This window comes from Hipposideros armiger, unplaced genomic scaffold (assembly GCF_001890085.2).
Source record: "Hipposideros armiger isolate ML-2016 unplaced genomic scaffold, ASM189008v1 scaffold_88, whole genome shotgun sequence".
Taxonomy (NCBI): Eukaryota; Metazoa; Chordata; class Mammalia; order Chiroptera; family Hipposideridae; genus Hipposideros; species Hipposideros armiger.
The window spans coordinates 1,749,685-1,819,534 of record NW_017731438.1 but is presented as its reverse complement, the minus strand read 5'-3'; the positions used below and the strand labels follow the sequence as shown (position 1 = coordinate 1,819,534).

The 69,850-nt window shown below is 48.3% G+C and overlaps 3 protein-coding genes across 5 annotated transcripts in view; 2 read left to right on the top strand and 1 right to left on the bottom strand.

The window, feature by feature from the left end:
- Window positions 1–715, top strand: part of TAF3 (TATA-box binding protein associated factor 3) — a 168,341-nt gene extending 167,626 nt beyond the window's left edge. The window contains exon 7 of the mRNA XM_019644555.1: window positions 1–715. This exon is cut by the window's left edge and continues 515 nt beyond it. The gene's annotated coding sequence lies outside the window, so the exon portion shown is untranslated.
- Window positions 716–24,976: 24,261 nt separating this feature from the next.
- GATA3 (GATA binding protein 3) lies at window positions 24,977–52,718 on the top strand. Of its 3 annotated transcripts, none has more exons than XM_019644557.1 (6): window positions 24,977–25,110; window positions 34,775–35,410; window positions 37,708–38,244; window positions 43,445–43,590; window positions 47,845–47,970; window positions 51,905–52,695. In XM_019644557.1, the coding sequence occupies exons 2-6, from the start codon at window positions 35,170–35,172 to the stop codon at window positions 52,187–52,189; spliced, it is 1,335 nt and encodes a 444-aa protein (XP_019500102.1). In that variant the 5' UTR covers window positions 24,977–25,110; window positions 34,775–35,169; the 3' UTR covers window positions 52,190–52,695. The 3 variants fall into 3 exon arrangements, with proteins under 3 accessions (XP_019500102.1, XP_019500101.1, XP_019500103.1); XM_019644556.1 differs by lacking the exon at window positions 24,977–25,110 and adding an exon at window positions 34,131–34,361 and having other exon boundaries at window positions 51,905–52,718; XM_019644558.1 differs by lacking the exon at window positions 24,977–25,110 and adding an exon at window positions 34,131–34,361 and having other exon boundaries at window positions 43,448–43,590; window positions 51,905–52,704.
- On the bottom strand, window positions 28,791–33,537 carry LOC109383784 (uncharacterized). The gene is made up of 3 exons (XM_019644526.1): window positions 33,445–33,537; window positions 30,849–31,134; window positions 28,791–30,732 (listed from the first exon to the last, which is right to left on the bottom strand). The coding sequence occupies exons 1-3, from the start codon at window positions 33,535–33,537 to the stop codon at window positions 30,221–30,223; spliced, it is 891 nt and encodes a 296-aa protein (XP_019500071.1). The 3' UTR covers window positions 28,791–30,220.
- Window positions 52,719–69,850: the final 17,132 nt, after the last annotated feature.

The window sequence follows — 69,850 nt, the reverse complement described above, 5'->3', positions numbered from 1 at the left end:
GACGTCGGTAGTCTGTATACAGCTTTCAGCCTCTTTCCCTTATAGTGAGATAATCGTCACAACATAAGAGAGAACTCCAGTTGGAGCACTGGTAGATATTTTTGTGATGAAAATATACGAAGCTTCCCCTCCTTCCCGTTTTTAGTACTAACATGGAAAATGTTCAGGCTTTTGTGAAATACCTTATATTTTTTAAGAAAAAAGTTTCTATCATGTCCTGTTTGCTTTCGTGCAAATTATTTTTGTTGACTCACGTAATTTCTGTCTTGGTTGCATTCTCACCTTGCGCTTCTTCAAACTGCTGGCGTTCTTCTCACTGCTTATACATTTCATAAACTTATGTAAAAAACCTTCAGACTAGAGGATCTCCCCTCATGTAAATAATAAATATTTATGAAGTAGTTATTTTTTAAATTTTTATCGTGTTTAATTCAGGCTTTCTCTGAAATCTGTGATTTCAGCCATGTCTGTGATTCCTGCTGTTACATAAACAAAGGAGGCTAGAAAATGCCATCTGCCTTGAGCTGAACCCACACAGGGCCCAGAACATGGGGAAAGGGCCCCAGCAGTCAGGAGGGAAACACGACAATTTAAATCTATAGTTTATGATTTGGAATTGTTATCTATTTTGTTCCTGTAAATTTCTTTGACTTACTTTTATTAAAAGGACATGTAGATTCCCCAAAAGTAAAAATATATATATATATATACTGTAGCATTTTGTGTTTATATTGTTTTATTTCTGAAAAATCTATTTCATTGATATTGTGGTTTAAGGCTGAAATGAAGAATATTATGAATTTTTTTAAGAAAATTCATCAAATTTCAGGGTATCACAAAATTTTATTCTATTACTATACTGCCCACTATTTATTATATGTTATATAGATGTCTGAGAGATAAACCAAATATTTTATTTTTAATGTAAAACATCAAATTTAATTTTATTAGCATATTTTAGCAACTTTGGAATAAATATGGACTTTTACTTGATTTTGAAGTAATCCCAATTTGGGCCAGTGTAATGGATATCTTAAATGCTAGAATATGGGCTTTGAACCTAATACAAATATATTAATAGAAATTGTGATTTTTTTTTAATGCCAAGTAAATTGATGTTAGTGTACAAATTAGTCATATTTTAAGATATATTATGTGGTTAGAGAAATGAGGTTTGTTAGAGAAATGAGGTTTTCTGCCTTGAATGTTAAATTGCAAATCAGTGGGAATGGAGTAGCCCTTTTAAGGGTGTAGAATTTCATTGCCCTCCTTGTTACTAGAAGCCAAATTTTTCTGTCCCTACAAAGAAACAAAGCATCTATGTTAAGATATATGTTTTTGTTTTATTAATTTAAGATCATTCTAAATACTTTATACAATATTTTCACATGCACAAATATACCCTTATAGTGCTTTTTGGAGAGGGATGGGGGGGGGTAGGGAAGTGCAAAATAAAGATTATTGGCTATTTCATAGTTTGCTTTTCCATTTTCTTTATTTAGGATTTAGATCCTTGAGGCATGGTCGGTGGGTCTAAAGTTGCCACGTTAAGTGAGCCAGTCAAGCTACTGAAATAAGAATGGAGGTGCCTATATTTAACTTAACCCCCAATCCTACTAAGAGGCTTCAGCCCATACTACATTGAAGGAATTTCAATCAGTTTGTTGTCCCTTGCTATTTCATGGTTGCTTTCCTAAATCCAGTTCATGATTTTATAAATGGCCTTTGCAATAATAAAACCAAAGAATCATTTTCAGGGGGCTGGATAGCTCAAGGGATTAGTAATGGAATACAGAGCCTTTCACCTCTAGGTCAGTGAGTTGAATCCAGCCCGGGTCACTGGAGACCAGAGTTGTTCCCATCTTCTGACTGTTCAGTGGCCTGTGTGAAATGGCCCGGTGGTCTCGGTCTCTACTGGATGGCTGTCCACACGTCTAGCAAACGAGTTCAAGAAACTGCAAAAAGAAATGTCGGTTGGAAAATAAAACACCTGTGTTACAAAGCAAAGTTAGAAAGTTGGGCAGAGTCATTCTCCACAAAGCAGGACTGAAGAAAAAAGTAGCTTAGAAATGCCACAGACCTGACTGACAGAGTGGAGGTTATTCGCTTCCCTTAATGAAGTCCGACAAAATGGGAAAAGAAAAAGCCTGTATCGGATGAGAGAAGAAGGATACAACTGGGAAAGACGATTTCTTCGGGAGAAACATGTAAGGAGACCCAAGCGATCAGAAGAAAATGGGTTTTGACTTTGGAGGAAGAAGGAAATCCCAGAGCAGCAGGAATTTGAGGAACTACTGCGACTGAGAAAATTCGATGCAAAGGAATGGAAGGTATTTCCCTTTGGAGCGTTAGAAGTCGTCCAGTTGTCAGTACACTCAGGGACTGTTTTCACTTACACCAGCACTATCATCTGACCTCCACATCGATACTTTATAAAGAGACGCCGTCGGGGAAAACCTGCCCTGGCTAGTGGTTTTCTTGGAGGAGGTTTCCCTCCCCCCACCCACCCCAGGAAACAGAAACCCCTCTGCTGAGATAAGCTGCCTTCAGAGCCCCGTGTAGCTGGCAAAGCATCATTTCTATGACTGACACGGTGTTTCTCTTCTGGAGGTGTCTGCAGTTAAGTACAGTGAGGGTCTTTATCCTCCAGCTGATGTGTGGTTCCAAGTGTCCTGAAGAAAATCAGAGGGTATCAGAGCCTTCTGGCTTTGTCCGGCTTTTTTCAGAGATAAAATATAGTGCTTTACTCTCCTGTATCACCTAAACCGCCTTTGTTCACCTTTCAATAGGATGATTAAACAAAGACCTACTAACCAAATTAAAGTATAAAATGCACGCCAAGATATGGAAACCTTGCCGGTACAAATGGTAATGAACGAAGTTCACTTAAAGGCACGCTGGCTAACTTTTCAATACAAACAGTTTTATGGCCAAGCTCTTTAGATCCTAGCAGTTTTCTTCAGAAGTTTAAGTCTAAAAATAGATGAGTTGCCCTGACTGACGAATGAAATAGATAATGTTATGAATAACGTCTCTTTCCACAATAGTATCAGCCGTTCTGGTAGGAGACGATTTCTTTGAGAATTGCGTTAGTTGTAGCCAGAAAGTATCAAGTAACTCTATGGGTGCGGGCCAGTTGATGACACTGGCCATTAGATATTTCAGAGGGACAACTGAACGATTGATTCTCAATATCATTTCATCATAACATTTAGTTTACACGTGGGCTATTAAAACAATTGCTAACTACCTTTTTCATCCTTGACAACTCAATTTTTTTTAATAGTTTGTGGAAGGACAGTATTTTTTTTGTTTTGGGTGTTTTGGGGTTTTTTTAAGATTTGTATTGGGGAATTGGGGGAGGGGAACAACCAAATTGCTGTCCTTCAATCTTAGTTGTGGGGGGCGCAGCTAGCTCAGCTCCAAGTCCAGTCACCACCTGGCCGCCCGTCAGCAGCTCACAGCCGCTCAGCTCAAGGTGCCGTGTTCAATCTTAGTTGCAGGTGGGCATAGCCCACCATCCCATGCGGAAGTCGAACCGGCAACCTTGTTAGGAGCACATGTTCTCACCAGCTGAGCCATTTTGCCACCTGTTGACAGCTCACCAGCAGCTCAGCTTGGGTGCAGCTCACTGGCCCATGTGGGAATCGAACCGGCAACCCTGTTGCTCAGAGCTCACATTCTTAAGCTAACTCTTAACCAACTGAGCCACTCGGCCGGTCCTGTGGAAGGACAGTTTTAAACCCCATGGTTCGTCCATGCAGCATTTTCTGGGTACTTTTCATGGAAATGGCAAAATGTGCTCGACCCACATGTGGTTTGTCCAGCAGCCTGGCTTCTGAGGTGTTCCAGTCGCTTCTCTTTCTCCATGGTTTCCCAGTTGTTTCTACAATATGTACTTTATCGAACACTAAGCATCTTCCATAGCTGCCCTTTTCCCATTTTTCTGTATATAATCTCTGTCCACCTTAGACTGCAAGTGGATTTTAATGTCGGTATAGCTTTGCACTTTGAAATGTTTATATTTACAATGAAATATTTAACAGCTTAGCAAGTGGTTACATTAACTATCCTAGGAGTTAGCAGAGATGACACTATATGGGAAAAAATACATATATATATGTACTTTTATATACACAACATATATACCCCAGAAGATTTAAATGTGTTGGGTTTTCAAAACAAGCATATTTTAGGTACTTAGCCCAAAGCAATAATCTGCTACTATACTCTTGGAACGTAGTCAGTATTTTGTTAACCTTTTGAAGTTTTGTGGGGGCTTTGGTTTGTTTGGGTTTTTGGTTTTGGTTTTGGTTTGGGGCTGATATTGATTTTGGTTAATGAAATGCTTAGAATGGGACTATCTTAATTAAGCGAAACAGCACAAACCTAAAGAAGGTCATTGTTACTGTCCTTAATGAGTTGACTATTGCCAAGTTAAATGGTTGGAAAAAAATGGTTGTGCTGCTTCCAGTTAACACATTTAGACCTATAATAGCACTAGCAGAGGGAGTTCAAATCGTCCCAAAGTATTATCATATTATATTCTGATGATTTCTTCTTACATACCATTTGGCATGTTAGTTATACTTTTTTTTGCTAGCTTTTAGAAAAGTGGATTTCTAAATAACCAATCCCTCATCTTTCCCTCAGTCTATTAATTTGGACCTGGCTATTAACATAAACAAAACCAAATAATAGGCCCAGGATGTTGTGTGATGAGCCACGTCCATACACCTCTCAAAAACATCCTCATTAATCATCTCTCTAGGCAAGGCCCATCATGCACCGTGGGGATGCAAAGGTGAAATGCGACAGGTCCCCAGTGTTGTAGGGGGCTGTAACAGGTAGCTACATTGGAAATGTGCTACACACCTCAAAAACAGATCCAAGCCACACATTCCCAGAAGCATCGTCATTTCTGACTCCTGATTGACCAGTTTTCAATTTTAAGTCAGTGAGATGAAGGGAGATTGCCACAGGTAAACCAACACAGACATAAGAACATTTATTGTATGAGTCCTTGTATATTAAGTCCCAAAAGAGGGAAATACGCTGTATGTTTAGGGAGGCATACAAAGGTGGGAAAGGAAGTAAAAATCATGATGACGGCTTTCTCTGTGGGGAGCAGGGGGTTCGGGTGGGAAGGCATGAGCTAGCTCTGCTGCTTCCGGGGTACAAGTAAAGTTTATTTCTCCACCTGGGGAGGTGGTCATACAGACATCACTTTATAACTATTTGTTAAAAACATATGTAAGTAAGTTTTAGCTATTTTTTCTGCTTGCCATTCTCCACAATTCCAAGAAATCATAATTGGAAAACAAAAGGAAGTTGACAAAGTTGTAGCCTTTCCAGGAAGAATTATTGGATCTAACACAATAAAAACAAAAATTGGGCCTCTCTAGACAGATAAAAATCCATCTACTGAAATAAATGTATTCCTGAATTGGCCAGACCTATGCTTCCCTCCCTTAAGGTGCTTAGGGAGGTTTTGATGAGCTTCATGTATTACATTGATACTTTCTGCTTTACATGTCTTCTTTGCAAATTGTGTTCAGATCTTTACCTGAATTTTAAAGAATCTAGATAGCATGATTGTAGCCAAGACCACACCTTTTTTTTTTTTTTTAAGTCAGAACCTAGATTTGAATCCTGGATCTGTTGCTGAACTTCTGAATGGACTTGAATGAATCATTTAATTTCTGTAAATCTCAGTTTTCTTCTTTGTAAAAGGAGAAAGAAGATCTGCTTTAGCTAGTTGAGAAAATTGAATGAAATCATAGCTAAAGCATTTAATATATGGTAAGGGCTCAATAAATGGTAGCTACAGTATCTATTGTGGCTTTTTTTCCCCCCTTTTTGGTTTAATCCATTAAGATGTTTTGTCTTGCTCTTGCAGTAATTTTTCAGTGCTGTATGAATTCTGGGTTTCCTATGAGCCTCAGATTCTGAGTTTCAACACCCCATGGAAAGAGTGATCTTGGTATTACAATCAAGGCTTGAGAAGTTGGACAAGACGTTAACTAAGCAATTTTATTACCAAATGATTTGATGATGGACATAGAAGGTTGTCAGGAGAAAGGCTTCCTCCCAGAGCCCTTGATCTCCAGAGTGGGTAGTCCAGCTCAGTTTTATACATGTCTACATGGTAAACAGGTGGAGAGTAGACGTACAAGTATGCCACCGTCCCTGACTTAAATGCATCCGTTAGCAGAACTGCATAACAGTGGTAATAAGCAACCAGTCAAAATGCTATTGGTTTGGCCGGACTTGACCTTTTCTAATGTAGTACGCTAAACAATCTCAAAGTACCAAGCAGAATAGTAAATCACGGAGGACAAGCCATAGTTTGGCTTCACCTGCATTCAGCAGGTCCGTGGTTGCACCTCCATTCTTGAATAAACTCAGGCCCTCATGCAGTAAATGTAGCAAATAAAGCAAGCAAGCCCAACTCAGAATGAGGAGAGATTTCCCAGAGTGTTCTGCATGGGGTCCAGCCTCAGGGCTACAGTTATTGTTAGAGCACCCCCTAGTGGAGGAGCTGCCCCTGAACCCCTTCTCTGTGCGTTTAGGAATCTGCTCATGACACAAGTATTTGTTTTCTTTAGTGCCTGCACTCAACCTCAGGTCTCAGGCTATTCAATAGGATTTTCGGTGATGATGGAAATGTTCTATAAATTCTGCACCATCCCATACGGTAGCCACAGCCTCATTGGCTATTGAGCATTTGAAATGTGGCTACTGCAACTGAGAGACTGAACTTTACTTTTTATTTAATTTTAATTAATTGAAGTTTAAATAACCAAAGTGGCTAGCAGCTACCACATTGCACAGTGCGGTTCTAGAACATCCACAAACGTAGGCATTCCTTGCCACTTCATTGCAATCCTTCCTGCCATGAGGCCAGGAAGGACTGTATAAGGAGGTTGTGGCAGAAGCCCACATAACTATAGGCCCTGACTCTTCCAAGGCTCAGCCCTTTCCTTTGGAAACAAAGAGATCGCGTGACATCTCTATGGTCTTGTGGCTCTCACACTCTGTGTTTGAGATTTGAAAAGTTATGAATAAATAAGTTCCATTTAAGAGGTAGTAACATGTGATATCCATCCAATGCCTGCTATGCTGTGAAATCCATAAGTGAAGGGGTATGTGTGTTGTGTGGTTGAAGCTCAATCAGCAACAACTTCTCCCCGCACATTTTTAGCGTCATTAAAAAAAAAGGAAATAAAATTAGGATACAAAAAGTATGCACAGGAGCCCTTCTTTTCAGATTGGTTACCTCTTGCAAGAGCAAATTTCCAAAGGGCCCATAAAAGGACGTTTCTGTAGCAGGAGTACTGTCTGCAGATGCTGATGGAGTCAGAACATTTACTCACGTTTCCTGCACAGGCGTGTATCATTAATTACAAAGGTTTAATAAAACAGCATAGAGGCACTTATATTGCTTTATTGTCAATAAAATGGAAGAAGCCAAGTGGACACAATTTGACGTTTTCAACTTACAAGTTTTCATTAAGTACACATTTTATGTATCAGGAGTTTTCCTCTATGTACAAAATATCAGTGGTTTGTATACAATTTTCATGGAAAATCTCTCCTACCGTGATTTTACCACTAATATGAACACAGGACATGCTTATACAGACACCTAACCTGTGGGCATTTGAACTGCATCCCTGAGGTTGCTAGCATCTAGAAGGTAATATAAGCCCTTTCAACATCTACTTCATTTCTTGGATGGCTAGTTATGTTTTCAAATGTTTTTATGCCCAAATCATTGTCACTGGACTTTGTTTTAAATTACTAAAAACAATAGAGAAGGTCCGCTTTTTGATTACAAAATACCAAGCTCTATTTTCGGGCTTCAAGTTACCAGACCACCAAAACCAAGCTAGCTGTGTTTCAGTTTGTAGCCACAGACAATACAGCAATTTAATGCAGTGCAAATCCTGACCGTTTGCATTCGAAAGATGGTATTTGTGCCCTAAAAGCTTATTCACCTGCTTTCCCAAGCCACTTGGGTTCATGTTTGGTGTCAGACTGTTGCCCGCTTTGTCTCTGAGAAGCATATCAAACTTGGTGTACGTAAATGCATCCGAAGGACGTTTATATAAAAACACACAGCGTGATTATGACACAGCTCACAACACTTCATATTTACATACACCCATGTATAATTTTTGCAATTATGCAGTTGACAGACACAAAAGTCACATTAAATGGCTCTCATTTCTAATAGGTGTGATGCACTTGCTCACAAGTGGTAAGAGTTTGTGAGCTCCATTTTTTCACTGAGTTGTTTTTAAAAAATCGTGTTTCGTTAGTGCTCACAGATCCGAAGAGAAACAAAAGTTCGGAACAACAATACGGAAAGGCCCAGGCGGGCTGTCTGCCCCAATCACTCATCAGGTGTGATGACAGCCCATGTCACTCAAACAAACAGACCTCACTTAACACAGCCATTCGCTGGTCTTTGCTGCCATTGTCTGATATATATGGTTTTTTTCACAAGAAAAGCTAGCTTTCTTCAAATGAAGTGGCGTAGTGTCAAAAATTGGACAAACTGTATTGCAAAGGCGAGTGGAAACAGTGCATCTTATGAAAAAAAAAAAGAAAAGCGGCACGAGGTTTAAAAAGTGTGCTAGAATTTCAGTAACTTGATTGTTTAGACTCAGGTGAGGGCACTGGCTCTTTGAGCCAAAAAAAAAAAAAAAAAGAAAAGAAAAGAAAAGAAAGAAAGAAAGAGGAGAAAGAAACAATAATCGTGTTGTACTTAAGCCAACCCACTAATCAGGAATACAAAATATGGTGCTAAGATATGAAGGCGCTATAGAAACGCCGCCGAATACTGAACATGAAAGTAAACATTCCCAAGTCCCTAGCCCTGTCACACCTAATCTGATAGAGCCCAAGGCTTCACACCGCGGTAAGCGGAGCTGGCTCCCTCCTCCGGCTATCGCAGGCTTTTAAATGGACTTCTATTAAAACCCCAGTCGGAGTATCTCCTGGGATCGGCATGGCGTTTAGTTGCCGGCTGGCCCCAGCAGGTCCAGTCACCCTGCACCACCGCCCCCCACCCCCTCCTGTAATGGAAAGCACCACGTGACCGCCCAGGTCCACCCTGGCTCTGTTTTCAAGGTCTTTCCTGAAAGTTGGCCACGTAGATAACCTGCTTTCCATGCTATTTTTTGCCTAGGAAAGAGGAAGGATTGAGCCCAACCCCTTTGGGATGTAAACTTGCTCCCAAAAAGTCTAGGGAATCAAACCTGAATGCTTTCAGCACTGAGCTGCCTGCCCCGTAGAGTGAATCCAACAGTTTTCCCTTAGAACCAAAATGGGAACTGAATTACAATAGCTTTTTCTAATTTGTATCACACTGGAAAAAAAACAAAAAAGGAAAAAAAAGAAAAAGAAAGCTTTCTCTAGTATTTTAGGATATATTTAACCTGTGGCTTTTGCAAATAGTGACTTTTTTTTCTTTTTTTTTTAAGAATGAATTCCTTTTCATATTCTTGTTATTAACTGAAACATCTTCTCACCCGGGACCTCCATTGACTGGTGGCAAATCTGGTTAACTTCAGAGACCCAGTATCACCACTTCCATCAAAATTGATTAGTCTGCAGGTTAGGGAAGATTATATGGTCAGGTCAACTGTTCCCCTCCACCCTAGCGTTTTAGCAAAGATAAAATTCAAATGATGTTTTTAGTAAAAATGATTGCCTTCTTTGAAAAGATCGCATTAAAGATAACGGCATAATGATAACAGCACAAAAGTTTGGTCTCTTTGTAGCTGGATTTATGAAATAGCTGCCTTCAACATACTTTGAGGCTCTCGTTTTGGGTGAGTCCTGGGCATAGCATTTCTTGTGGCTCCAACTAGTTAAAGGAATGATGTACTAAGTAGGCACGACATCACTTAAAAACAGTGGAAAAACTTCTCAGCTTTTAAAAATAAACCCTTATTCAGCCATCAGTTTTGGATAAGACTTTGCAACTTCCAATGTGGTTGGTGTAGGGACGGGCAGATCTGGCCGCCATCTTCCTCACAAATGTTGAAAAGCATATTTTTACCTGCTTGTAGTTACTAAGAAAAATGTCTGCGCTGGTTTCTCAAGGTCCTGCCACTCTTTTGAAGACTTGTCTGTAAAATCCAGTTTCTCAGACTTGCTCAGGTTTCATAGGATTGGAACATAGCACACCATGGAAAAGAATCAAGGTCAACATGATTCCAGCGTTTGGCTGATGGTTTAAATTATTTAGAGAAAATCAGGTGCTGACGTACTAAGACACGTGTGTACTCACACACAGAAAATACTTCCTTCTCATTCAAAAGAGCTAAAAATTTAGGCTCCATTTCTGGCACTTTAAATAAAGTTCTCTTTTCCAGGATTATTTATCATGGTTAGTGGTTGCCATCAGTCATGAAAAGTTAACAAAGACCTATTGGGTTTATCTATAGGCAGCTAAACAAACATATCTTGCTCTTCTGTTATCTTCTTGTTAACAAAGCCCTATCAGGATGTTCTAACCATCAGCATTTACTGCACAGGGGCCCTTTATCTGGGATGATATATAGAGAGCCCATCAATTAGCGTGAAGGTTTGTAGATACCTGCCATATATTCATGAGAGTACTCCTCTCTCTTCTCGCTCCATCACAGACACGTCGCAGTGTGGTTTTCTGGGTGGTGTCACTGCTCACCTCCTGGGCTGTGGTTCATCTCTGTTGCAGTAGTTAAACTGTCAGAATGCCTTTGGTCCAGGCAAAGCCGTGACTCTGCAACACAGCCAATGACCAGGGCTGCTGTTCGCAACACACTTACGCAGCTGCATAGGCCAAGGTCCCACGCGGCAATATAGAAAAAACACAAGGAGAAATGTGAGCCTTGGTGTAAATGTAACCTTTGCCTAAGCATTTTGCGAAAAGCAAAAGCAAAATCAAACAAGTCAATGTTATTACCCACTGACTTTATACAACTGGAAATAGTACAGCAAATGCCTTAGTTCTGGGTGTGTGGCTGAGGGAAGGGGGAAGCCAGTCACCAGAGTGGCATCTTGAACCTATGATTTAACTCCTTCTGCTCCAGCTGCACCTCTCCTTAAAGGCTGGCCTGGTTCCCAGTGCCCACAGGATAAAGCCACTTAGTGTGGCTTCCAGAGTGTCACACTGTTGTGTGCCCCAACCTCTCCCCCTTCCCCCACTCAGGGCACACCATATTTCTCATGGTTTGTTGGACTCTCCATGCCCTTTCCCTAACCCTATCTATGCCCCTGAACTTGCCTGTTCCCCTCTGGAGCACTCTTTGCCCCTGCTCTGCTAGGTCAGTTCCTGAGCGTCCCGAGAGACATGCTGGTACACACTGGAGGTTCTCCCAGGCATTCTGTCCTCTGGGCTCACACAGCATCACGTTATGCTTTTAATAAAGTATTCATTGCCTCTGCGATTATTTATTTGCTGTCTTTCTCCCCACTCCACCTGTAGACAGAGAAAGTTTCCTACATTGCAGTCTCAGAGCTTAGCAGGGCGCCCATTAGGGGTACACTGTGTCAAAGAAAGGAAGAAATGATTAATGAATCGATATAAATTTTCCTAAGTCTATTGATATTCCTCGATGTGTCCTGAGATCGCCTGGAAGGCATGGAGGAGGTTCATGGAGCAGTGATGACAGCTGGGGTCCCTGTCACCTGTCAAAAAGGGATATGCCTATCTCATAGGATGTTCTGAGTAGTTCATGGTAGTTCATGAGTATTTTGGAACCTATGTTATGTAACTTATGTATGTATGATGAATGTGGTTACTGTTATTATATAACAATACTATGATGGCCTTTGGTACAAGTGCCTAAGCTTCCAGTCATCTGGACAGCCTTTTTCCTAGGACACAATTTCCATCAGTTTGGTTGCCCCCAAGATAACCCACTTGGGTGATGAGTCATGTGACATGTGGTGCCTTAAAACACATGGGTCACAGAATTGTCAGCCCTAAAGCTGACCCTCAGCAAAGGCTCCCGTGGCCACCAGAACACTACTCTTACAGTATTCACCTCCATTTACCTGTAAGCTGCCCTCCAGCCTGACAGGACACATGGGCACCTAGCACCCCTTAGTGTAGATCTGTGGCCTTTTCCTTACCCTCCTCAAATGTGAGGCTCCAACACTCAGAGACCCAGGTCTCCACCACCCTCAGGACCAACACCCAGGGACAGTCAGATGTGACCTTGCTGTGACCCTCTGAACCCTGGCAAGGCAGAGGCCTGCACAGGAATGTGGACTGCTTCCTCCTGGCCCCTCTTCCAGCCCTGACCCTGCACTCCCAGAGCTTGGAGTCTCCTTTTAAAAAGCCAGATCAGGGGCAGGCCGAGTGGCTCATTTGGTGAAGAGTTGGTTAAGAGCGCAAGCTCTGGACAACAGGGCCACTGGTTCAATTCCCACATGGGCCAGTGACGCTGCACCCATGCTGAGCTGTCGCTGAGGTGCCAAAGGTGGCAGGATGGCTCAGATGATGTAACAACAAGATTGACTGTTCGATGGTGGGCTATGCCCACCCGCAATTAAGACTGAACTCTGCACTTGAGCTGAGCTGCCACCCAGATGGCTCAGTGGATAGGGTGTGCGCTCTTAATAACAAGGCTGCTGGGTTCGACTCCCATATGGGATGGTGGCTACACCCATCCACAACTAAGATTGTAACACAGCACCTTGAGCTTAGAGGCCACAAGCTGCTGACGGGCAGCCAGATGGCGACTGGCGCCCTCCACAACGAAGACTAAAGAACAACAACTTGGCTGTTTCCCTTCCCCCAGTTCCCCAATAAAATCTTTAAAAATAATAAAAATAAATAAAAAATAAAAATAAATAAAAAGTCAGGTCAGGGCCTGCCGAGTGGCTCAGCTGGTTAAGAGCACAAGCTCTGAGCAACAGGGTCACTGTTTCGATTCCCACATGGGCCAGTGAGCTGCCCACCCCCCAGCTGAGCTGCCCCTGAGCTGCCAACAGGTGGCAGGATGGCTCAGCTGGTGAGAGCACATGCTCCTAACAACAAGGTTGCCGGATTGACACCGCATGGGATAGTAGGCTATGCCCACCCGCAACTAAGATTGAACAGGGCACCTTGAGCTGAGCTAGCTGCGCCCTCCACAACTAAGATTGAAGGACAACTACTTGGCTGTTCCCCTTCCCCAATAAAATCTTTTTTAAAAACCCCCAAAATATGTCAGTGGCCTACACACTTCCCACTTCTTGTGGTCTCTTCTCAGGCCACTACAGCCCACCTCACACCCATGTCCCCTCTCAGCTCCCTCAGCAGAGTGTTCTCGATGCCAGCATGCAGACACCCCTTTGGGAAGGCCTTGCAGAAAGGCCAGCTGGCCTTTTTCTAGATTGTTTTCCTTAAGGAAATTTGTATCCACAAATGGAAAGGAGAGACCCAGGAAAAGCCCACTGACTTCCTGGGGCAGGGATTCCCTCCGTTTCTCCTCAGGACCTCCCTGGCAGGACAGGGGCATGGGGACCCACCGCCGCTCTTCTGGAGCGCATCTCTCCCCCTCCCTCTCCCCCTTGCAGCCAGGCGCGTTCCTGCCCCGGCAGGTGATGTCACCTCCGTGGTTAAGCAGAGCATCCCTGCGTTCGAGTGATAGGGAGGGAGTGGTGGGGGTCACCGTGCAAAAGGCATCTCCTTTGGGCGATAACGCCGCCTGCGGGGCGCAACACGCGGTGGGGCAATCGCGGGCTTGGGGAGGGAGGTTGTCCCTCGGAGCCCTTTGGAACACCTTCCACTTGCCAACCTAGGTGCCTAGCCACCGCGCATCTGTCCCTGCCCTGCTCCGGTCCCCGCCTGAGTCTGCGGAGCACGAGCCAGCTCCGCGGCCTGGTCCTGGCTGGACTTGGCTGCGACGGGGTGGCCGGGAGAGCGTTCCTCTGGGACACGCGCCCCTGGCTGTGGGTGCGACAGCCGCGTCGCCGCGGGTCTGTGCACGAGCGGGGCGCTCGGGGGACTGCAGGGATCGCGAAGGCAGTCGGTGGGGCCGGGTCAAGTTCACAGAGGCTGCGCTGGAGGCGGAGTGGGTCCCCTGATCCCATAACAAAGACTGGGACGGGGTGAAAGGGAAGTGAAAGAAGTGGAGGAAGAAGGGACTGGGAGAAGATGGAAGGCAATGGAGGCCGTGGCCATCCAGGCCTTCCTAAGTGCCCGTTGTTTCTGGTGGCTCCGCAGGTCGGGAATACACGTTTGGCATGATGGCTTTAATGTAGACCGGCAAATCTGTCCTTGACGGACTGCCACAAACGTCCGAGGTCTTCCTCTCACCCCAGCCGGCAGTCCCCGCCCCCCAGCGAGAAGCACTAGCAGAGAGAGAAGACTGGGGACCGAAGTCACGGATTACTAGCGCCCCGACGTACGGGAGGACGGGGCAGGAACCCGCCCCCCAGCAGGCGCCTTTCCTGGCCAAACCGGGAAAAGAAACCTAAGACCCGTGCGCTCCGGGCAGGTGGCTTCTCCGGAGCCAGGGCCGCCAGCGCGGCCAGGCGGCGCGCCCGCACGACACCGGGAGGGGCCTCGGCCCGGGCGCGGAGCCCAAAGAGGGAGGAAGGGAAGAAAAAGGGTCGTTGCCCAGGGAGGACTCTGAGAAAGGGGACAAAAGGTGGCAATGTGTAAGAAGGCAGGCAGAAAAGGAGCCTCCGTTAACTGAGTCCCCCAGAAGGGGCGGCATGGCCTGGGAAGCCGGGTCCCGGGTACCCTTGGATGCTGCCACCGCCACTTGTTATCCTCAGGGTCCCAGAGGTGGCACGTCTGAGAGGACCCCAAGGGCAGATGGGGAAGTGGAGACGCCCTGGGCCCGGCGCGGGGAGTGCGGCGTGGGTGTGTAAAGGAGTGTGCCTGTGGGGCCCACGCACTCGGATGCAGTGACTGCCAGCACAGAACAGGACAATGGTACCCCCTGGTACAAGTGCAAACTAGTTTCTGTGTTGGGGGAAAAAAGAGAATAAAAGTTTAATAAACGTGTGCTGTGTTGTGAATGACTTTGTGACGACCTCTGCTGCAAATGGCCTATGCATGCGGAATAATGGTCTCCTTGCAGAGAGGGAAATAGCTTAGTGCTATCATCGTTGCCTCGGTAACCATCAGAGTCCCCATCTAGCAAGAGAGAAATGAGTTATGAAAAGGCTTGAGTGAAGAAGGGATTAACACATGATCCCAGGGACAGTATGTCAATCAAAATCAACTGAGAAATTACACTGCTCTATTTGAGAATTTCTCCGGAACCCGAACGCTAGTGGAGTTGGGTGCGTATTTTCTCTCTCTCTTTTTTTTTTAATTTGAGAAAGAAGGGGGAAAAGTAGCATCGTGACTCGTCTTCATGACTATCATTGAGAGTTACACAGAGGGGAGGGAAAGACTCGCCAAAAGGAGGGTGATTCAAGAAGACAGGGCCCCTGCCCACTCCGGCACGGCCGGGCATCTCGCTCTTGTGTCCCTCTTTCTGTCCCCCCACCCTCGCTGCCTCACCTGCCTCCAGCACCGACCCCCACACCTCAGGCTCACGGGCACTGAACTGAGAGGCCGGGCCTGGTGCTTGGCCTTGGCTGGACCCTGAGCTGCGCGGGAGGAAAGGGTTGATGGAAGGTGGAAAGGTGGGAAGGCGAGGTCTCAGCCCTGGAGCTTAGCAGCAACCTCTTGCAGGCTGCTACTGCCTCGACTCGATTTTCTACTCAGGGTGAGCGGAAATAGATCATTGAGTCTGGTGCAACCCCCTCCCCGCCTGTGAGACCCCCCACCCTCCAGGAACATGGCTGAAACGCCCACGCACGCGCGGACGTCCCCACCTCCCCTTACTTCCAGCACAGCAACCCGGGTCTCAAAAACAATAAGAAACACACACACACACACACACACACACACACACACACACACACACACACACACACACACACACCACAAAATCCTAAGAAGCCGACTTCGGTTAATCGATTCCTAGCCCATCTGGCGCGGAGCGGCGGAACTACCGCTCTCGGTCCCAACACTGTGGCTGCGAAGACTTCCGCTCTGACACTCGAGTTAGGAATTTTGATAGAGACCTCAATCCGCACCACCATCACCACCCCCACCCTCCCCGGGGCGGGGGGGGGCGGGGGAGAAAGAAAACGATGTTCTCTTTTGGAAACACTTAGGAGACCCAAGACACGGAGGATGCTTGGGGAACTTGGTAGGCTGGGGTAGGGAAAGCTGGACTTCCCCAGACGGTAACCCCAGAATAGAGGCTATTGCTCCTGGCTGCAGAGCTCGGGGGGTTTGAGGCGCCCCCAGCGCTCGAGCTGAGGAGGTTTATGGCTCTCTCTTCTGGAAGTCTTGAGTGACCAGCGCCTGTGGGCCAGGCTGGGGTGGGGAACGGTCTCAGGGTTCCCAGGTCACCTCCGGACACTCCACCCCACTCCCTATAAACTGCCCTGCGCCCACAGCCTATCCTTTCCCCCAGCAGCAAGGGACTTGGACCACCATCCAGTCCAACGCCCCCCCAAATTAGCATATAGGGAAACTGACGCCTTGAGATAATACAATTACTCAAGGTATACATTGACTAGTGCCTGGTTTCTTAACGTCACTTTAGAAAATTTACCTCATTCAACAAACGAACAAACAAACAAAAAGTTTTATGGGAGTTTTCTCAAACTGAGAGCCTTACTTTGCCCTGCGAGGGCGTGCAGGTGCGTGGAGGCCTCTCAGCCCACCTATGTCTGGGTCTCCTCTATTCATTCATTCACTCACATTCATTCATTCACTCACTCATTCACTCATTCATTCATTCGCCCTCCCTCCGCCTGCCTCACTCCCCCGCGAGTCCCACACAAGTTTCAAGTCCTGAGCGCCCCGCACGGTTAACTAAATCGCCTTGACCCCGGCGCTATTTGATATTTGCCTTCTGGACACTCATTTAGGAGCTCCCAGCAGTAACGCAGACATTGGACAAGTCCAGCCTGAAACCGAAGCCTTATGAAAGGGGGAGATGGGGAGAACCTGATAGCTGGAAACTCGTTTCTCCAAAGGCTTTCGGGACATTTTAGCCCGGCTCCAGGTCCGCGGAGCGCCAGGGCGCCGCCAGTGCGGGTGTAAACGTTAAATGTTAGCTATTTGTTCCAATGATTGGCATGAAAGTCGACTCTTTCTTGTCTTCTTTTTTTCCTCCTTCTCCCTCTTCCCTTTCCTTTCTCTCTCTGCCCCTCCGGATTCCCACAAATACTGATTCAACCAGTGGCTCCTCTAACCCACCTTCCCTCCCACCCTGCTGCCACCCAAGTCAGAACATTAACAGAACAATGGCAACCAGGACGAGGCAAGGGGGACGCTTTTCTGGTTCTGTTCCACTTCTGAGGCACCTCTGTTTGCTGCCACGAACCCCCACCCCCCATCTCCTCTTTTTCCTAACCCCTTCTCTTTTCTCCTTTTCTTTTTCTGATTTTCCTTTTATTTCCTTTTTTTTGAGGGGGTTTTATTTCATTTAAACAGTGCTGGTGAGAATGAAAAGTGCCAACAGCATATGAGAAATTCAGGACTTCTGTGCCCTCTACTAAGGGGAGACAAATAGATGAGCAGATAAGCCTGTCGCCTGGTTTCAAAAGTTCCCGGTTTTTGCTTGACGGCAGCACCTGACAGAGCCTGTCTTACTCAGAGCCCCCCGCAATTACATTTCCCCAGAAATGGAGGCAGGGCCACAGAGTTGGAGCTGGCCGCTAACCACAATTCCCCCACCTCAGCCATGTCCCAGATCTCAGCCCAAGCTCCCCAGCTCCACTCCTAAATCCTCTAAATAATAACCCATTTATTCCAGACTCTCTCATTCTGAAAGACTGGTCCCACCTCTCCCCACCCCCGCCCCACCATGATTACCCATTTATTGAATTTGTTCTGTCGCTACCTATATACCTTATTCCAGAGGAACATTTTCAAACTCTGATTAGTGAAGCTTCATTCTCCTCACTCACTCTTTTCCCCAAACAACGTGTCTCCCTTCCTCCCTACTTCTTAAAAGATTTTGGAGCCGAGAAGATAAGATATGCAGTCCTCTATCGGGGATCCTGTAATATTAAAGATCAAACGTGGCATCAATGGAAGACCAAATGCAGAGAGAAACAAAAGGGGAGGCTGGGAGATGCTCATCAGCTAATTACAGCTGCAAATATTATGCAAATTTATCTTGGCACAGAAATGGAAAAAGCGAGTTTAAGTGCGGAGATAATGCTGGAAAATTGAATGTTCATCTGGGCATGGGAAACGGCCCAGTAGGCTCCACTGGTCTGTTTCATCTAGGGAAGCACCGGTTTTATGCTCCTATCAGATCATCTGCACTTCACTGGTTGGGGCTGAGAAATTAATATTACTTATAATTGACACTTGAAATTCTAAGAGTGATGTGTCCTAAAGGGAGGGAAGAGAAGAAGAGAGGGATAGGAAGAGGGGGGAAGGGTGAAGAAGAGAAGGACAGAGAGAGAAAGAGAGAGGAAGGTGGGGAAGTCACACAATATTGAATACAGAATTGGAACTAGATATCTGAAGTCCGCGAAGACCAGAGTGAACTGAAAGATAAAGGGAAACTACACCAGAAAATCGGGTCTCTCTCTCTCTCTCTCTCTCTCTCTCTCTCTCTCTCTCTCTGTCTGTCTGTCTCTGTCTCTGTCTTTCTTCCCTCCCCCTACTTAAAACCTGAAATATATTTATAATCAAGATTGAAGCTTTTAAAATCTGATTATGTGGCTGCCTACTTTGAGAGTGTAGGACAGAATCAGAAATGGAGTCTTGAACTACAGCCAGCTGAGAACGCAGGATAATCTCAGGAGAGGAAATCTGGATGGTAGGCAGTGGTGACCGCCAGGACCTTTTCTGTAGCTCTAAACTGATGGAGGGAACAGTCTTGGCTCCATAGAATCTCACCTCTGTTTCTGCCCCGTTTCCTCCATCTTTATGGGCCCATCTTCAACCTACCCAGGAACTATAGGGAAATTCTATTCTCAGGAAACAAACTCCATATCCTCCCATTTCAGAGGTAAATGTACCTAAGTATAGGGGAGGAAAAAAGACAATAGGAACTACGGAGAACAGAAAAGAAGTCTTAAAAAAAAAAAAAAAAGCAAGTCCTCCTCCAACCTCCCAGTACAGAATCCACCGCAACCTGGAGAAACGTGGAGAATTTCAGATGAGCATTATTTAGGTGCAAGCCATCCAATTACCAAGAAATTATGATCTGACGTAAGCAGGCACAATTGGAGAGCGAATATGTATGAGTCTCCTCTCACTGGTTTGCATATTTGCAACGATTGTTTAATCCAAGCCACCAGAAAGTAATCAACAGGCAAAAAAAGCTTAAAGAGCAAATTACCAGTGACTCCTGCCCCTTCTACTTCCTGAAGCCCTGAGGTTGCTAGTGTTGTCAGTGTGTGTGTGTGTGTGGGGGGGGACTCTGGGTATAGCCTTGGATTCTGAAATCCATCCTAGAAGAGGCAGAGAGTAAAGCCTGTTGCTTTTAGATGGCTTTTGTTCCTTTGGGTTAGGGCAAAAGACAAAAGAAACAAAAATGCCAATTATTGTAACTAATTAACCATTAAATGAGATGTGTGTCCTCTTCTCTCGAACTCTAAACTGGAGGGAAAATGCTGAAGGTAGGGAGAGGAGGGCGTTTAGGAGAACAGGCAGATCCACCCTCCACGCTGCTCTTGGGGAAGGAAAGCTATGCACATTATGCAAGTGTTAACAGACAAAGCCAGAGGAGCTAGACAGATATACTTTAAAAAAGAGAGCTGTGGATACCGAGAGGAACCTGGAATTCATTTTTTTTTCTTGTTTACTTGGAATGGGGCTGGGGTAGGCAGCGGTCAGGGTGGGAGCTGTGTGGGGGTAGGAGATGGTGAGAAGAGAGGAAATCCCAGAAAAATTAACATTATTGGTATCTTTCTATATAAAGATGCAAATGGCATTTTATCTTAACTTGGCTCTGTGCTTCAGTCAGTGTTTATGATTAATTATCTCCTTTTTCATAAAAATAAATCATGTTAAAAATTAGGATCTCGGTGCTGGGAAGAAACCAAGCACTGGTTTCAGGTCGATCTTGTTAATTTCAGCCTGAAATTGACACACTAATTAAAGAGCAGCATGGAAAACCACGAGCAGGCGAGATTATACCCAGCTCTTTTTTTTTTTATCAGATCTACCTTATATTTTCCCAATTAAAAACTGCAAAAAGCAGTTTCATTGCCCCAGGATAAAAAATAAGGGCCCCCTTTTCACAACGTTGGCCATCACTTTCTACCATCAGATTCATTGTGATGTATTAGATGCAATAAATTATCCCATGTAACAAAACATTGGGAGCTGAAAGGCAGATAATCTGGAAAGCAGAGATAAGGATTCATTATTCCAAATCATTATGAATCCAACGTTGCCTCTGACTTCTTTCTTAATCAGCTCCTCTGATCCTGGATATGTGAGCAGTACAGATAAGGAAAGAGTCGTTTATAATTCTCCACCTCGTCTAATATTTTAAAATAAAGTCAGAGGCAAGAAAACGCCATAAAACACTGGTGAGCAGGCAAGCACCGAATGAAAAATCACTTCCATGTTATTATATCCACAGTAAGATTTAATTAAAATTCTCCACGTCCACGTGCTTTATTTTCAGATAGGATTTTTTCCCATCACGTAATAATTGATAGGAATTTGCAAACGGGGCTATTTACTTAGGGCGCCTGGGTGGAATAGGTCTGATTTTTTTTTTTTAATTTCCAGTCACTGCTTTGTGAAACTTTCATTCGAGACGTCCATGGTTCCACACCACCCAGGCCCCCACCGCCCATCCTGCACCACCCACCCATCCCCAACTAGGCTCCCGTTCGTGGTCAAGAAAACATAGGCAAAGGCACAGACCTGGAAGTTGAGTGTAATGAAAAATGTTCTGTTAGGAAGAAAATAAGAAAAAAATGAAAGAACTGGTTGTCCCCACCCCAGACTTTGTTTACTTCCTCCCAACAACCCCCTCCCCTTTACACATTTATAATAAATTAAATCTCAATGAGTGGGATTGAAAGATTCGAACTTATAAGGCAAGACTAATGTTGAGTGAGTTTTCATCTGGTAGAAAGGGACTTGAAAGAACTAAACCCATCTGAGGGTATATACAGGAAGGCAGAAAAATTGACAAGGGTGATGGTGCTGAAGACCAGTAGGCAGAAAGAAACATATGCTTCCTGTGGTTTAGGGAAAACATGTTGTAAACGTAGAAGAATAAACATATGGCTCCCCCATCCCTGCGTGGAACAACTCTAAGTGGCCACACGTTCACAGGAAGATTGGAGCTTCTGGCAGCGATTATTCCTTCCTACAGGGTCTTTCTCCTTTTTCTTCATCCAACAGGTGGACTTCATATCTAGGTGGCCATCACAGAGATCTGGGACACAGGGTTTCTACAATATTATCTATTAGTCATTTACTGATCCATCTTCTACCTCACCATGCCAGGTGACTTCCCTTTATGTTTAAAATCCAATCAAATGCCTTAGCTTTGCAGGGATGTGGCCCAACACATCACAGGGATTTAAAGCAGTGATGATGGTGCCATAGAATTAGGATGCTGGGATTGCCTCCAGGAAGAACCCCAAACCAAGCCCTGTCCCCAGGCCCAGGAGCCTCAGAACATTTCTCTTCCTGGTTCCGCCTCTGGATCCAAGCTCAGGAAGGATGACGGCCTGACGAGGGGTGAAGGGGTTAAAAGGCCATGGTAGGAGCTGAGGGAGGGGGTACCAAGGTAGTGGGCAGGGGCGCTTGAAATAGGTGAGGGGCACCTGAGTGTGCCCTCTGTGTGTGCAGGACAGCTGGCTCCCTGCCTTCTTGCTGCACCAAGCAAGGGCTCCTCAAAGAAAAGGTTCACCTGAGGGTCCTGAAATTTCGGGAGTGAAGCCACCCTGACCCCTCTGACTTGTTAGAATCAGGTAGGCTCTCAGCCCCCCGGCAGCCGCTGCCCCTCAGCCTTCAGCACCGACCGTCGCTGAGGAATAATGGGGGGCTGTTTTGCTCTCTCACGCACAAGCATATACACACGCACAGAGATCCGAACCACGAATCAGCGAGCCAGGCTGGGAGCTTTTAAAATTCAGAAAGCGACTTGTCGCTTCATTAAAGCAACATCTTTACAGCGTACAGAGGCCGGCGTCCACCAGTCGGGCATAAATCTTCAGCCCTTGCGACAAGAGACCAGCGCCTCACTTTGTTTACTTCTCAGGATAAATTCTCTCCTTTCTTCACCCCACTTCCTCCCCACCGTCAAACCTCGCCCCAACTCTCCCGGAATAGTTCGCGCTTGTATCCTTAACTAGCTACAGTGTCCACCTCGAAGTCCGTCAAGACAAGAAATGCCCAGCTGACTGGCATTTCTTCTCTGAATGTTGCCCGTCTGACCATTACATTGAAAATCACTTATATTTTAATTGGGTATTTGGGTTTTCTTTTCTTCTTCTTCTTCTTTTTTAAGCTCGAGTGTCTTTGGTAGCCGAATCTCCTCAAATGAAGCCTTCCTTTGCTAGAGGTAGAATTGGGGTGATGGGGGGCCGGCGTGTATGCGATCACATTTCTCAGCCCCTCACCATAGTCTCTTTAGACCTGGAGAGAAGCAAGTGCCCGCGTCAGCAGAAAAGGAACACAGAGAGGGCCCGCTAGACCCGCGGGAACCCGCGGAGGTCGCAGGCGCGCGGGGACGCGGTAGCTCGGGGATGGGTGGGCAGGGTGGCGGAGAGGGACTGGAGACTCGGACTCGGGTTCCAGGGGGTGCGGGCGCGGGGTCCTGAGTCTAAGGGATCGGACCAGGCCTTTCCAGTTGGAGGAGAACGGGGGTGGGCGGAGAGGGAGAAGAGTGGAGGCTGTGGGACAGTGGGACCCTTGAGGGGGGCCGGAAGCCGGGAGCAGAGCTTGAAGAAAGACGCAAAGGGCCCCACGGGACTGGTGGGCGGCGAGTTGGGGTACAGCTAACACCCAGGTTGAGGAGACGACTGTGTACGTCTGGGTGACAGATGACCTCTCTGGGAGCCCGACGTCCTGTTCCCCCACTAGACAGCGCACCAGGAGAAGCAAGGGGCGCTCGGGACTCAAAAGGGCACCCGAGTCCCCGCCACTCTCCTCTCGCCACGGGCGGCGGCCGGACCTTTCGCAGCCTCCCTGGCACAACCACGCAGCCCCCTGCGAAGCGCCAGGGCAACAGGTTGGGTGAAAGCTGTCAAGAGAGTGACCTTCTCCCCTGCGTCCTGGAAACGCGCAGCGCTGCAGACTCCGCGCCCTGGCGCCAGAGAACTTGGCTCTGCCACTTGGTGGCGGAAGGCAGGCGGGAGAGGGCAGGAGGGCGGAGGAGGGGCTGAGCTTGTGACGGAGGTGGGCTTCGGGGCTCCCTCAGAGGCAGGGAGCCCCCTTCTCCTCTCCTGGCCAGGCTGGTAAATGCTAAGGCTGTCGCGCCCCCCCCCCCCCCCCCCCCATTCTCGGCTTTAGGCGGCTGGAGGCCGCGGCCGCGTCCCTGGAGTTTCAACCCATTCCGAACGTGATGCCTCCTGGCCTCGGCGTCGCTCTGTACCTGCTTTCAAGACACCAAACTCCACGGGCAGTTTCACTCTCACGCCGCACTCGACGCTCCCCAACTGTCCCTCCTCGGGTCGCCGCCCCACTTCTACGCCCTCCGTTCTGACCTTGCTGACCAATGGCTTCGGCCTCCCCTCAACCCAACAGCCACCCCTGGGCACTTCGCACCACTGAGCCCGGCAACGCGTTCCTACCTGGTTCCAGCATAAGAAACTTCTTGACTTCCTGGCCTGGCCATGGACACCTTCTATTTTATTTCTCCCCAAAGACTTATTTATTTTTAAAGTCAGTCTCCATATTCTTATTGTATAAATATTGTGAAGGGAAAACTCTACCTGTCAAAACAAATGGACCCTGACCTTTCTACCCCACTGTTTATGGAGTTTCATTTTACTCTTGCAGAAATTTATTCTGGACAGACTCCTTGGTGGGTTATTTTGATCCCCCACCAGCAGAAGTAGGGGTTGTAGGGGAGAGGGGAGCTTTGAAGGGGAGGGCTGGAGTTTGCTGGGGCGGGTGGGTAGACGAATAGGATCATTTTCCTTAGATATTTTATCTTCAGAGCGACCCCGGCTTCTCTCTCTTATCTCACTCTCCTAAAAGGTAAATTTCCCCTAGAAATCTTTATGAGAAGAGTTGGGACCCCTAGAGAGCCTCCTCCCCAAACCTCTACTTAGTGTGTGCACCGCCACCCCTGCCTCCAGATGTTTTCCTGTCCACCAGGGGGAGGGCCAAGGGGTGGCAGGAGGCCCTGAGCCCAGTCACACACCATGCTGCTTTTCCAAACTTTTCTGGCCAGCAGTGGCTGAAGATAGAGGTGGTTGAAGAGTGCAGGCATTTTTTGAGGTATCAGCATAAACAGAAACAGGGGGAACAGTCATAAGGGAGAAAGAAAGTCCTGTGGGGCACAGCCCTCTGCTAACGGTGGCCACCAATTGTACCTCGGGGTGCTCTCACCGGGCCTCCACTTCCTCAAAAAAAAAAAGAAAAGAAAAGAAAAAAGAGAGGAAAACACTGCAAAAGCCTTTATATCTATGGGAGGTAATGAATGACCCAGTCGACACTACTGATGACATTTAGTGTTAATTCCCACCTTGCCAGAGACAGTGGGCTTTGTAGGCACCAGGGGCTGGTCACATTACAAGCAATCTTTTCCCGTCCCCCAAGCTCTGCCAGCATCACCCACCTCTCCAGTGCGGTTTGCGTTTGCAAAAGGGGGTAAAATCCATTCCTCGCTCAGTCTTTGCTCTCCCTCCCTTTCCCCCTTCGCAACCCGGAAGAGCTCTGCTCTCTACAGTGAGCAGGAGAAGGCGGAGGGAGGGGGCTCCTAGGAAGGATGCACATCACCCAGGTTTTACTTCTTGCTGGAAGCCTGCGTGAGATGCAGCTGGGGCGTTGAGGGCTGCAGCGGCAACAGCAGTGGCCAAGTCTGCCTGTCATTTCTGCCTTCAGCTCTCCGGCAAGTCAGGAAAAAATAAAAAACAGCTGGCCGGCGAAAGTGAGCTACCCAGGTCAGTAAATATCGCTATCTTCTCTCTCTAACTCTACACTCACTCTCCCCGCTCCACGTGGAGAGAATTAAAAGGAGGTCTCGACTCCAAAGGGGTAGCTGCCCCAGGAAGAAAGTGAACTAGACCCCAGTCCTATTGTTATTTCTGGTCACCGGGAAATCTTGGGCTCTCTGCAGTGACCTTGGGCGAGCATGGTGTGTGCATGTGTGTGTCCTTGTTTGGAGAAAAGAGCTAGTAGAACAAGGCATGGGAAGAAAAGAAAAACTAAACGGAAAAATAAGAGATGGCGGGAATGCTTGGGATGGGCCCGACCCGGTTTCCACTGCAGGAGGGCAGAGGATTGGGGAAAGCCCCATTTGCGGAGGAGCAGCGCAGGCTTCTCCCGAAGGTGGCTGCAAGGTCCGGGTGTCAATTTCATGTTTATTTCCCTCTGCTTACAAGTGTGTGTTGAGGCTCATTGTCTCTGCATATAATTAAAGAAACAGCTGTGCGCTGTGAGATAAAAGTTAGAGCCCAGATGTGTGGGCATCTGACATCCCCCTGAGGGAGCTGGTGGCGGGAGGTGCCTTTGCTTCTTCGATCACCCTGAGATGGGTAAGAAAACCGCAGCCTCCGTGAGAGGGTGCCCAGGGTTGTGGGGAGCAGGAGGGGATAAGAGTTCCACTTTCTCCTGGGACACTGGACCAACAGGCCTCCAGGAAGTCACTCAATCGGAGACAGTTCCCCACCAAGACAGATAATGTTAAAATGTAAGGGAGGCAGAGTGAATCTGGGCAGGAGAGTTGCTTTTATACATCTTTGCCTCCTCTCAGATACCGCAGGGCGCTGAGGAAGCTGGCATGGGGTGCTTCTGTCCAGGGCAGAGGAACCAACTCCAACGACGGGCAGGACCTGCCCTTGGTTTGGTTCCCATGTTTCCTGGTCCTTTTCCCCTCCTCAGTCAGCCACCTTTACCGGAGATGCCTGGGTTGTGGATGGGAGATTATGAAATTCAAAGGGACAAATGATAAAGTAACATTTGCAGCCCTTCCATCCCTTAGCGGATGTGGCAGAAAAGGTGTGTGTGTTGGCTGTTGGTCCTGTGACAGGCTTGGGGCAGGGAGTCCCAGCGAGGGGCTGGGAGGAGACTCAAGTGTCTGGAAGTGAGATGCTTGTAGTGGCTGGATGTGGGAGGAGGCTGACCATAAAAACTTTCAAACGTTTGTGTGATTCTGAGGAAAGAAATTGTTTTCTCCCCATTTGAATCTGGGGCAGGGTATGGTGTCCAGGTCAGACAGACCAAGGTCCTGGTGGGTTTGGGGCCCCATTATCGAGTCCTGCATGGGCTCACGCAGGAGGCCCAGCGTCCAGCTTGCCCCCAGTTGCCTTGCAAGGCCTGAGGTTCGTGGCTGGAGAAGCCAGCTGGATTCTGAGGATAAGGTGAGTGGCACAGAGTACACAAGTCCATGCACCCAGCAGGCCACCCCTCCATTCTACACGAGATAGCTTCCCCAGCCTGGGGGACTCAGGGTTGGGTCCATCTGTTCTACGGAAAACCCAGACACAGGGGAAGCTGCAGTTTCCTTTATTTGATATTTCCACCGGCCTTTTTGCAGAAGATATGTGAGGTGGGGGTAGCGGAGGTGGGGTTCAGTAAAGGGATGGGAGTGGGAGCCCTTAGGCACTCACTGGTGGAACCTCTCCATTTGGATGCCGCCAGCCCAGGGCCACACAGAGAGCCTGGGGGGAGGGGCAGGTACGTGGGAGCCGGGTGGCTGAGAACCCGTTTTCTAGAGGTTAAAGCAATTTGTGGCAAGAACTTTTGGATGTGGCAGGGCATTAGGGATCCCGATAAGGGTCTGAAAGCCGGTGTTCTCTAACCGTTTCTGGGCTGCACTGAGGTGTTGCCTCAGTCTCTGCGTCTGAGCCCTTTCACACATAAATGTGCATTTCTTTCGTGGAGTCTTTGTGTGCAAACCAAATATTCCTGATCGCCTCTTTTTCTTGATGGAGTCACCGGAGAGAGGTTTTAGCAGCCTCCGCGATTCCGCCAAGGCAGCCCTGGAATTGGAGTCCGAACCCCCCTTTGCTTCTGGCCGCTGGACAGAAGGCACTAGAGGTGGTGGCGGTAGGTGCGGCCGTTGGAAGGACGAGAGAGAAAAGCGTCCAGAAGCTTGAGCCCAGGCTCCCTGGGTGTCCGTCGCTGCGGTTCTGCGGGCACACGTGTGTGGTTGCTGTTTTGTTTTATATAATAAATTACTGGGGGTCCACAAGGTGGCAGGCGGCGGAGAGCCGAGCGTCAGCCAGGGGTCTGGCGGGCAGAGGCGGCCGGCAGGGCGTCATCCCTCAGGGAGGGGAACGCGAAGGGCGCACGCGGGAAGGCCTCTTTACACCTAAGCCGGGCAGATTCACAGATGTTACCAGCGGGGCTCCAGCGTGTCCAAAGGAAGACGAGAACAATCCACGCTTTGTGGAGCTCGCCTCTACTGTCTCCTGATCTGAACGAAAATTACCCTCCCCCATCTTCCCTCGCCTTGTTGTGAACGCCCCTTTCCCTTAAAGCCCACTGTCGATTGTCCAGCAACAAGCACATCCCAGTTTTATGCTTAATCTAGAGAAGTAAAAACAACAGCCCCGTGTCAAAGCCCTCCTGAACTCCTGAAATGCCAAATTCAGGTGGCCAGAGGAGAGTCAGCAGAGGCAAGCGCTCGAGGCTCCGGGCTGGGGCGCCCGGCCAGGCGGCTCTGCAGATGGTGGCGGTGAGACCGCGCGGGTGCCAAGCCGGGAGGCCGGAGGCCATGGGAAGTGCAGCAGCTGCCCACGTGCACCCATCCTCACCCGAAAAAACGCTGCGGCCTGGAGTTCACATGGGTGAATCCCGCACGCCGACCTCTTCCCTGGCTGCGGTAGCGGCTCCTTTCCCTGGGAGTCCCGGCTGCTTCCGCGGCGCGGCCTGAGGACACGCTAGGAGGAGAGCCAGGGTCCAGACGCGCGAGTCCCTTCCTAAGAGTCATTAGAACCGCTGGCGGCCGGATCAGGGGCTGGTGGCAACGGAGCCACCGCACCAACCAGCTGGAGGACCGCCACCCCTTCCTTTCCTCTGTGGTTCCCACCTGTCCCCCAAGCCGCCAAGGCCAGGAGGGGAGGAGGGAGGGCTAGGAGGTGCGCCCTTCCTCCAGGGTGACTCTCATTCCTTTCGACTCACCCTCCAGGGGAAATCTTTCTCTCTCACCCAACCCCAGGGCTCCCGCATTGCTAGTCCCCCGCACCTGTGCACTGTTCAACCCCAAAACAGAAATCCCCTGCCCTTTTCCACCCCCTTTCCGCTACACCCCTACCTGCCCCATTTTTATCTCGCTACAATCAGGGTTTTTCTCAAACGGGGGGGAAGAGGGTAGCGGCAGAGGGAGTGTCAGAATCCCTCGAAGCTGGAGGGCCGGGTCTGGAGGTGGGGCGAACGGGAGGGGTAATCTCCGAGCGCATCTCCTCTCTTTCTGACGCTCCACATCGCTCTCGCCTCTCGTCCTGCCTGGCCTGGGCGGGTTTCCTTCCGAGTTTTTAATCGGTGATAGATGAATAAGCAAAAAAAAAAAAAAAAAGTGTAAATCAAACCACACCCCCCCCACCCCCAAAGCGATGGCTCATTTCCCAGGGCAGGTGGACCCTAGGCCTGGGGCGGGTGGGCGTGGGAGCCCAGGGCAGGGTTGCCGCGCGTAGCTCTTTTCGCCTGAGTTCCCGCGGGTTTTCCCTTTGACGTTTCCTTCTCCAGCATCTTCCCTTTGCCAGTGAGTTTTTGGGTCCCCTTTTTTCTGCGTTCCCCTAGGTCCCCTGTTCGCTGTGTTTCTTTTGAAGAGAACGACTAGCACTGCCCACGCTGCCTGCTTCTTTCTAATCGCCTTTTGATTTCGCTTCCCACTCTCTGCATTTCAGTTCATGCGGGAAAGAGAAAGGGGTTTGGGTGGGGAAATGCACAGACATAATGCAGTATGTGTTTAACCTGCGCTGTCCCGGGGCGCCGCGCGGGAGCGGACTCCCCCACTGTTACGCCCGCGCAGCCTCGGCCGGGCCCGGCGGTGGCGCCTTGGGCAGTGTCCCCGGCGTAACCCTCCCGTCCGGCAGCCGGCGAGCTGTTTATACAGCTTTACCTGCGCTATTCTCGTATCCAGTAAAAATCCTCGCCCCGCCGCGGTAACCTAATCCGAGAGCCGAGGCAGAGGAGGGGGTAGCGAGGCTGGCTCGGTGGAGAGGGAGGTGTGTAAGCGCCAGAAGGGGGTTCTCTGCTTTGCCCCTCCTCCCCGATGGGGAAGGAAATTGGGACGCGGTTCGAGTGATCGAGGTGGGAGACCCAGGGCTAAGGAGGAAAGAGACTGGTTTGCACATCCACATCGTCTCTGCTTTTCTCCCTAACTCTAACAGGCACCGGGCACACGCGCGTGGCTGCAGCTCAGACGCGTGCTGCCAGCAGGCGCCGCGGTCCCGCGGGCGCCCCGCAGGGCTAGCGAGGCCCAGGCCGGGATGTCCCCGTGTAGGAAGGACCAGGACCTGGTCGCTCTCGCCTCGCTTTCAACTTGCCCCATTAAAACTCTCGCACCCAAAACAAAACCCGCAAGGAAGGGAGCCGGCGCTAAAGCAAATCTTTCCTCCCAGGCCAGACTCTTCTTTCAGAGTTTCCTTGTCCAGGCAGCAGCCGGCGCGGGGAATCGAATTAAACGCCTCTTGGCGGTTATTGTCTCTCGCTAATTGCTCCAACAATGGCCACTATTAAAGTGGAGACACCCAATTAAAGGCCTCTTGGGGCCGCGCTCGGCTCCCCACGACGAACTGGCCGCCGGCCTGGGGATTTACAGATCGCGGGAGTGCGAACCGGACTGGTACGGGGCGCCGGCGCCGGCCTCGGCACCTCTGGCCTCCACTTCCTCCCCAGACGCACAGCGACCGCGGCCAGTTCACACCATTTTTATTGACCGATCGCAGCCAAGGAAGATTGATCGAGGTGGAATGGGAAGGGATTTCTCCTCCCCCAACCCCGGCACGCCAGGGCCTCGGGGCCGCGCTCCAATTTCTGGCCTTTGCTGTCGCTCTGCGCCCTCCCCGCCCCCAGCCCCGCAGGTTCCCGGCTTCATTTCTGTCTTTAACTGTGAGGCCGGGTCCGCCCAGGCCGGCGCCGCGGCTCCGGGGGGAGGGACGCGGCGGCGCGGCCCGGCTCCGCTTCTTTCTTTCGCTTGCAAATATTTGCTGCCTCGCTGGAAATCCGACTATTTCGCGCGCGCTCCTCTTGCAAAGTCCTTAAGTAAACACGCTCAAATGACTGCCCCAGGCGGCCGGAGGCACGTTCACTCCCCCTGCACCGGATTAGTAACTTTATGACTTCGACCCCGAGGCTCGGCTTTTCTGGTTTCCCTCCGCCAGCAGCGCGCGGGCGCCGGGGGCCGTGGCTCCCGGTACCTCGGCCCCGCGGAGCTCGCCGGGACGCGCCAGTCGCCAGGCTCGGGTGGGTGGCGCTGACCGCGTGGATCTCCGATCTCTGGGTCCTGAGACCCCAGGGGTGAGCCTGTGGGGCATGCTCCTCCCCTCTGCGCCGTGGCTCCGGTTCCTTCGCGGGACTGAGTTCCCCCACTTCATCCGGACAGAGTCTCTGCGCTCCTGGGAGGGCGGGTGGGTGGGACCTGTACATAGGCAGGTTTGGTTTTTTTTTGGGGGGGGGGTGTGGGTCCCAGCTTACCCCAACCGAAGAGAGAACGTAAAGCTCCATTTCTTACCCTTTCCCCAAGAGGGCACACACACCCCGCTCAACTTGACGCCTAAAGCAGCCGCCTGGAGGCCTGGCGTTGCAGATAGGCCAGACTGGCTCCTGCCGCCACACAGGGACTCGGCTCCTGGGGGGTTGGGGGTGGGGTGGGAGGGCGGTGGCTGCGTCGTCGCTTGCTCTGCTCCCGCATACTTGCCCCTAGGGTCCCAGGCATCCAGGTCATTCGCCAGCCCCTTACCCTGGTGAGAGAGGCCTCGCGCCCTACAGGAGCCCAGGGCCGCAGCATCCTCCTCGGTCTACTCCTGGCTTTCTCCACCGGAGCTCCGCGGGCGGCTCCCAGGGAGAAGGGGTTCTCGTAGACCAGGCCGGGGCGGGGGTGCCTGTGGAGGGGCGTCAGGTCTGCAGGAGGGCGCTGAGCGTCTCTGCGGGAGGCCAGGATCAGCTCTGTAGACAACTGCAGAGCGGGAATCAGGACCACCTTTCCCCCCCTCCTTCCCCGGGCCTCGAGCCCCCTCCCCTCCCCCGCGCCCCCGGAGGAGGAAGCCCGGCCTGCATTTGCCGGCGAGGCGGGTCAGGCCGGCGCCTGGCCTAGCCCAGACCCCCGCGGCCCGGCTCTGCGCCTCAGGCCACGCGCCGCAGCCTCTCTCCGGCCGCGCTCCCTTCCCCCTTCCTTCCCCGTGGGTCCCGGGGCCGACCTCGGCCCTCCCTCCCCGGTATGTGCTCCCGGCTCTGGGGCTGGGCCCGTGACGTCAAACCCAGTGTGGCGTCGGCGAGACTGGCCGGCGCGGGCCATCAAAAGAGCAACGTCCTCTTTCCCAATTACCCACTGTCAGTCCGGGAACAGGGGCGGACCGGCTGGGAATTAAATGTTAAATACCCCCTACAGGCTGGCTCCATTATACCGGGCATCCAGCCGCAGCCCCCCGCGCCTCTCTGCCAGCTCCAAACCACCCAGACCAAAAGGGGCCTTCGAGATCTTTTATTTTTCTAAGGTGGTTGGGGCTGGGAGGGGGGTGCTCTCCATCCCAGTGCAGCCCGACTTGGTGCTCGTGATTTAATTAAAATGAATGATGCCCCCAGCCCCCAGTTTTGTGCGTTATCAGAGAGGCGCCGCTACACCGGAAGGCCTCCGTCTCACAAATCTTTTCTCTTTGTCTTTTAAAATCGTTCTCAGCCTCAGAATTAACATTTTCAAGTCTTGGCGTCGGTAGCGCTTCTCCCCGGAGAAAGGCTCCCTTTATCCTTCCCGGCCTTCCCGGTCTGGGCGTGGAGGACCGCAGAGCCACGCTGGGGGTTTTCCGCGTGGCTTGGGTCAGAGGTCTGGCGAGCGACTCCCCGTCCTGGACTGACGCGCTTTTCACTTTTCCTCTCTGCTTCCACCCTGAATCTTAATCTCGGGACTTGTAACAAAAACGTGTGTGCGTTTGTCTGCCCTTGTTTGTGGAGCGGTTTCCAGTGAATGTTAGGCAAAACTAAATAATTAAAACGTTTGGAGAGCGCCGTGAGCAGGAGGAGAAGCTGGCAGCTTTGACTGGCCCTAGAGAGAAGTGGTCAGAGAAAAGGGAAAATCGATGTTCCTTTGCCGGGCCGCCCAAATAAACCCGGACTAAATGGGCTCAGGAGGAACGTGTGTGTGTGTGTGTGTGTGTGTGTGTGTGTGTGTGTGTGTGTGTGTGTAATTTAGGGGATTTCTTCCTGTTCCACATCTAGGAACTAAACTCTGATTTCTAACAAACATCAGATTTAAGAAGATGGAGACTAGAGGGATACTCTAAATCCAAAATCCGGAATACTCATGCTTCCACTACTGCCAAATAAATTTTACTAATCTTTATACAAGGATTGTGTATTAAAACAAGACATTGCGATACCTCAGCAAATTAAGGCTGAATATTGATGTTTTTCCTTCACCGCGTGAAAGGAATCCTACAGAACCTACTTTTAGGATTCTCTTCTAGCTGGACTTTTTGTATCTGTAGATAATTTTATGGACTATAAAGTGGGGATAATGTCTTCAATTCAAATAGATCCCTATATCGTCCGTGGGAAAGCCTACTGAAGAACCCACAGTCTCTCCTCGCACACATTGCCCTGGGTTAGCAGAGGTTGGAACCTGAGTCCTCTTTTCCCGCCTGACCCCTGCGCGCCCCGGCCGCCTTTTCAGGCCGGCAGCTGCAGGAGCCTCAGCGCCGCTAGGGGATGCAGTGGCTCAAAGGACGGAGACAGGCCGTGGAGGTTGGAGCCCGCGGGGCCGACCAATCGCGGCACGGCCGCAGCCTCGCCCGCTGATTGGCCCCTTCCCCGGCCCCGCCTCTCGAGGGGCGTCTCGGAGCAGCGCTCTCTCCGCCCCCCGGCTGTAGGGCCCAACAGAGCGAGTCCTGGGGAGCTGCGGGGCCTGGGGAGAGTCGTCACCGCCGGGCTGGGGGTCGGTGAAGGGGTTTGGGGAAACACGCCGGGAGCCGGAGTAAGTAGGGAAAAGTTGGGTAACTGGAGTGAAGACCCGAGTTCCTCTTTCCAACCCTTCTCACTGCGCTTGGAACTACTTCGAGTCTTTTCCCCCTCTCTCTTTTCATCCATCACTATTGTCACTTAAGTCAAAAGCACACGTCGATTACAAATATTAGGTCTTGCAAGGACAGCTGCAACAGCCGAAACGTTTCATTTGACGGGCTTGTTAACGCAAAAGGGCTGGGGCGCATGTTGATAACGACCCCCAAAATAACTTGGACATTTCAATCAAATGCATATTCCTCTTGCCGGATTCCTCAACCTCTTAGGGCAATTCTCTCGAAAGGCTAATCTCAGACTACTTTGACATTTTTTTTCTGATCAGTTTTACATGCACGTAGCCCCAAGTCAATACACTCCTTAATACCCCTCTAGATTGAATAAAAAGAAAATGTTTGCTCATTTAGAAAGTCTGCAAAAGCAAGGCTGCCTGCAGAAATTAACTTTATGAATGGGGCAGGCCGGTTTCTCCCGCACGGAATCATCCACCCAGCCGGAAAGAATTGGCAAGAGCGGGAGCCTCATTTAAAGGGCCAGAGCGCGAATTCCCTCCTGTTGGTCCCCTCTGCCCCCACCCCCGGCCGCCTCGCCCACCCGCTCCGCGCCCCCAGCCCGGGCAGCCCTCCGGCGCCCCTTCCGGTCTGTGGAGGGGCGGGAGGAGGGGCGGGGGTGAAGTCCTGGAGTGGGTTTGGGTTGCAGTTTCCTTGCGCTAGGGAGCCTGTCCCCTCCTCGCCAGCGCCAGGCTCCTCCCTCTCGGCGCGGATGACACTAGAACCTCCTTAAGTTGCGTCGCGCCACAGCTGTCTGCGAACACTGAGCTGCCTGGCGCCGTCTTGATACTTTCAGAAAGAATGCATTCCCTGTAAAAAAAAAAAAAAATACTGAGAGAGGGAGAGAGAGGAAAAGAGAGGGAGACTGAGAGCGGGAGACAGAGCGAGCCACGCAATCTGACCGAGCAGTTTCTGCTCTTCAGGTCACACGCCTCCTCTTCTCCTCTCTGCTCTTGACTACCCAGGTTGGTACCGGAGACTTTCTTTTTTTTTTTTAAGTTTGATTTGGTTTCCCTTTGCATTTGGGAAAACTTTAAAAACGTTTAAAACGCAACCCTCCTCTTTGGGAGAGTTTCTAGAGGCTGGAAGGAAGGTCCCGGGACCGGTGTCCGGGAGGGAGGGAGCTGTCGTCCGAGTTGGAAGGGCTCAGTCAGCCCCGGGCTCCAGGGAGAGCCGGGCTGTGGGGGTGTCCTTGGGAATCGGTCCCTCCCCGGCCGTGTCCCGGTTTTCCTAGCTTTGGAGGAGGCGCGCGCGTGTGTGTGCGTGTCCCGGTGCCTGGGCGCGGGCCGGCGGCTCAAGGGAAGGTGGTGCCTCTTCATAAACTCAGGTGCCAAAGTACTTAGAAGCTCATCCAGGTTTCCCCTTCTGTTCTTTGCAGGTGACCCGAGGAGGGACTCAGCCTCGGAGCCCGCTGCAGAGGAGCCTCGCTTGCAGAACTCCAGCCGTCCTCGCTATCCCCAGCCCCCCCTCCCCCGGCGTTACAATTTGGTCCCCCTTTTATCGTACCTGTTTTTTGGGATTTATTTTTTTCTTCCTTTTCTTCTCTTGGCTAAACTACCCCCTCAAAGATATTTTTAAAAATCTCATTTGCTCACCTTTCCTTCCCACGTTTCCCCCACTGAAAACAAATCAGTAAGCGACCCCCACTCCTCTGACGGCAGGCGCACCTGCAGAGCCTCGGAGCCCCCACCCCCTGACCTCCCAGCCCGACCGCCCTCCCTCTCCACGCGCGGGTTCCGGGCCCGGCGAGAGGGCGCGAGCGCAGCCGGGGCCATGGAGGTGACGGCGGACCAGCCGCGCTGGGTGAGCCACCACCACCCCGCGGTCCTCAACGGACAGCACCCGGACACGCACCACCCAGGCCTGGGCCACTCCTACATGGACCCGGCGCAGTACCCACTGCCCGAGGAGGTGGATGTACTTTTTAACATCGACGGTCAAGGCAACCACGTCCCGTCCTACTACGGAAACTCGGTGAGGGCCACGGTGCAGAGGTACCCTCCGACCCATCACGGTGAGTCCGCCCCAAGTGCGGGGACCCCCCGCGCGACCGCCCCCGCTGCCCCGGGTTGGGGGGGGCAGGGAGATACTAGGGGTGGGGAGACCCAGCCAAAGCCCCCAAGTGCCGTTAGTGCTTCATTAAAAAAAAAAAAATTAGGGCCCGGAAATGGGCGAGGAAGCCTTCTCGAAGATCATCAAGAGAGTGTGTTTTTAACAACAGTCGCAGAGGCGCCTCTCCGGGGCTGGTGTCCCTGGGGCCTGGCTCTCACCTGGCCGGCGCGGGGCTGCAGCCCTCTCTCGCTGCGCGGCCGCAGGTCGGGGCCCTCCGAGGGCCCAGGAGCCACAAGCCGAGGCTCTGCCTCCGCCGGCCACGGCTCCGCGGCCGGGCAGCCAACGCCGGCCCAACCCGGCTGGGACTCGGTTCCTCCAAAGGGCTTTGCTCCCCAAACTTTCCCATCATTCTTTCCCGGAGACTTCTGCCAGCGAGCTTCAGTTTGTTTCTTCGGCACATTTCTAGATAGGCCCGTAGGACATTTTTTTTTATTCATACCCCTGATTTTGACCTTTCCCCAAAGCCAGTGCATTTGGTTTCTAGGCAGGTCTGCTACCCCTTGGCTCTGAGGAATGGAATTCTAGTGCTTGAAGGGGTCTCGGTGGAAAGACTACTGTCCCAAGGTGGAGACATAAGCGGTTTCCTAGATTCCCGGATGCACAGAATTTTCCTGCGGCTTTGCTTTTAGGTTGCCTCATTGCTGCTCCTTGCAACTCTTGCTTTACTCTCTCCTCCGGCCTACAACAGTCCATTAGGCTCCCAAAGAAGGTTGGGATCCACCAGGGTTCCTTTTTATGGAGGAGCGAGAGATCCCAGTGGCTTTTCCTTTTTTTCTTTCTCTTTCACCTTGAGAAGTTTGGGAGAGTTCTGAAACGTTAAAAAGAAACCCAGCCCTGTGTTGTTAGGGGGAACGCTCTAAGGCTTCCCAGCTGTACGTGTGTTCCTGAAGAAGAAATAGCAGCTACGTTTCAGGCAGAGAAAATGGGAGGCTCTCTCCGCAACCCCTGACTGGGGTCTGCCCATGTCCCCCTACTTGGAGCCGGCATTTGCGCCGATGACAGAGCCCCTCCGGCAGCAGGAGTCCTCCGCCCTCTGTCACCAGGTTTAAACAATTGTTTCTGCGGATGGGGCGCTCTTTGCCCTTGTTCTGTGCAGGTCAGCAGTTAAGTGGAAACGCGGTGGATACAGGCTTAATATTATTTACTATACTACTTCCTGCATAATATGAATCTTGACCCTTGGTGTTCAGAGAACTCCCCTCCCCTTCCTCTCTCTTTAGATTTTAGTTTCAGTATTGTTCTTAATGGTTAAATAGAGTGTCAAACGTTGGGGCAGGTACTGGATTAAAAGATCAATAAATGTGTGCATTTGAACTTGCAGTTTAAAGGTACCCCTCTCAGAGTGTATGGACTTGTTTGGGTTGTGGCTGCATATAAACTGGAATTTTGTGTCTCAGGGGCTCAGGTGAAAAGTCACATATCACCCTGGTGGAATCACAACTTTGAAGGCATCTGGGGCTTCTTTTCTTTTCTTTTTTTTTTTTTTTATAGGATTTGGGAGGCTGAGAAAGGCCTTCTGGAAACTTGCTCCAATAGTCTGAGCGATTCAGATTTCCCTGCAAATCCCATTTCAGGCCTTGGCAATTACGAGCAAGCCCTGAAGTAGGGTTACTTGGAGGGAACCCTAAGAAACCCTCTCTTCCCAGCCCTCTCCTTCCTGTTCTGGGCAGCAGGAGCTGGGCACTGCTGCTGGCCTGGCTCCGGCCGGTGGCTTTTCCTGGTGTTGAGCGCTTGTGCAGCCAGGCTCACCCCTTCAAGGCCTCATCATTCACCGCCGACTCTGTTATCAGGCTTGCTCGGGTTAGGTCTGGGATAGGGGACACCCGGCCATTGAAGGGAACCAATAAATCAAGTCAGATTCTAGAGAGGAACCTCAGGGGATGTGATTTAGAAAGTGTGTCTTGGGAGGCCAATCAGCCAAGGGACCATTCTCCACTCCATCGCAGCCCCTCTTGGGTGTCAGACACAGGCCCTTCATTCTGCGGGATGGGACATTTGTGTGGGGGAGAGGGGTGAAGTGTGTGCTGGCCAAGGTATTCATGGGACGCCTGGATCAGAGTGGGGCCGGCGGAGCCCAGGTGCCCTGTGTTTGGGATTTTCCTGAAAGGGAGGCTGGGGTGGAGGGGAGACTCCCCAGGTGGGTCTGAGGGCCGCCGGGCTGCTCTCACCGGCCTTTCTCTCTCCTGCCCCTCTCTGCAGGGAGCCAGGTGTGCCGCCCGCCGCTGCTGCACGGATCCCTGCCCTGGCTGGACGGCGGCAAGGCCCTGGGCAGCCACCACACCGCCTCGCCCTGGAACCTCAGCCCCTTCTCCAAGACGTCCATCCATCACGGCTCCCCGGGGCCCCTCTCGGTCTATCCCCCGGCCTCGTCTTCCTCCCTGTCGGCGGGCCACTCCAGCCCGCATCTCTTCACCTTCCCGCCCACACCACCGAAGGACGTCTCTCCGGACCCGTCCCTGTCCACGCCGGGCTCGGCCGGCTCGGGCCGGCAGGACGAGAAGGAATGCATCAAGTACCAGGTGCCGCTGCCCGACAGCATGAAGCTCGAGTCGTCGCACTCGCGGGGCAGCATGACCACCCTGGGAGGGGCGGCGTCGTCGGCCCACCACCCCATCACGACCTACCCGCCCTACGTCCCGGAATACAGCTCCGGACTCTTCCCCCCCAGCAGCCTGCTGGGGGGCTCCCCCACCGGCTTCGGGTGCAAGTCGAGGCCCAAGGCGAGATCCAGCACAGGTAGGCGCCTGCTCTCCCCCAGGGCCCCTTCCCGCCCCCCCTCCGCCTCGCTCTTCTCCTAAATCCGGGGCCAAGGAGAGAGCGCAGTCTGGCCCCTCAGGGGACCTGGGTGATACTCCAGACCCCTCTGAGATTTGATTTCTTCCCATTCTTCCATGAATGAGGTGTGTCCCCTCTCATTCCAGTCTTCAGAGCAGAGGACAGTGGGATCTAATTTAACCCTCCAAGGAGCTGGGGAAGGAAAGAGACCAACACAAACACAAACAAACCCTCTCCTGCCTGCCGGGAGGGGGAGGTGGGCTCCTGGGTCCTGCCAGTAACCTTTAGTGAGTTTCGAAGGCCAAATGGAAGGCGAGGGAATGACTCTAGTGTTTAATGCTAAACCGAAACCTCCTGAAACCTAAACAAGCACAGGTCCCTCCTGACCCTTCCTGGCCTCTAAGTCCCTTTGGCTGTTCCTCTACGCCCAGCTCAAACGGGGTCATGCAGTCAACAGAGAACAGCCCTTTTTACAGACATGTATAAATAACGTGTGTATATATTTTTTGTGGGGGTGGGGTGGGGTGATACCCTGGCAAAAGCAGCCAACATATTCTTTGCATGGAAAAGGAGGCTCTCGCAGTAAATTCTGGGAGAGGAAGGCGGGCTCTGCACGGGGAAACAGCTGCATGGAAATCAAAAGTCACCTGGGCCAGTTACCTGCAGCATCTTCTAGTGCTCGCAGCCCAGGCAGGGGCAGGAAGGCGTCTTAGGACATAATTCTCGATTGATCTGAAGCCAGAGGAGGTAGGAAGGACTCAAAAAGATCCCCAGGTGTGTGTCTCTGCTACTTTTCCTCATCCTCTTAAAAAAAAAAAAGCACACCCTGTGTAACAGTGGTCTGCCTCTTCATTCTCTTGGTATAGACACTTGCATTAAAAAACAAACAAACAAACCCACACAAAATACTTTTGCTTTAAAAATGAAATGATCCACCACCAATTTTGTTTCTAACTGAAGCAGCGGAATCAAAGAATCTCAGATTCTCTGAGATGAGATTTAGTTATGTTTTTAGAGATAATTTGTGAATATCGTTGTGTCTTCTTGGAGGGGTGTGTCCATTGCAGGGTGGGTGACTCTGTCCTGGTCCATTCCAACTGTCCTGCCTCTGCCCTCGACCTATGGAGAGTCTGTAGACCAAGAAATGGCACAAACCGCTTGTCTCTTATGGGCGAGATGAGCTGTCTTGAAACAGAGTTGGCAAAACCCCGGTTTAGAAAACATCCGAGGGAGGGCTCTGAGAGCCCAGTGACCATGAGATCAGTTTTCAGGTTTTTTTTTTTTTTTTTCCAGGGTGACATTCACTCCGACTGCCTGGGCAGGACTGTCTCTATTTAGTTGATATGTTTTAGCTAATCCAATTATTTTCAGACTGCTGCACGCGACAGTTGCATTGTTTATCCCGCGCCAGGAACTTTAATAGAGTCCGGATGCGGTTAGGCTGACAGAAAAACTCAACCTGTATGTTCTGTACATGAAAGTCGGCAGAGGGAGAGGGAGGTAGTCTGGCTGGTGGAGACAGAGAACAAGCAAGAAGGGAGAGCAGGCCAGGAAAGTGGCCTGGCAGCCTGGTCAGGGGCCGGCTTGGGCGGGGAGTGGAGGGTTCAAGAGAACTGGGGTGCAGCCTTTCACAGAGAACCCCAGGATTAGATCAAGGCTTGAGGGCTTATTGCAAAGAGAGCAGACCTGTGCCTTTTGAGGTAGTGATGGCCTTTTGTTTTTTAAGTTCTCTTTTCTGATAAGGCTAAAAGTTTTGGGGGGAAGATCGTGGTATCTGAGGCTGCTGTGGTGGTTTTGTGTTGGGGGAAGGGACAGAGTTGAGTTTTCCAAAAGCCTCTGGTTTCTCTGCCCTCATTTCCGTGTTTGACTTCTCCCCCTCTGGTGTGCATACCTTCGGCCTCTGGTTCAGTCTTTTTCATTTCTTGCATCTCTTTCCTAAGACTGCACATTGGGCGGGTGGTGGTGGGGTCTCTGCGATTTCCCCAAACCAGAACCAGCGACACCTATTATACCTATTTTATTGACTTGTTTTTTTGGTGGGGAGCAGAGGAAAAGAGACGATTTAAATTTGGCTTTTTACTTCCTCCTCTTATTCCTTTCTCACAGTCAAAAAACCGGAGGCCAGCACACCTGGGCAGTGAGGGAGCTGGGACTTTTGGGAGTGTGGGAGCCGGGAGGAGAAGTTTTTAGATGCCTTCTGTGTAAAGGGGGTGGAAGTGGTGGGAATTCTTGAGGAGGGGATTCTCTTGGTTTTAGTGGTTGCTTTCTTTTTTTTTTTTTTTTAACCTCTTTGCAAACGCACTTGCCGAAGAAGGAGACAACAGAAGAGAGGTTTGTCGCATTTTGGAGAAACGGTTAAAGCTGTGGTTAGGGCACCTATTGCTTTTGTAACACCAGCCGGCTGTCAGAGCTGGGATATGTCTTTGCAAACAAAAGAGAAAGACTTTTGCAGAGGGCCATTTCTTAGCTCCCCACGTCCTGTGGGCATCTCTCTTCACCTTCTTCCTGTTCACGACCTCCCACCCGCTCCCTGCCCATTCTGTCCAGCCCAGTTTCAGGATTTCAGGCGGAGGCGAAGGGGTGCTTGAAAATGGCTGTTGAATGTCAAGCTTTGTGGTTCTTGTCACCTAAGAGAGAGGTGTCTGCCTGAGCAGCTCATACCAGGCAGTGAGCGAGGAGAAGGAAAGAAAGCAGGAGACAGTCAGGGCCTACATTAGGAGAACTGGTTGTTTGCTGAAGTCTCAGACTAGAGGCAACAAGGAGAAAAGAAAAAAAAGTAAGAAAAACCCACACAAGGCAATCGCAAACTCGCGGAGTGAATCAAGACAGAAAATTGCTCTACTGAGCAGAGCCTTGCTGAAGAGGCAACCGTTGCTAGCTTTTAAGGTCCCTCTGAAAAGGAAGCTGTCATCCTCTCCACTGCCTGACAAAGGAAAGGAAATCAGACTAATCACATCAGGCTGGGAGATCCCCGGCCCACAGTACCTAGGAGCAGGGCAGTCAGCCCTGAGCCTCTCTCTGCTACTGGAGGGAGCATGGAGCCAGACAGACCTCACACTCCAAGGAAGAAAGGGACAAAGTGGCTGGGGACCTGAGAGACCCCTGTCTTGGCAGGATGGGGAGTGGGCAGCCCCAGTCACAACAGGCCAGCATCCCTGTCCCCAGAAGGAGCAGACCCAGCACCCACTTGGGGCCCAGAGCCTGCAGAGCCTGCCTGCCTCCTGGCCCCGGTGGCCCCTGGTACCACCTCGCCCACGTGCCCCTTCCTCCTTCCTCTATGCCTCGCCCACATCCAGCAGCCACAGCCCACAGGCTTGGACCCCAGTGAAAATGGTCTAGATGCAATTCGGTCCAAAGCCTTTTTTGAGGACTGACAGATACTGTTGGGTCCCTGGGAAGTGCTTATGGCACATAGGGCCACGTTTTTGTGGATAATTGCAGGGGTTCTCAGAATGCTCTCTGCAGACCCTGGGTTAAGAACCTTTTTTTTGATTTGGAGGGGAAAAAAAAAAAGATCTGTCTTAACTCCTTACCAATTTTTTCTTTTGAAAAAGAAAAGTAGATCAAAAACTGCTCATCATCGGCATGGACTCCAGTGTGAAGGGAGGCACAACCCTCTCCCGTTTTCCCCAGACCCTTCCCTGGAGAAAACCACAGGCTCACAGGTGTAAAGCTCCCTAATTCCCAATTCCCACACACTTGGTCTGGGGGTTTTCCGAAGGAGAGACAGGCCCTGCCCGAGGCTACCCTGGCCCGGCCTGTGGAAAGTCACGATTTCCCCGCGCCCCGGTGCAGTCCTCCTCCCCCAGCCCATCTCCCTGGTAGTTTCCGGTTAGCTGATTAATCTCTTAAAACAAAACAGCCTATAGGGGCTTCTCTTTCTTTCCTGCCATCCTCCAGAACCTCCCTCTCAGTACCCCAAAGAGTGGGAGACCCTGTCCCCACTCGGGCCTCCTCTGGGGGGGGGGTCCAGCTAGTGGTGCCACCGGCTCCTGCAGGTTTGAGGACCGACTATCGGGTGGAGCGGAGGCTCCTTGGGGGGTCCTGTCTTGGAGCAGCCAGGCAGGGAGAACAGCCTCCCCCAGCAGCCTGGCGGGTTCCCCCAGAAACTGCCCTCCCCTGTGCAGAACTTGAAAAGCAATCAGTAAGCAAACTCCCCCATGTCCTAAAATGGTATTTTGAGGGTCTGGTTCCCTCGCCCGCCCTTGGAGTGAACGCTGCCTGAACCTGGCCTGGCCGGTTTTTTGTTTATTTTGTTTGTTTGTATTTTTGGAAAAAGAGCAACTGTAGGCAGGCCTTGGTTAATCAGCTGACCAAGACCTCCCTCCACCCGCTTCCCTACCTGGCAGGATTCTGCTGATCCTTTGCCCCTCATTCTGTCCCTCCCACCCCCTCTTCTTTCTCTTTCGCTGCCCCCCCCCCATCTCCAGGTTCCTTGCCTAAAGGTGGCACCTCAGTCCTAGTCACAGTGGCTGGTTTGGGAAAGTGGAAAAACCTTGGCCTTTTCTAGAGAGAAAAAGGATGGTGGGGAGTGAGTGGACCCTGCTGGGTCTTGACCTGTTCCTTGCCAACCAGGGACATTTATAGTTTTATTGGAAGTAAAATCTAAAGACTCCCCCGCCCTCATATCAATCGGCCAATTGGCCGATCTATGCATCTACTTACTATCTGTTTACCTATCTCACCATTGATTCATCTTTCCTTTCTCCCCATCCTAATCTTCATTATTTAAATCAATCTGTAGGGATGAGAATGGGTCACCTTTGTTTTCCTTTGAGTGAAGTGAGTGGAATGTTCTGTTCTGCCTGGGTGGGGTGGGGTGTGGGGGGGACGGGGACTCAGAATTTCCTCAGAGAACTGTGAGAATCTGAAATTTGCCTTTCTCGTGTCCCCCATTGCCCAGGATGAGGTCTGCTGCAGTGTATTCCTGGGCCACTTCCCTGTGTACGGGTCAGGCCAGGAGCCGGTCACCCAATGACTGTTTTCAGCTTGGGAGCCACCTTTAAGGGAAGTGGGGGTGGGAAGGTCCGCCAAAAGGGAGAGAAGAGAGGGAAAAAATAGTTCTCTATTTGACTGTCATTCCCTAATTCCAAGGGGAGCGCTGGCAGCTGCTCTGCGAGCTTTTCTTCCATAAGTGACTTATGTGTGGTGTTGTTTCTAGAAGGCAGGGAGTGTGTGAACTGCGGGGCGACCTCTACCCCACTGTGGCGACGAGATGGCACCGGGCACTATCTGTGCAACGCGTGTGGGCTGTACCACAAGATGAATGGACAGAACCGACCCCTCATTAAGCCCAAGCGAAGGCTGGTGAGTCGTCTTTGGGAAGCACTGACCCAACACTAACCATTTGGTGTTTTTCATTTCCTCTCTTTAGGAAGGAGAGCTTTCTGCAGGAAATTGGCAGGACAGCTCACAATCATGTTGCTTGGGAGAGTTTTTTTTTTTTCCCCTTTCTTTTTTCAAATTAGATATACCAAAAAGCTTTCTCTCTCTCTCTCTCTCTCTCTCTCTCTCTCTCTCTCTCTCTCTCTCTCTCTCTCTCTCTCTCTCTCTCTCTCTCTCTCTCTCTATCTCTATCTCTCCCTCTCCCTCTCTTTTTTCCCTCCACAAGTCTTAAGTCACTTATCAAACTTTTAAGGGTGCTGATTTCTGGGTTGTCAAATGTGAGAAGTTTTACCTAATAGAAGGAGTGCTTAAACAGGACCAGGATTGCTGACTTAAGATGCATTGGTAATCACTGTATGACAGACAGAGAAGTTTATAGTATGAGGATGGACTGTCCCAGGCATACCCCAGAACTTGTTCCTGAAGTGGTTGAAGTGGGGTCCTAGGCTGGATGGATCTCATGTGCCAGTGATTTAAGATTGATGGGTCCTGTTAACTGGATTTCACAAGCCACAGCCATTGAACCTAGTGGAGTTTTTGGTCTTTAGGGACTGAGGACTTTCCACAGGTAATTCCTGTGGGAAATATTGTGTGATTCCTGGCTTGCCTCATGGTGTCACCTAGCTTTTGGTTCTAGATCGCCTTTGAACTACCATCGCTGGGGTGATAGTTTTTCTCCCCCCTCTTTTTTCTTTGTTAAACTTATTGATCTTTAAAAATACTCTGGAAGATCTGGCACTGTCAAGCATTTATGAGGCGTTCGTTTGTCAGTTCACCTTCGGAAACTCGGGCCAGCTGAAGTAGCAAGTGGATGTAACAGAAATAAAAGCAGGCTCTGCAAATGATAACTCTAACCACAGTCCAGGATCAAAATGCTTTCTGTGGTGATGACATTCACCTCGCAGGGAGGGGATGAGGGGATTTTGCCCATTCAGTTTAATGGATGAAGAAGTACCCATCAGATTCTAAAGGGGGGTGGTGGGGAGAGGGGGGCCGGGGTGGAATCCAAATCCTTTCTATTCTTTTTAAAGAATTATTTGTCTCCCCATCAGATTTTAGTGCAACTCAACACCTTTCACATCCTCTTCAGAAGAGGGAAAAACTTTCTAGGGATGGAAGTGCCCATGTGATTAATTTTTGGCAATCCTCGGCCTCTTGGCTTTTTTCTTTCTGATCTTTGCCCCCTTCTCCAACTTTCTCAACCTCCCCATCCCCATGCACTTTGGTATTTTTTTTCCTTTCCCTCATGTGCAAAGCTAACTTCCTAGGAAAAAGCTGCCGGATATCTGAGCACTGGAGATAACTCATAAACAACAACTCGGCTTCCCCAACCTAAACATCAAGATGTTTGAACGTATCAGAACAAGACATGTTTGAAAAAAAAAATGGCTGGAGGTGTTAGCACAGAATGAATATGATCACACCACAAAAGAATGTTCTGAATCACTGAAAACCTGGCCTTTTTTTTTTTAAAAAAAAAAAAAGGAAAAGAAAAAAAGGAAAAAAAACTAACAACAAAAACCTTGTTGAGAATAAGTCATGATACTATTACAATTGGGCCTTTTTTTTTTTAAGGTAGAAATAAAGAAGGAAAAAGAGGAAGTAAAGTCTATCAGACTATGGGCTGATTAATGAGCAAGAGTGTATTTGACATTTTCTTGGGGTTTCTTTTGTCTGGGCAGATGACATAGGAAACTTGACTTGCATTTTATATAATTTTGTCTTCATTCACCTTTCATAAGAATTCTCTAGACTCTGAGTAATAATCACTCTTAATTCTAGAGTTCATTGGCTGCCACATTTTAAACTGTCTTTTCTGTCTTACTCATCTCTTCTGGGTGGTTTTATATATTTAGTTCCATCGAATTCATATGCTCCAGAGAAGGACTCGGACCACATTCAGGGTTTTTAAATTAAATTTATTCCTTTTTAGCCCTTAGATGCATTTGACTTCTGAGTACCTAGAATCTTTTTCTTCTTTCCTATTATTTCCTGTCCCTTCTTTCCAGCTTCTGTCTCTCCATTTTGCTATTTTTGTTTTGCGCATTTGCAGATACACTGAAGACCACCCAGCCCATCATGTAGCTAACTCCTCTGTCAGATGACTATCTAACACTAAATAAACTCGTGCAGGAAATAGAAATAACTGGCGGGAAGAACCATAGAATTCCCCCCCCCCCCAGTGTCGCCAGGATTTTCATATGTCTAACAAACAGCCGAGTAGCTTAGTTTATTAATGGACTTTGTCTCCTGCTAGTGAACCAAACAGTGTGGCTTTGAGAGGTTCTGTATAAATTCGCATAAAGTCTGTAGACCGGAGACATATTCTGAGCCCAACTGTATTTATGTTACTGTCAGTTTACTGCGAAGGATGCATCGAGAACCTCGTCAGCTCTGATTTTACCGGCTGGCCTGATGTGCTTGTACTAGGCATTCCAAGTTGGTGGGCTGGGAAATCTGTTGCCTGAATAGGTATTAGTCTACTATATCCAAGTGTTTCTTTTAAAGAAAAAAAAAGTACAGGAAGATAATAATAATCACATAACAACATAATTGCCGAAACCATTAAACTCTGATTTAATGTATTATTTTCTTCCCAAGAGTACAGAAGAAACAGTTATTTAAGTCTTAAATGATCACCTTCCATAAAGGCAGATGGAGGTTAGAGACAGCGCTTTTGGGCTGTGGTGAATTATTTTTGAAATAGACAGCCAAAAAGTAAAACCTTCTCAATTATGATAGATAAGGGCTGTTTTTAATGTCCAGTTTCTTAGATGCAGAGAATAAAGAATTACTACTCCCCCTTAAAAAAAAAAAAAAAGGCTGTGCTATTTAAGCCTGTAGGAAGGAGAAGCATATTTGTGGAACAATTTAGTGGCTTGGAGAGGAAAGGAATCAGTCTGCTTAATTCAGAATTGCCACTGGGTTTCCCATACCTGGCAGCTTCCGGTCTTGGGCTCAACTTTTTGATAGATAAAACATTGATGGAAAGGTGTACCACGATCACTGCCGTTTCTGTTCCACGCTTTTATAATCACACCAGACATTTCTTGATTAAGATAAAGACCAGCTGAAATGCTGTCTCTTCCTTTTGCCTTTGGTAATATTTCTGAGTTCAGGAGCAGGAATAACTCTGCAGTTAGAAATTTCTTTTTATGTTGTGGGGGTGGGGGGTGGGTGCGCTGAGGAGTTGAGGGAGGTGGATGCTAGAGGTGACTCAATTCCATTTTCTTTCACAAGTTTTTCAGTTTAGTTTTATTTAAAAGTAGGGACCGAGACAATAATCCCCCTTATAAATGTAAGTGTGTCAAAAAGTGAAAGGCAAATAATTTTGCCTTTTAAAAGAAATGAAGGCAGTGACACAATCAAATAATTAAAATTCAAGTGGAGGCTGACATTTGACCTGAGGCTATTCTGCTCTGTGAACAACAAAATACCTAATTTCTAGAAGGTGGAATGAGGTGAGAACAGGAGGAGGGGCTGAGTTCCTGCTGAAGTCCAAAGTGCCTTCTTCTTTACAGTTTGTCACATTAACTAAAAGCCACCTACAGAGAATGAGGATGGATGGTGGTCACCATGAGTGACCAAGTCTGAAAGCAGACGCTTATTCTTTGAGCACTCTGCTCTCTGTATAAGCCAGCGTTTCTTTATTTGGGGTCTATAAGTGCGTTTGGTGCTTGGGGTTGCTCTTCCTTTGCTGTTACTAACCAATGGCTAGGAGCCTCGATGAGAAATTATATCTGAGCAGATGCACTTGAAAAAGACCTTGTGGGCCTGGTAAAAATGAGGCCACTGGAAGCCTGGTACCTAAACCAGGCTGATTAATTCAAAATTGCCACCCATAAAAATTCAACATCTGGAGAACTTTGTGGGATGGGCGTAGGGGGGAGGATGAACCTCAAGAGGTGGTGTGGGCTTTTGAATTCCCCCGAATTCTCCCAGGGAGCGCAGTGGGCTGGATTCTGACCACTTGGCTGCGGGCTGACACGCTGCTTTGCCAGGGGATCGGCTATAATTTTCTTCTTGAGGCTGCTTTTGGGGATCTTTCTTACTTTCATGTGGGCTACTTGCTAGTTTTGATTTCAATGATAATTTCTTTCTTTTTGTTTTTTAAAGTCTGTCTCTGTAGTTCTGAAAACACATTTACCATTTGTTCTGATCCCCCCCAACCCTCAGTCGGCAGCAAGAAGGGCAGGAACGTCCTGTGCAAACTGTCAAACCACCACTACCACTCTCTGGAGAAGGAATGCCAATGGGGACCCTGTCTGCAACGCCTGCGGGCTCTACTACAAGCTGCACAATGTAAGTGTCACGGGGACCCACCACATCAGTGTCCCTTGCTAATGATGCCCGGTGTCACCCTTTCCAGGTCCCCCTTCTCGGTTTGCATTGCCTTCCTTTGGGCCACATCGTGGCCTCCAGTAATCAATGCCGTAGGGCCCAATAGGAAACAGCTCTGTGTTATGTGTAGCCTTGCTGAGAGCAAAGGGCTCACACAGGATGACCCAGCCCCCTTAGTAGGCATGGAAAACACCAGAAAACAGTGCATGTGATCCAGTGATCCAGGATGCCTGGTGGGCCGGGTCTGGGTTCTTAAGGAAAAGGAATCTTTCCCTTGGAAAACAAAAGAAGTCACCCGCTATATTTTGATGCTTTCTTATGATTTATACATATGGCAAACATGAGAAAGACAGTGAAAGAGAAAGGTAACCAGATTGTAATGCACGGCACATGCATTCCTGAAACTAAGAGGACTGAGATTCAGTTACTGAGGGGGGGAAAAAGTCTTACTCTGTGCTGTGAATTTTAAATGGGTTCTCTCTATAGATGACATAAGATGAAGTGTCTGAGAGATTTTATCTGCTGGCTTTTCCTAATCAGCAGAGAACTGAGGAAAGCTGAGAAAAGCAGTTTGGAGCGCTTCCTCCTACCAGGGAAAAGGAACGCTGTGTTTCCTCCTTCTGTGTTCTATCAGCAGAGTGATAGTGGCCAGCCAGTCAGCTGGGTTTAGCTGCGTCATTTCTTACCTTTTAATTTGGGGTTGTCCCACGTTGCAATGTGTTTTACCTTAAAACTCCCCCCCCCCCACCAAAACAACTCTGGCTGACAGGCCGTGACCTAAGGAGACCTGAGGTTTGCCTTAGTCCCACAGTAAGAATTCTCAGCTCTGTCTCCTCTCTGGCTCTGTCTGGTTCTCCTAAAGCCTCTTGGTCAATCTAACTTTGCAAAGGCCAGGGCTGAACAGGGAAAATGCAGAGCGTTACGCTCACAGCCATTCTGGCAGTCACCTCGTCTTACCCAGGAATACCTGAGAATGAGGGAGGAAGATTTCCTGCTTACATTTTTCAAGTCACGAAAGGACTTCTGAGGGTCATCCCAGCACCCTCGTCCGTTTTTCCCTTTTGGGAATAAGTTGCGGCGATTCCCAGGAACCCTGCCTTGTGTGCCATCTGCTCCTGATGTGTGATGCCTGAGCAGCGCCAGCCCTGATAGAACCAGAGTCTCCCTACAGCTGGTCCTTCTCCCTCAGACCCTTGGACTGTGGTTTATACATATTTATCAGCAATGAAACCCAAGTCTCATTTTCACTTTGGGGAGTTTACCTGCTTACTGTGTAGAGATGAAAGAATTTGTGATTAAAATCTGGAAGATTTGGGGCATTAGAGTTTATGAGCTACCCAGTCTTCGGAACAGCCTATAAAATTATTTTGGGGTTGTAATTTATGGTTTTCAAAGAACTTTCATGTTACTTGATTACGCTGGAGCCTCAAACAGTCCCATGATGTAGACAGGGCAGAAATTGTTTTTTATTTCTGGCTTACTTGAAGAAATTATGACTCAGAGAAGCAAGTAACTTGTGCAAGGGAATGGGGCTGATGAAGTGAAAGAGGCAGGACTGAATTCAGAGTTGTAGAAGGCTTTCCTGGGAAGCATCGGGACTAACAGGGACCAGTGGAAGGCAAAGGCTTTCTTATTTTAGAACATACCCAAATCCAATTCAAAGCAATGCCTTGTGTGTATCTATGTAGTTCTTCCTTGTTTTCATGGAAGTATAGGAATTAGGGGAAATTAAGCAGCTATAAATTTTTTTGACTACTTAGCCATGACGAGATATGATCTCAATTGTGTTCAATCTAAAATGAAAAATATTTCTGAAGAATATGAATGTCTCATCAAATCAAAGAAAAGTCAAGGAACCCTTTTCACTGCTCACTCCAGCCCTATTTTCTCAATTAGCTCCTGACTTCATGGCTGGGCTGCTGTGGGAGACAGGAACTTGCTTATCAAGAGTGGTTTTTCTGTCTTTGGTTTTAGTAAGAATTCACAAAAGGGAGGTGATCTGTGCGTATTTAGCAATAAGAGATAATAATCCATTAACATTCTCATTGTGTTGTGTTTTGTTCCGCCCTTGTATGTGTATGCCATAAGTTAGTTCCTTTCTGCTTATCTAGGTGTTTAGATAACTACCTATCTCAGTATCAGTGTATCTAGGTGGTGTTGGGACTAGTTATCTGGGTTTGTGTGGCTATCTGTGTAACTAGATATTATATTTAGATACCTGGCTATGTGTATCTAGATATCCGGGTAAAGAGATGTGTGTCTAGACATTATCTGGGGGAAGATTTGATGTGACAGTAGATTCCTATCACCTCTGTCAGCTGTACCTTTATCTTGATTATAACTTTGAAGAAGGAACCCTGAGACGTTCTTTGGCAACGAACTTTTAGCTCTTCTGCCATCACTCACGCTGCCTTCCTGGCACAAGGGGAGAATCAAGGTCTCAGGTCCACTGTGAGGTTCCCTGCTCGCTCCACGGTGACCTCTCCCATCTCAGCTCCAGAAAGTTGTGTGTTTGCTGTGCCCAGAAGCATGGTCAGCAGCCTGTTCGTCTTGATCTTTTGAATTCTGTCTTCCTTAACTGTCATTTGCTCGTGTTTGGAGTAGACAGGTCAGTAGATCCTGGAGCCATGAGAACCTCTTACCTTTCTGCAACCTTGAGCACCCTGGAGGGAGAAGAGGTTTTCTCCCCAAGGAGTCAGGAATGACTGAGACCCTGACATTCCCTCCTTGAGTTGCTTTGCCACGTTTCCCTGGAAACATGGCCAGATGTGTGGTTTGCTACATGGGGCAGATGGCTGCTATTGCGGTTAATCTGATTCTGAATCCTTGTGAAGCGTGGTCTCTGTGGCTTTGTAATGTCCCCTCTCTTGATTGTCCCCTCCTGTCCCCCACCTCAAAGCAAAAGTATTTTAAAAACAAATCCATCGAGTCTTATTGAGAGAGGTGGTATGCTGTCTCGGAGACTGAAGGCTAGTGATCTTTCTGTCTCTTCAGTTCATGCCTGGTCTTTGAATTTCAGAATGAGAGTACTTTCATGCTAGCACAGCACTTTGCACCCCTAAGTGGTTATTAAATACTTACTGATTGGTTGTTCAGCTGTTTGTCTAGTTAAAAGTGGATAGCCAGAACTAGGTGGAAATTGAAGCTTTCAATCATTGTCGTGGTTGTGACATGGGCAAGAGGGATGACCTTTTGGGAAGGCATGCCGTATTAAAATATGACCCCAGAACACACAAATTCCTGGGGACGATTTGCCAGCACCTTCCATTGTGAAAAGGTCAGGTAGAAGAGAGACAACCAAACACGACTTTGAAGAGGGGTACAGTCCTAGTTTCTCAGGTGCAGTTTGACCTGCACACTTCAGACTGTGGCATGGACAGTGCTTGTGAAGTCCTGGTATGGATTTCAGATGAGTAGACGAAATGTTGTTTCCCTTTGGAAGATTCCTCAATTGCATCTGTTCTCATGAACTATTCTAAGGAAATTCTATTGAAGTAAGACAAGTTATTACATTTTCGTTACCAGAGAAATACAGTCGTATTGGGTGGGTCTCTAGAATATGGTCCGTGGGAAAACCAAGTTCCCTGAGGCAAAATTTCCCCCCAATGACTGATGTGGACGGATGTAATTAATAACCTCTGCTGGGAATACCTTACCTACCATCTCTTGGTTTCTGAAACTGATAGAGGCTGACAGTCGGGACTCTGCCACAGACCTAGCCTGCTGGACTCTGGGTCCCTGGGAAGGAGGCAGGAAGAGGTGGGAGAAAAGGGCCCCCTGAAAGCAGATCCCTGAGCTGGGGCAGTCAGAGGAACCCGTGTTGGGGTGTAAAAACCTGCGCCATTTCAGAGCCAGCAAAAAAGTAAAAAAAAAAAAAAATTTGATCTTTGTTTAGATTAACAGACCCCTGACTATGAAGAAGGAAGGCATCCAGACCAGAAACCGAAAAATGTCTAGCAAATCCAAAAAGTGCAAAAAGGTGCATGACACGCTGGAAGACTTCCCCAAGAGCAGCTCCTTCAACCCAGCCGCCCTCTCCAGACACATGTCCTCGCTCAGCCACATTTCACCCTTCAGCCATTCCAGCCACATGCTGACCACCCCAACGCCGATGCATCCGCCGTCCAGCCTCTCCTTTGGACCTCACCACCCCTCTAGTATGGTCACCGCCATGGGTTAGAGTCTCTCTACTCGATGCTTAAAGGTCTCCACGTGAGAGTCCCTCCAGCCCCTTCTATGTGCATTTTTGCAGGAGCAGTATCATGAAGCCGAGAACCGATGGATATCTGTTTTTTTTTTGAAGGCAGAAAGCAAAATGATGTTTGCTACTTTTGCCAAGGAGCTCACTGTGGTGTCTGCGTTCCCAATCACTGAATCTGATCCCATTTGTGAATAAGCCATTCAGACTCATCTTCCCTATTTAACAGGGTCTCTCTAGTGCTGTGAAAAAAAAAATGCTGAACATTGCATATAACTTATATTGTAAGAAATACTGTACATTTGAAGAAGACTTTATTGCATCTGGGTAGCTGTAAGGAAGGCATGAAGGACGCCAAGAATTTTAAGGAATATGGGGGAAATAAAAAGTATGAAAATTAAGAAGAAACTAGGTCTGATATCCAAATGGAAAACTGCCAGTTTTGTTTCCTTTCACTGGCCACAGGTGTTTGATGCATTAAAAAAAAAAAAAAAAAAAAAAAAAAAAAAAAAAAAAAAAAAAAAAAAAAAAAAAAAAAAAAAAAAAAAAANAAAAGAAAAAAGAAAAAAAAAATGCCATAGGCAAATCATTCGTTCAAAGCTGTGGGCCTCTGCATAGAAAATCCTATCAGTTCTGGGCAATTGTGTTAACACTCACATATTGCCACCAAGGGTTTGACATAGCCTTTTTCAGGCCTACATGCTGTGTGAACATGTCCCTGTAATTGTCGTTTGTATGTATAATTCAAAGCATCAAAATAAGAAAAGATGTAGATTTATTTCATCATATTATACAGACTGAATCGTTGTACAAATTTATTTACTGCTAGTGTTAAGATCTGCTTTTTTTTTTGTTTTTTTTTGTTTTGTTTTAATATTTTCCTTCTCAATTTTTGGTTGAATAAACTAGATGACATTCAGTTGATCTAAGGTGATTGTGCTCCGGAGGGCTTCTTTTCCATTTTGTTTTTTGATGATATTTATTAAATAGCTTCTAAGGGTACAGCAGCACCTGTCGTTTGACTCCCACCTCCCGCAGCCTGTGCTATGAGGGTAGCTATGTAGGAGCTACCGACGTGCATGTCAGCGCCGTAGGCCGGTCAGACCCGGTCCTGGGAGCAGCCTGGCTGGCTCTTAGCTCTGTTGTGTTCTGTGTTAGTGATCACTGCCTTTAATCCAGTCTGTTGGAGTAATAATATAAAAATAATAATAAAAGTTATTTTAAGACAACCCAATAACATCGTTATCGAAGTGGTGGCCAAGCTCTTCTAGAACCTGGTAGCTCTAGCTAATTTAAGAAAAAGGAATTTAAAAAGAAACAACACCCAAACATGTTGAGTGTTTCACTAGGAGATAATGCAAACCCCAGGTCGTCCATATTTATTCCTTTGGGAAACTGTGCATCTTCGGAGCTTGCTGCGCAGCCCAGAGGGATCTGTTCTGGGGAGGGAGTAACTCCTGTGGTCCCCTAGTGAGCTGCGGTGTCCTGTTCTTGTGCACCTCGAGTACACAATCTTCTCGCAGGAGAAGCGGGAAGATGTCCACACTGAGATCCCCAGGCGGACTGCAGCCGAGGGATTCCTCGAGGTTCTTTGCAAAGACCCAAAGGAGCTGGGCTGGCTCTTGAGTTCATTTCTGTTGCTTTCCTACTGTCGAATACCACCACCATGGAGGGCTTACTGGAACGTTCGCGAAACCTGAAATAACCATTTTGTAACTTTCGCTGTATAGTTTTCTTTTCCTCTGTTGACAGAATGTGTAATGATGGCGCACATTTTAAAATCTCTGTTAATCACCTCTTCTGCTTTCTTAGCGAATATTTTAAACCTAAAGCTCAATGTTGAAATAAAGGAGTAGAGAATCACTGAGATGCAAATGGAGATCTTACTGGCTCCCAATTAATGATCTGTAATTCGCATGGGTTTTTTTTTTTTTCCAATGACCTTTGAGGCACCAAAGGCAGTCACCATCTACTGCCATCTTAAACGTGGGAGATTTTATTGGATGGTTCCAATGTCTCAGGATTTGCCACCTCTTTTCTTCATGGACAGATCTGAGTTAATTAATGCCCTTTCACCTTAAGAACAGGGAGTTCAAATTCCTGACATTCTTGGGGTGGGAGAACGGTGGGGCAGGGGCACACAGAAAAATCCCAAACTCAGTACTCTAGCTGCATTTTGTTTGAGGTACAGTAGTGATAATGGCACATTGGGTCCTATTCCATCTTCAGAGAAATGCCATTTTATCACTCCATCGAGTCAAGGTTCTAAGACATTTCTAGAAGAGGGTACAAATGATTTAAAAAATATATATGATAGCAACGGTTCAGTTTCTTCTTTAGACAGTGGTATGTTTCTATGGTTCAGAGATTTTGTTCTTTTTTTCTTCATTTCAAATAAGTTTAAGACACTAAAAGAGCAATACTAGAGAGGGTTTCATCTAGAAAAACAGAACAGGATTATAGATCTAAAATAGTGCTGACATATTGAGTAAATTGTACCCCTAATCAATTTTCAGTCTGTTTTGCCTCCCTTTGGAAATAATTGCATTAGCTCATCCATACAACATTACATGAGAAATACATGTGCAAATTTGGATTATTTCTCTAAAACATTTAAAAAGTCAACACAATAGAAAAAGTTACAGACTCCTCTTGTATAGCTAACAGTGGAAGTTCAGGAGGTAAAAGTTTTGAATTTAAGTGCTGTTTTCTTGTAGTCAACATATACCTAGTGAGTGAGTGTCTAGCTTGAAGTCCATTTAAAACCACTTTTTGTTTTTCGAGCAGATCAGGAAACAGAGAAACGAAGACTGCAGTGTCTCATTCTTACTTTGTGACATTTACATGTTATTCCCCTTTAAAATGAACTATATGCCCTGTGGTGAGGCTCCTAACTGGGCCTCTGGGTTGGTCGCCAGGCAGACGGCAGGTAACCGGAGGTGGGGACAGCCAGAGCCTGCCTTCTGAGATCAGTGTCTTATTTTCTAAACCTTTCTCAGGTTTTAAACTTACTTGCAAAGCTTGCGCCTCATCGCAGGACTTCATTTTTGTATTTCCTAAGTCTAGAACTCTGGGAAGGGAGTGAGTTTTTCCCAGGTACATGCCTGACCTGAGTTTAGTAAAACACCTGTTGACAAAATTCAAACGTCCAGAGTCAAATGCCATCCAGTGGTACCGTGTTTCTGGTACTTTCCTCACAAGGGTGAATTGTCTCACGTACATTTCAAAGATGTAGAAGCATGACTGCTGCATGTATTCTCTGGTTCCATTCCCCTGTTCTCAACCCCAAGCCCATCCTCAAATCCAGCCCCATTTCTATGATCTCTCCTGGACAGCAGTCATTATTAACTCCTCTTGTCAATAAATTTCCTTCCATTTCCAAGCTAAGGAGAAATTTAAAAACATTTTTTTTAGATTACAAATTAAAAAAAAATTAAAAGGACAACAGGAAACTTTTGAGAGGTAGTATGTTATAGTTTTACCCACAGAACACAAATTTTCACCATTATCCCTAACAGCTGAGTAACACACCAACCCCTTTTCCTGTGCTTTCAAACAGGAAAAACTTTCATTTTTGTTTATTCTATCTTGCTCAAATGGCGTGAATTCACCCTCAGACTGGACACCCTTTGCAAAAGCCCAGGAAAGTGGAAAAAAAACTCCCCTGGAATTCAGAGAAACTCATTGATCATTCGAACACATCATGACGATAGTCCTAGGAGTTTGGGACCTTGGGTTTTGTTCCTGGCGGCCACTCATGTACAGACAGAGTGCAATGAGGCCTTTGGTTTGGCTTTTCTGGGAGTTGGCTCTTTATCTGCGTAATTACGTGAGATGATCACAGACCCATTTGAGAAGGAAATACCACGATTCCACTGGCTTTCTATCTTTTTGTTTTTGGTAAACATCCTTTATTAAGAAAGGTGTCCTCACATTCCTGTCAGAATTTTGACCAGAATTAAAAGCCTAGGGCAATAATAGTTCGAAAGATCCCAGACAGGGCAAGGGGAGTTCTACTCCCCTCTGTCATTATACTATCTTGTGAAACGTAAATTAACTTGTATTTCGTGACTGTCAAGTCAAGACAGAAGTCAGTGTCCCAGTCTGCAGGTCCCCTGCTCTTCCTGAAATGTGTCCAGGGTCCCCCACCCCCACCCCCCGCCCACCCCTTGAGTGGAATCCACAGGACTGTGGTCCTGCTGACGTTGGCAGTGTGGTGCACATTTCACTCGTCCATGGTATAAAGAAATTCTGTCTGAATGGCTTATGGGCTATTCTAGAGGGATAGCCGGAGCCCAGTCTTTCTTTGTCCTTGTACCCCCTTTCTTTCTCTCTAGAGAAGGGGGATTGACAGAGGAAGTAGACCAATGTTCCCCAAAGCTGTTCTGTTTAGGGTGCCCCACTCCGACTCTGCTATCTCCAAGCCCTTGAGCTTCTTGACAGGGGATCTCGGTCCATTAGCCACATTGTTTGGGGTGCGTTTTTACAATCCCCTGTCATGTCTGTGTGCACAGTGTGGCAGGCTGGCATTGGAGAGGGGATTTGGAGAGCAGGCCCACTGCCCCTGCCCTCCCCACCCCATGGCTGTCAGGCTAAAGGAAAGGCAAGCATTATAAGCACTCCACTGCCCTGTGGCCCCAGCGACAACCCATGGATGTGCCAACACCAGGGGGGTAGTTTAGTTTGTCTTCCTAAGGAAGCCGCTTTGGGCCCCGTGTGGTGCAACTAAGGGGTGTAGTCTGGATACACTGGGTCCAAATTTGGCTACTTGTTCTGAATCGAACCCTACTGCAGAAAGGTTTAGAGGACGGTTGCCTGATGCCTAAACTACTAGGTACATGACTAAGAAAGCAACCAATAGGGGTTTCTTTCTTGCTTTTCTTTTCTTTTTCCCCCCCTGGCCTGTGGGCATAAGAAACTTCTAGAAAATGAAAGGATTTTTTTTTCCTGATGATAAAATTTGTTAATACTTACTGACCAGACTTGGAAAGTACTACTGCCCCCTCACCACACATACTGTTTTTTTTCTTTTTCTTCTTTTTTTTTTTTAGAGATGCAGAAGGAACAGGATTTTTGGGCCGTGAACCTCCTGGTCTTTTGAATACTCAATTTGGAATGCCTTAATGAATCCGATGACCCTGGAGGGAAGGCTTGGGGAGGGAGGCTTGGATAGAGCACTTGCTTTTTGAGGGTCACTAAAACTCCATTTTGTGTACTGGAAGGGGTCATTAGTAAAATGAACTTTGTAAAAGGTGGCCACCTCCTCCCTTCTCATGGGAGCTTCCACTCCCTGTGTTGGGACTGCCTCTCACAGCCATCACAAGGATAGCTGGTACTTTTCGAGCACCAACACCAGCCAGCTCTGAACATACCACCTGCTTCAGCCATGACCCCACCCACAGTCACTGCCAACTCCCAGCTAAAGCGGCTGGGTTCCCCTCCACTGACAGCCTGTAACACTGAGTTGGAAGTCCTCTCCTGAGTTCTCCTCCTCTGCAGGCAAGCATTCCTGTGGTAAGCCCATAAGCGGACCTGTCTTTTATAAACTTGAGACTTGAGTGCATGAAGCCATCCCGTTCTTCATTTTAGCATCCTTGGGGCTCCCTTCATGGGGCAGACGCGTCTGAAGTGCTTTGAAGCAAAGTGGGCCTCCTTCAGAGAATTCCAAATGTCCCCATGGTCAACAGATTGGGTTCACTCTTCTGAAGACTCCAGGACTCCTGACAGCTGCCTGGAACCCTGGGGCCTCCTAGAAGGAAAGGGGGACTGGTCACCTGTTCAGCCAGACCCTCGGAGCTCATTTAGGTCAGATGATGAGAGGACTCAGCCTGAGAAAATGGGCTGGGAGGCTGTTACACGATACCCGTAGGCCACCAAAGCTCATGACCCATCAACCACTGAGAAATGGTAACTAAGCTTCACACTGAGCATGTCCTGTGTGGAAAGCAAGCTGCCCAGCTCTTCAAATGGCTTTTCTCACTTGATTCTCAGAAATGCCCTATCACGTGGGAAGATCATTATCCTCATTTAATGGATAAGAAAATTGTGGGGCAGGGAGGGCAAGTCACTTGCCCAAAGTCATAGAGCGGTGAGTGGATTCACTGGGACTTGGACCCAGCTGGGTGCAGAGGCCACCCCTTGGTGGACGTTGGCCCGGGAGGAGAAGCCAGGTGTCCTGTGCTCAGCATGGCAGCCCTGTGAGCGGCATGGTACCTGGCACATAAGACACCCTTCATACCTTTGTTGGATGCACGAGTGACAACGCTATGTTGCTTTGATCCTATATGGGTCGCTTTCTAGAGCAGAAGTCAAAGTCACTCATGAGACATGGTGGCTTCCAATCTGTCCACATTTTGGTTGGGTAGCAGTAGATGGGGGTGTGTACATCGAAGCCTGTGGCTCCTAGGCAAACTCTTTGCAAATGTCAAGTCCAAGGCCTCTGTTAAGCCCAAATCTGTATTAGTTTCCCACTGCTGCTGTCACAGATGACCACAAATGTGGTGGCCCACACAGCACAGATTTATTCTCTGACATTTCTGGGGGTCTGAAATCTGAAGTCAGTTTCAGTGGGCTGAAGTCAAGGTGTCGCAGGCTTGGTTCCTTCCGGAAGCTCTCGGGGGAGAATGTTTCCTGCCTTTTCTATCTTCCAGAGGCCTCCTGCCTTCCTCCACTTATGGCCCTTTCCTTGTCTCACTCCAAGCTCTTGTTTCCACCCTCACACCTCCTACTCCTCTTTTGTCAAAAAACAGTAGCCGTCACTCCCCTTGGAGAAAGATACGGTTTAGAGGTTACAGTAGAGGGAAGAGTCTCCTTCCTTCCCTCCCTCTCTGGGCTGAGGTGTGTGACAGGAAGCTGAGCAGTTTTTCTACTCTGCGAAGTTGATGAGCCCCGGCTGGAGATAGGGCCCACGGTCTTGCCTTTATTTGCTACAAACATTAATCAACTAGCATTGGCCTCCCTGGCTGTGCAGATCGCCTCTGATACCAAGGGACTGTGTAAAGAAATAAGGAAATGGAGAAATTCCTTTTTCAAGCCCAGGGCAGTTTTATACATGACTCTTAATCTCTGGGCGACTCAGCGTCCTTGGACCCCAGTGTGAGGTGGGAGTGTGATCTTGTTCATCTTAACAATGAATGTATTATGACGTGTGGATGGGATGGGCAGGGAGGAAGGCCTGTCTCTGTGTCTTCTTGCCCCTGGGAGCTTTCTGTAATGATGGAGTGTCATAAAACGATAGAGACCCCTGTTATTCTGCCCTTCTCAATTGTGTATATGTGAGGGTGTTTCTATGACAGCTTTTCACCCCCATGAAAGTTTGATACAATGAAATGTCAGAGTCTCTAGTGGGTAAGTAGCAGCACCTATCTGAGTAGGAAATAGTCTTCTCTCAGCTCCCAGTAAATTAAAGCAAGGAGTGTAGCATCTAATCCAACTATGTATGAAGTCAACACTCCCCTTAAGAGGCTTACAATCTCTGGGGTGACAAGATGCACCTGAGAACAATTAAATTGTGAATGTGGATATGGCTTACTGGTTGAGTAGGTTCTGTTGCTCAGTGCTAAGCTTATAACAGAGAAGACAGGAGGGCCATGCCTTCCTGATTAGATCAGGGGGCCTGGCGCTGCCACGTGGGCTCCCGGAGACATGGAGGATGGACCCTGGAGCCAAAGTCACTGTGCTGCTGCTCTGGCCAGCGTCCCATACTCGCAATTCCATCATAGGCTGACCACCCAGTTTGTGGATCTGACAGGCCCCGTCTGCAACTTTTCCTCAAAGGTTCCAGGTCCAGCCCCCTCCCCCACCCCTTAGCATGTTTGCTTGAATGAAAGGCGAGAGCGTGTACCCCGGCCTGCTTTCCTAGTCGCCGGCAGCTCTGATGCAAGTGCAGGTTTCCAACTACGGCATGGCTAAGATGAAGTCTGGGGATTAGGTGTCTCCGCTTTCCATTACCACAGATAGAAGAGCTGGCGGAATGTCCGCCCTCGTAGCCAGCTGGCTGGACAAAGGCGAAAGGAGAGGAGGAAAGCAAGAGGTATGTATCAATCCACTTTTTCCATCCCAACGGTCCTCTAAGGTGTACTGCTGGCCTGTGTTTCCTCTCTGTCACGACCTGGGAAACTGAAGCTCTGGGGACATGTCTGAGTTACCCAAAGACACAGAAAGGCCTGTCCCCAAGGGCCTGTCCTGGACTGTGGAGTCCTGGTGTATCTGTTCTCAGCATTAGCAGTGAAACACAGAAATACCTACAGCCTCCGTCTGAAACTAGGAGAAATGCTGCTTTGGCTTACTGCTGACAAAAAGATGTTTGACATCTAGATAAAGATATCCCGAATGAAAGCTCTCACCTTGATTTCACATCTTTTTTTAAAAAAAAAAGTCCAGTGGATGTTTTATTCCATGCTTTGCGCCCCTCAGCCACCGAACTTAATATTTGTGATCATGTGACAAGAAAGAGCCCCAGCTCAACCCTAGAGTCCTAGTGGGTTTTCGCTGAAGAAGCAGCTGTAATTTCATGAGAAAGGATGCTCACAATGGGCTGAAATTTGCAAATCAATACAATGTGTTGCCTTGCTTGGAACTTCCCCATTTTGTTAAGGATTATATTTCGACATGGTTTGCAGACTAGATGTTAATCAGTGGCTGTTGGCCAGAGAGGGCCACCCCTACAAGCAAACAAATGCATTTAAGATGTTCGAGAGTGACCGAAGAGGAATATGTACGCAGAAGCCTGAAGAATATGAAACCAGTTAAGTACTCAAAGGTCATTTTGTTCAGGGCAAAATTCTTGTGCATGGTGCTGACAGTTTGCCCTCTGGGTGTTTTCAGAGCTTAAAGGATCAAGCTCATCCACATGAAATATGGAATGTCCCATACAGAAGCCCCATGCCCCCCTCAGCCCAACCTTTTGGCCCCATAATTAACATGGCCTCTGCTTCCTGTTGGATCCCACCGTGCCGGTAGGTCTAGCATAGGCACGGCCTCGGTGAACTCACTGGCTGGCACCTCTAGAGGATATTTAAAGAAGGCTTAAGTAATAAAACAAAGCGGAATACTCAACAATCCATAGCTTATTTTAGGCTACGTGAAGGGAGGAGAGGGCTATCATTTTCCATGTCTGAGATCAGGTCCTGGTGACAATGGAGCTTTTGGCCACCGTGCAGAAATCCACCAGACTGATGTGAGAACGGTGTTGTCAAAACGGACTGCCGTGCTGAGAGGGGGATAAGCTGTGATCTTAAAAAAACGCCTTATGTTTCTGTAAGTACATAGGGAAGAGTAGGCTTCTTTGTTGGGCTTTGCATGTAAAAGAAGCCATTAACGCCTTAAAACTTAAACCAAGCACCTGTGGGAATTCTAGGCACCAGGATGATACACTATTTGAGGGCAAAGAGGCCTTTTGGTGTCTTTCAACACCACGCTCAGTGCACTTTGTTAAATAATACTATCAGCTAATGCAGAAGGTGGTCACCAGGTCTGGAAACACAGCAGTCATTTTATCATGTAAGGAAATTCACAACGATAAACCATTGACATATTCTTCTATATTTCTAGATTGGGTGGCCACTCTGGATACCGAATACTCACTATTCTACTCTCCATTCTGAGTGGCCACCCCTCAACCCAAACCAGTAGCTGAAGGAAGGATGCTACGGTCCTACATCCTAGGCTTTTTTTAGATCGCTTTTTATGAAAGCTCTTTTCGTTGGTTCTGTAGGTTGAGCCATTGGTTCACAGTTTCTCCCTGGAAAGGCAGGCTAACCATTTAACCTCTCCCAAGAGGGGAAGTTACTTGCCCAATACCTCACAGCAGGCAGCAGTCAAAAATGGGATGAACACTTATAGTTGGAGTGCTCAGGGCCGGTGTCCCTCGGGAAATGTTCTTGGCAGAGGCAGGTTATGTTTAGACTTGATTGCTTGCTGATCATTGGCCATCTTTGGTCAGTAATCTCCAGTGTGGAAGCTCTGATCTTACAATCCCCTTTCAAGACAGAAGGAGGATGTGGTTGCCTCCTGGACAACCTGCAAAGAGTGGTCACTTTCTTTCAAAATGCTTGGTTGCCTGCACACTGGAGTAGATAACGGGTTTTCAGGCATCAGTTGGAGACGTGTCCCCCCTTAATTAGGCCTCAGCTGGTAAAACTCAACCAAACTCTTCACAAAATACTCAGTCCAATAAAAGAGCCCACTTTTTATAATGGAGAAATTAGCCAGGGTTGAGCAGTAGAGGTTAGGAAACTGCCATAAAATATACTACTACTACTACTACTACTACTACTACTACTACTACTACTACTAGTGGTATACTCTACATGGACTGCCTTTCATCCCAGATCTGAGAGTGGCTGGCTACTGCTAATGAGTATGGCTGGCCCGGTCAGAAGTAGATATGGGTCTAGAAAAGGAAGCAGGAATTTTAGTGCTTTAACATTTTTTATTTTATTATTATTATTATTATTAAAAAAAATGGTGCCTCTGGGCCTGGCCAAAATGAAGATGGAGATGCAACCCTGAGGCCTTTGTCCAAGGACCTGAAGGGCCATTCCAAAATTGTGTACTGACGGGAAGTGGTGAGCATCTAGTACTAGGATTCTAGACTCTCTCAAACGGTCAGATCTGTCTGTCACTGACTTCCTGTGACATTTGGGTCCAGCCTTGCTTCTCTGTTGTGGGAGGAGGAGGAGGAGGTGGTGGCTTCACATGGTTTCCTCCCTCTTTGGGGTTTGAACAGAGTTCCTATGAGGACAGAATTTTAGAAGCCTGTTTTCAGCGTATGGTATGGCATACATCACCTCTGGGTGTGTTTGGTTTCTATCCCCAGTCTCGCTGGGCTTGGCCAAGAAGCAGGTTTGGTTAGTGGTTGAAACGGGCTCCCGAGGACCCACGTTACTGGTGCTGTTGCTTTGGGAGAAGGAATGAAGGTGAGGGGGAGGACCCGACACGTGCGGGAAACTTTCCAAAGATAGTGTGTCAGGCGTGAATTTCTTTATTCCTCCATGAGTTTGGGGCAGAAAGGTGACAGCCAGAGGGACACACTCTCCAGAGTCACCCATCAGATGGAGGATTTGGGAAGAGATAAGTGTAGGAGAGCCAAGATTGATTCGTTGACCTGCAAACTGGACTGCTAAGGCCAAAGTCAGCCCTGCAACAGGCAGCCATCTGTCCCTTCACCTTTATTTATTTATTTATTTATTTATTTATTTATTTATTTATTTATTTATTTATGATTTTTTCTGTTGAATAGTGGTAAAGAGCGCAGGTTCTGGAGCCAGATGGCATGGTTACAAATTCTGGCTCTGTCACTTAATAGAAAAGAGTGTCAGTTGCTTCATCTGTAATAAGGAGATAGTCTATGCATTTAGTCACTGTGGAGATTAAGTGAAATACTGTATATGATGTCCTGAGAACTATGTTGGTCACCAATGCAGCTCACAATGTTGAAGGGTAATTATTATCCCTTTAATTACTAAAGCCTTTCCAGAGTTTAGTTATCAATGGATTATGTAGCAAGGATGAGTTTAATGGCAGGGTCTTCAGAGAGCTACGTAATGGTCAAGGATGATTTGGACAGGGAGGGCAGGAGGGCTACCAAGGTTTATTTATTTATTATTTATTTATTTATTTGAATGATTTTTATTGGGGAATTGGGGGATGGGAACAGCGCTGGGGAATTGGAGGAAGGGGAACAGACAAGTTGCTGTCCTTTTGTTCTTCTGTCTAGTTGTGGAGGACGTTGCTTCACTGGCCCAAGTTGGCACCATCATCACGCTCTTCTCGGGCGAGGCAGATCAGTCGCCGGCTTCTGGACGGCCGCTCACTGCGGCTGCTGGCCGCTCACGCTGGCTGCTGGCTACACATGGTAGCCCATGGCAACCCACTGCCACAGGGGCTGCAGCCTATGCCGTCGCCGGGGACTCACGGCAGCCCAGCTCCAGGTTGAGCTGTTGTTCAGCATCTTAGCTGTGGAGGGCAGTGTCACTGGCCCTCATATGTGGGATCCGAAATGGGGCCCTCTGGAGTCCCAAGCCAGCTCTTAACCAATGCGCCACTCGGCCGGCCCCAAAGATTTATTTACCTTGTTCTATCTCTGCCATGTAGAATCCTTCCAGTGGTCCTGGAACATTGGACTTGAAAGCACTGCTCTAGCACATTTGTGGGCCAAGGTGGGAGTGGGGTAGGTGAGAGGCTAAGTGACCCCAAACCCTTTAGAAAATTATTCCAAATAATTTACTTAGGATAAACATCCCAGATTGGGAGACTCTTCTAGAGTTGGCTTGGAGGATGGAATCATGGAGGGTGGGTGGATATGATGCCGAAAGGAAGACTTCAGGAGGCAGCAGAATTGGGATGGAACTACAGGGAGAGACTGGTTCAGTGCATTTCTGTTTAGAGGCATGTTTAAAAGCACAGAGTTACATAAGAAACCTTAAAGGGAGACTGGTTTTTCATCTCAGAGAGGTCAACCATTATAGCTGTTCTGAAGGGGATGGAGGACATCCAAGATAAAGCTGGGTACCATGATTCATTCTTGTGCCTTACTCTTGAACCCAGAGCACCCCCCCAAACAGACAATTCCACGCCGTGTGACTAGGTGGCTCCACATTGACATGCCATAAATGGTGTCCATTAAGGGATGGTGGAACAAATCAAAGCATTCAGAATGGACGAACCCAAAGCAAATGAAAATCAAAATGACTTGCCTTCCCAGAGGCGGCTACTGGACTTTAGAAAGACAGTTATTGGGCAATGGAAGCATCTGCTTCACCAGGAATTGGCCAACAAAGACAAACTTCTAAATGTCTGTCTGAAATTCCTTTAAAAAAAAATCCCTAGATTTGTATAAGGATTGGTATAGCATCAGTAAGTCCAATTTAGGTTTTAATGTGTGCTTTTCTCTGTTAGTATTATAAAGAGGCAAGAACTAAAATCATCAGTATGAGAAATGGATATTTGCCAAAGACTTTTTTTCCTACCTCTTGGAATCACTAGGTTTATGATAGAAAGCATGAAAAATATCTAGAATGCTAGAGATTCTCAGACTTTGTCCTAACTTTGTCTTGTTACGTGATACCTGACCAGGGCCTTACTGTCCTTGAGCTAGAGTTTCCTCATTTCAAGACCATGGAATATCATGGTAATTACAGCTTATGGATCCTTGGGTGAAGGGTGTATCAATCAGAAAGTGTTGTCAGCTCCATTGTGGCCTATTTTGTTACCCCCCCACCCCAGGGTTGTTAGTCTCACCAAGACTGACTGAGGTCAAGTGGTTGTGTAATATTGAAACATATTATAATGCAACATGCTATTTAACCCAATGTGTAAAATACCCTTGGCATCCAGAGTGAAATATTGGCAGGGTGGACATCAGCCTTACACGTATTCATGGGGATCCCCAGAGAAAGAAAAACTTAATAAAATTTGACCCTATTGAGACATTAGCTCCAAGAATAAGATGAGATTCAAGTCATATTGAGGATGGTCACTAAAGTGGGTGTTTATCTCTGAGGGTATGTGTGTCTACATGTTTCTCCATGGATGTGCAAGCGTTTATATGTTTGTGTGTTTATCTTGATATTCCCAATCCAAATATATATTAATTTAGGTTTATTCACTATCTTGAAATGCCCATGTATTTTTCCTCTTTCATTAGAGCACATACCAGAAGCTTAATATTTGGGTAGGAAAGAGGATATTTTTCAGGGTCGACTTCTTTTTAGTAGGGCCAAACTCCCTGGAGGAAAAGGTTGGTGAGGCCCATTCTGGTTCTCTCATGTTTGGATTGGGGACCCACTCGACAAGAATTTAAAGGGCTTATTGACCCTCGGGGAAGGCAGGCATGGGGAGTGTGCTGTTCTCTGTGTGTACTTGCTGGCCTCTCTCGTGGAACACAGAGAGGCTGGGAAGAGTCCTTGGGACTTCGTTTAAGAGTCAATCAAGTATCAGAACTCTTACCTAAACTGGTTTTCTAAAGCATTCAGGCAAGGACTGAAATCAGCCATCCTAAAGGTCTCAGGTCTCCGATTCTTCCTAAATCTGGAAGAGTCTTAGAACCCTAGAGTGGATGAGGACGCACATTTCTTTTCTCTTTGGCACTTTTGGAAGATGTATTTTCAAGCGAGAAAGGCATATTTGTCTGGTTATGTGTTACAGCTGTGCATGCACGATAATTCAACTACAGCCTAAAGAGGAAAAAAAATTTTCAATGAATATAGTAAGTGCCCCCAACGTCCCAGACATAGAGCCATGCCTTCAGTGGTGATCCAATGGTATGAAAGATGCATAAAACTTCAAAACTGAAAAACAAACGATTCAGACACATTAAGACAAACAGGTTTGACTGCTTCTGCCGCTGGCATCCTCCTGACTCGTGGCTAGAGCTGATTAATAGCAGAGGCAGATCCCGTATGAGTGGCTCTTCATAAAGAGAGTTAGTGGCTGCCTAAATGCAGATGTTCTTAAAATTAGGCACCAAGGCCAAGTCCCAGTTAATTCCACAAGCTCCCAAAGCTTAAGTAGAGCTTACGGGGACAGAATCACTGAATCACATGTTTTTGGATTGCAGAAAATGCATTTTCTCATCTGTCAAATGCAGGTTTCCAAGGTGATTAGATGTGACAACATAGGTAGAACATTTAGCCTAGTGCATAACATAGAGCAGATATTAAACAGAGGGTGACTATTATTAATATTATTAGAAGGGCCCCACCATCAATATGTTTAATACCTTTGAAAATGATGCTAAAAATAACAAGTGTTGGTGAGGAGGTGGAGAAGTTGAAACCTTTGTACATCAGAAAATTAAAAATAGAACTATCACCTGACCCACTTCTGGGTGATTATCTCAAAAGAACTGAAATCAGGATTATTCACAATAGCCAAGTTGTGGAAGCACCCTAAATGCCCACCGGCTGATAAATGGATAAACAAAATGTGGTCCATAGACACAACGGAATACTATGCAGCCTTAAAAAAGAAAAACTGCAATATATGACAACATGGATGAACCTGGAGGACATTACACTAAGTAAAAGAAGCCATCACAGAAGGATAAGTATGGAGAATTCCATTTATATTAAGTATCTAAAATAGTTAAGTTCACAAAATTAGAGAGTGAAGTGGTGGTTGCCAGGGGCTAGGGGGAGTTAGGGAAACGGGGAGTTACTAGTCAATGGGCATTGTTTCCGTTAAACCAAGTGAAGTAGCTCTAGAGATCGGCTGTGCAACATGGTACCGATAGTCGGGAGTCGTGTGTTGTCCACTTAAAAATCTGTTGAGAGGGTAGAACTCATGTTAAGTGTTCTTACCAAGATTCAAGATGGAAGACAGATGGGGCCAAATGGAGAGAAACCTACAGGAGGTGGGCGAGGAAAGGATCAGGAGCAAAGGCCTTGGAGAAAGGAGGTAGAGCCAGTCTCCTCCTGAGAAAAGAGATGTAAAAAGATTCAGACGTGGGGGTGGGTGGGTGTGCAGAGGAAAGGGTGTCGTGACACAGATGTCACACCTCCATTTGTCTGAGGCTGGCCGCGGGAAGTAGAGATGCCATGACAAGGGCCCTGTTCTCAATAAGACAGGAGGCCAGGCAGGTTGTGGGTTCCAAGGGATTTCCTTGGGAATTGGTAGGGAATCAGCGGGCGGTGATTACAAGATGCCACGCAGCAGGGCAGGCTCCAGTGAAATTAGGGACTTTCTCCAACAACGCTCAGAAGTCTGGGAACCAGAGTGGAAAAGGAGACTGAGACTGTGGATGGGGTGGCACTCCAGGCCAGCTGTCTTTTTTGGGACTGAGTCCCACAGTAAATAACGCGAACCAGCAGGACTGACAATAAGAATTCAGGAGAAATAAAATTGCTCTCTACTTCTTAGCTGGAGGTAGGGGCGCGGGCAGCTGAGCCCTGGGTGGGCCTCTGTGTCCTGGCTGCCTTTCCTGGCCTCTGTCCTCCCCTGGGCCTCATTTAGGTTACTCTGCCAGGTTCTCATCGCATGATTTTTTTTCTTCTCTGAAAGATGAGAGAACGACTCCCCTTAGCAACAGGAAAATCGGGCCCATTGTTTGTGCTCCACTCGACTCGTCCGTGCAGGATGTCTGGCTTCTTTATGACTCCTTTAATAGGCAATGTTTAATCATCACTGTCAGGCATTGAAGGGCAACCTTCAGCAGCAATGGCCGGTGGCAGTTTATAGTCACAGGGCCATATGTCCCAGAGTGACATTCAGGGTTGCAATTCTATAAAGGCATAGAGCACTGGCAGTGACAACAGCGTGAACCCCGACTGATGGACATCTGCAGGTAGTTTTGCATCAAATGTGTGAAGTTGATCACATTAAAGATGCACATACTCAAGTTCAGATTTAAAGCTGCGGTCAGCATCAGGTGGTTTTCTGGGAGTCCACCTGAAGTTTTGAGGAACCCTACAAGAGAGAGGGAGAAAAGGGACTGGTGAATGTGTACCGCTAGGGCTGGACTCAGAAGACCTGGGTTCAAGTCCACAAGCATCCACTAACTAACCCGGTGACCTCTGGACCTCAGCCTCATCATGCGTAAAACACTAATATCTACCTTGTAGCATTATTGGGGAGATATATGTCTGCGAGAGGATGACTATAGCACGCACCTCACAGGTTATCATGTAATGTCATAGTTGTTTGTTTTTAACATTTGTCTCCGCTGCTGGACGATGACTTCCTTGAAGGCAGAAACCACGTGTCCTCAGAGGCACGCCCCTCACCCCTTATCAATGAATGATTGTTGAATGGACATCACAACTAGCATTCCCTAAGTGTTTAGGTTTCAAGTTCTGTGCATGCAGCTCTGACTCACAACAACTTTATGAGGGAAATACTGTTATTATTTCACAGATGAGGGTACAGAGTTTTAGGGAGGTTAAATGACGTGCCTATGTTCACACACACAGTTAGTGGTGGTATGACCTCTGAGCCACTGTTCTGAGCTGTCTCAGGAGAGAACCCAGGGACAGGAAAATGCTTAAGTCAAGGAGATGAATCTCAGGGGTGTATAAGCCGCCGTGAGCCCGGGGACAGAAGCTCTCTGGTAGGAACTTTCATCTAAAAGTCTTCAAGTTGCATCTTCTATTGGAACTGTGCAAAGAGATCAGGCCACCGGCCTGCCCCCCACCTCATGTACAAGGGGAAAAACATTCACACACTCTTCCCACAGGTGAGCATTCATTAGGGTGGACACCATGGAGGGCAAATCGCTAGGGAACGGTGAGTGGTGGTGGGGTTCGCTGGGCCCTAAGACCTGGAATGCCTGCCGGGGCTTCCTCCTCCCAGGCTGCTTCTCTCATGATTAATGGGACAGTGGAAAATTCCTCTCTGGGTTTATTTTTTCCCCTGAACTGAGAACTCGATTTAGGAGCAGTAAGTGCCCCAGGGTGATGCTTTCCCATTTGTCAGGACTGGAGTGCTCCACCCTCACCTGGACAGGTGTCTCACATTGCAGACGGGCCAGGTGGGGATTGGGCCAGGTAGCATCTCCCTGGGCTCAGGCTCATTTGCTCTGGGGTGGGGGGCGGGTGGGGGGGCAGAGGGAAGGAGCCCTGGGAATGGGGCATTGTTATTTTCCAGGTCCCTAAGCTTCTGTCATCTTGCTCCATGGAATGCAGAGTCTTACATGGCTTAGCACCA

Bases quoted from the DNA above. Each gene is read 5' to 3' on its own strand.
- LOC109383784 (XM_019644526.1), bottom strand. From the start codon at position 33,537: ATGCGCCCCAGCCCTTTTGCGTTAACAAGCCCGTCAAATGAAACGTTT. The intron at 31,135-33,444 runs GTGTGCTTTTGA...AGCCAGGAGTAG, and splicing joins ACCTAATATTTGTAATCGAC to ACCGAGGAGGATGCTGCGGC. The intron at 30,733-30,848 runs GTAAGAAATGGA...CCGCCCTCCCAG, and splicing joins TGTGCCCTCTTGGGGAAAGG to GAGCGCAGAGACTCTGTCCG.
- GATA3 (XM_019644556.1), top strand. From the start codon at position 35,170: ATGGAGGTGACGGCGGACCAGCCGCGCTGGGTGAGCCACCACCACCCC. The intron at 35,411-37,707 runs GTGAGTCCGCCC...CCCTCTCTGCAG, and splicing joins GTACCCTCCGACCCATCACG to GGAGCCAGGTGTGCCGCCCG. The intron at 47,971-51,904 runs GTAAGTGTCACG...ATCTTTGTTTAG, and splicing joins TCTACTACAAGCTGCACAAT to ATTAACAGACCCCTGACTAT.